We start from the raw sequence: 72,089 nt of genomic DNA on the forward strand, positions 1-72,089 counted from the left end.
CTTATTTGTTTCCCAAAGTTTAATTTTCATAAATTTTCATTTTAGAATACTACTGTTCTTTCCATGGCCACCCTATTTGTCCATCCCAGTTTAATCTGGGGCCATTGTCAACATCAGCCCCAAAAAGTACACCTGAACACACCACACACCAGTCACTACATTGGCCAGAGGAGGACCAGCCATGGCATAGACCTCCTATCAGGGTGAGGTGGCCACTCAGAGGAGATCCCCGGAAGGCCCCTCCTGGTCAGAGGAGATCCCCGGAAGGCTTCTCCTGGCCTTTGATTAGGAACTCAGGACAGGCAGAAGCCCCTGAACTACCATCACCCTCACTGGCAGAGATGGTGGATTCCACAGGAATCACCTCTGGAGAGCTTTGGCCATGGGCTTCGGAACTCTTCATGGCACCAACCTGCCTTAGCACCTGTTCTCCTAGGTTTTCTTCTCCATCTCTGCCATTTCTGGAACTGTCAGTTACTTCCCTGGAAGAGACATCCAAGTCTTACCATGGGAAACCTTGATCTGCCTTTTTAACTCTGCCTGACTCCCAGGCACTAGAAGAGGGGCTGAGGGAATTGGGCTGATGGCTCATCAGCCACCAGCTCTCCCAGATGTCGTTGCACCCCTGCAGCTAATGCTGGTGGAGATCACCCAGGAGAAGCTCACAGCCTCCCACACCACAGCAGCTTCTCTAACGGGAGCAGGGTCCTCTGGCTTGGCCACTCCCGCAGTATTCTCAAGAGAGAAAGCAAAAAAGAGAAGCATCTTCTGCTCCCGTTTTAAGTTTCTCTTCCCTTCTCACCATGCCACACCAGTGCAATGGTGAATAAATAAAGCAGAATGGGTGTCATCACCCAGAGGAGTCAGCTTTGCATTGTCAGAGAAGTCACTGAGCACCAAGACGGAGCTCCTTCTGGGGAGAAGCACAGGCTGGGAGCGGATGCTGTGGGAGGAGTCGTGGTGCAGCATCTGGGGCTTGTGGGGAGGAAGCACAGAAAGCAAAGGTCCGAGAACTCCGCATCACATGCCCTTTTCAACACTCAGCCTCTGTCACTCAGTTTGTTCTTTATGCAGAAAGAGAGATCAGGAGGAAGAATAGGAGAGTTGAAAAGGGCAAGAAGGTTCAGGAAAATGGCTTGGTGGAAAATACCAAGCTGTTGCTTTGATCTGGAGCTTCTTTCTTTCCACAGCTCATCATCTGCTTCCACCCCAGGGTGATTTCAGCTGTCATCCTTCCTTCTGATCCTGCTTCCATTTCAGCTCTGGGATGTCTGCAGCCATGTCTCTTCTAGCCTCAGTCTCTCCATCCCTTCCCCTTTCCCCACGCCGTCTTCACATGAGATGCACACTCTGAGTGCCCTTCTAAACAGCTGCACTTTCTAATTCTCTCTAGAGAACATTAGCTCTTTGGTCTCCTCAGCACCAACCGTCTCGAGTTGTCTCAGCTACGGAGATACAGAGCCTTCCTTTCCTCTTAGGAGCATCACTCCTTCCCTATCTATGCATTTAATCAGAATGGGAGCTGTCACATCTTTCTGTGGGGTGGCATCTATCCTGAGCTAATCTAAATATGTGTACCCACAATGGCAGGAGTGCTTGGTCCAGGGACGGAGCACAAGGCAGATCAGTCGCAATGCTGTCATGAGGATTTCTAACTGAAGCTGAGGCATGAAGTATGGAAATAAACAAAGACCAACAAAATGAGAACTAGGAAAGCCTATGTATTCAGAGCTTTCAATGGAGCCAACCACCATCATTCTCATTTTAGCATCACTCAGGGTCAGACAGAGGAGTGGGAAAGCATTTTAGTAGAAACAAGGGAAGGTTTCATGTGCGCCCTGATTGAAGGTTGTTGGCACAGGGAAGCTGTAGGCCTGCTACCTAGAAGAGGGGGTCCTAGGCAGTAGGTTAGGGGTGCATATTTGGATTTATCTGATTGGCCTTAATTTGGAAGCAGGGACAAACATTAGGAAATCTGTCAATTATAAATCAAGTCTTGACCATTTGGGGTTGATTGTTTTAGAATTTATTGTTGAGCTTCCCGATTTTCGCTAGAGAAGAGCCATCTGACTTTCTATATGTCTGACATATCAGACTGGCATCCTGGCCTGTTTATTGTGGATAAGTGGGCCAGTTTCCTGGGTGGGTTTGATGGAGGTTGTGGGTCAAAGTTTCATCTTTCTATGTGGTCTGGCCACTGTCCAGTTGTATGTCCAGTGTCTCTTTAATTAAGATGATGAGGACCTACAGGTGGCCAGGTTTTTCTCCCGTGTAAGAAATAATCACTGTAAGAATGAGGCCAGGCCAGGCACAGTGGCTCACACCTGTAATCCTAGCACTTTGGGAGGCCGAGGTGGGTGGATCACCTGAGGTCAGGAGTTTGAGACCAGCCTGACCAACATGGCAAAACCCCGTCTCTACTAAAAATACAAAAATTTGTTGGGTGTGGTGGCGCACACTTGTAATCCTAGTTACTTGGGAGGCTGAGGAAGGAGAATTGCTTGAATCCAGGCGGTAGAGGTTGCAGTGAGCCGAGATCACACCACTGCAATCCAGCCTGCGTCAAGGGAGCAAGATTCCATCTCAAAATAAAAAAAAAAAGAAAAGAATGAGGCCAATAAGCAGAGAGAAGTGAGAATGAAAGAGAATGAAAGGCCAATAGCCTGGGTGCTGTTTGAGCTCCTGGTCCTAGCCATTCTAAGGATAGCTGCATTTCTGGCATTCTTTGTGGATTTCTAAGTCAATCCTTCCTTTGATTTTAAGAGCCAATAGTTACCATTTATGACTGCTAATTTGAGTTAGGTGGCACCAAGGGAGTCCTGCCCTGCCTCCTCACTGGTGGCTTCCCCGCCACTGGCCCAGTGTTCCTTCTCATTCCTCACCTGCCATGATCCCTGACATCTAATGCTGGTCATCAGAAGCCTGTATGAATCCACACCTTGGCAGCTTTCCTTCTTCCCTCCTCCAGACACTCCAGCTTCGACTGCCCCTTTTGGGCTCCTCTGATCAACCCTGTAAATCTCCTGCAGCCTGACTTTTCGTTCCACTTCCCTGCGTGCTTTCCCCTCAGGGGTCATCCACTCACAGGGCCTCAGTCATCACTTCTAAGTGGCTTCCAGGTTCCTGGGCCCAGCACTGATTCTGTCCTACCTGGGCCCCAGCATTACTGACCCGGTTTCCCATCTTCCCAGCAGCCTCACCAGGTCTTGCAAGGAACTCGGCACCTTCCACAGCAAATGCTGTAGGGTTTCTGTTGGGAAGTAAGATATAGTTCTGACACTGCTGAGCCGCAAACGTGAAGTCCTGTCTGGGCTTCTTCCCATTTCCTCTTATGTCTCATCCATAGACACAGCAGAAATTGTCATCTTCACAGGAAACAGAGACTTCAAGGGCTTTCCCAAAGTCAGAAGGCTCATGAGCAGCAGAGCCAGCACATCTAGAAGCTGCGCTATGGCATTTTCCAAGCCACGCTTCCTTGGAACCCTCTGGAAACACAGCACAGCTCTCAAGGAGACAGGCTGCTGTAGGGGCTTAGGATACATGTCCAGCTGCCCCAGTGACAGTCTCACTGCCCAAGCTGGAGGGCTGAGGCTGAAAAATATTATAAATGCCATGGACTGAGTCTTGTCTTGGTTTTATCCACACATTCTCCCCAAGAATTCCCCCACAAATAAATTTATGTAACCAGATCATCTCTACAAGGTATGTCTCTGTTCAACCCCAATGTAGAGAATCTGAGTCTTAAAGAGTCAAAAGGAACCCAGAGGCCACCTCATAGAGACCTGTGCACAGCACACACTGCCCCATTCCTCAGCGCAGGCAAATAGCCCTCAAGACTCAGCTCGAACAGCTCTGTGCTGGGAAGCCACCAGAACAGCCTTCAAATTCATGAGTGACTTTGGTGGAAAGACTTCCTGATGCTGAGGTGAATTGGGGCATAGCTTCCGCCCACTGTGAATTCTCCATCCGAAGCCACATGGCAGCCTTCCAGAAGCACCAAGCCTTCCTCAGCCAGTCCCCACTATGCCTCTTTTCTCAGGCTCAGCATCCTCAGTCCTCCAGGTGACCTGATTTCCAGGCACTTTCCCCCTGGCCCTTTCCCACCTAGACTGCCAGTCACCTGTTTAACAGGTGCCTCCCTAACGGGCTCCACCACCCCTCTGCAGGCAAGCAGCATCAGGCAAGGTGGGGCTTTCTCCTCTCTTGTTCTGGACTCTCTCTGTTTGTCAGTTCAGCCAAAAGGTCCCCTTAATTACCTCAAAATCATTTCAGATCTTGATAAATTTGAACAGGAGTCTGCCATTGAACCCTTGTCAGTAAGAACAAAAACTGCAGCAGCAGCTGCGTGTCTCTTTCCTGAGAACCGAATAGGGACTCCTTTGGGTGCTGTTTTCAGATAATACAGCTTCTTCAATGTGACACACAGGAGTCCCAGCCTGTAGCAGGGGTGCATTTTGAGCTCTTTGACAGTACTGTTATCAGATCCTGGTCACCATCCTAGACCAAGACACCCACATTCTGAAGGCATTGGGGTATCAGAGAAACTCCTTACAGTTTCCGAGTTTGAGGCCATTTTTCTTCCTCTTCACTAATAAATACACGAAGATTGGGATTTGTGTGTGTTGAGCTCATTTTAATAACAGGCAACAATAACTGTCCTGTTTGGCCTCAGCAAAAAGTCCAGAAAGATGCTAGAGTATTCCATGAGTATGATACAGAGGTGAAAGGAGATACACAAGAATCTCCTTTTCAAGGTTTACCTTCTAGAGTATCCCAGGTCACGTTTTCTAACAGCAAGCCTGAGACAGGGATTCTTGTATGAGTAATCATTTGAGAGATGATCTCAGGTGAGTTTGCTAGAAAATGAGGGAAGGAGAAGCAGCCACGTGCTATCAGCAGAAGTCTCTTTTCCACCCGATTCTATGGGTTCTCTGGAGCGTGAATTTCACCACAGACATGAGCAAGGTCCATCCTTGTAAGGGGAGAAAAGAGGGGCAGTGCCTAACCCTCAGACATCAACAGCAGATAATTATTCTCCTAAAAAGGTGCAGGTGTGAGCCATTTTCAGCTGACACCCACAGCAGGCTAGTGGTTGCACTAGCCAGATAAAAGGCTCCTGGGTGGGGTACCAACAGTGGCTACTGTAGGGGGAGACCTGTCCCTGAGCTAAGGCAGAGGGAGGGGCAGAGTCCTGCAGCACAGCCATGGCCACTCAGGCCTCCCAGTGTGTACCAGGGCTTCTGCATCCCTCCAACATCCATTCAATACTCATTAATGCACCTGTCCTATGTACCAAGCACTGTGCCAGACTCTGGGGACACAGCACTGTTGGCGCCAGAGGTGGTTCTTGCGCCCATGCAGCTTACATCTCATAGAAGTGAAAATCATTGAGCATGGACAACGCCAGCAGGAACTTCAAGGCATGGCAGTGGAGCATCGTGGCTAGGAGCATGGACTCTGGACTCCTGGTTCCTTGTGGGTCAGCCGTGTGACCTCGGGTGAGGGACTCATCCTTTTTAAGCTTTTGTTTCATCGTGGAGAAGAAAATGGCCCCCACCTACTTTTAAGATTTGGTGTATGCGTGAAGATTAAACTAGATAATGCATGTGAGGTACTCAGCTCAAGACCTGGCCCAGAGCTGCTTCCTAGTAATGTGAAATAATTATAATAATAATGTTATCATTGTTGTTATAACATTGGTTACAACCATTCAGGAAGATGGTTTCTCAATGACTGTTCTCTTTGTATTTCTTTGTGCACTGAATCATGCCCTGTGGCGGGCACCGTGCTGGGCCTGAGGTCATGGTGGAGGGCATAGGCGGTGACACTCTGGCTCAGTGTCTTGGGGGAGGTGTCTGACTCCTCTCCATCTCCTTAAATTCACTTCATCTTTGCACCAGCCAGCTCTCCTTTCCTCACCAGGGCTATTATCAAATTTTGAAAATTTCTAGCAGTTTTCCTTAAATATTAATTTCATTTTTTGCTTTTTCTTTTTTTTCAACTTTTATTTTAGAATCAAGGAGTACATGTGCATAATTGTTACAGAAATGTTAATATATTGCATAATGCTGATATTTGAGGTATGATTGAACCCTTCACCCAGGTAGTGAGCGTAGTACCCAACAGGAAGTTTTCCAGCCCTTCTCCCTCCATCCCTCCTTCTCCCCTTTCATAGTCCCCAGTGTCTACTGTTGCCATCTTTATATCCATGTGTCCGCAGCATTTAGCTCCCACTTACAGTTGAGAGCATGCAGTATTTGACTTTCTGTTCCTGCATTAATTCACTTAAGATTATGGCCTCTAATTATATTCACGTTGCTGCAAAGGTCATGATTTTGTTCTTATTTATGGCTGCATCATATTTCATGGTGTGTATGTACCACATTTTCTTTAATCCACCATCGATAGGCATCTGGGTTGGGTCCATGCATTTGCTATTGTGACTAGTGCTGTGATGAAGAAATGGGTGCATGTGTCCTTTTGGTTGAATGATTTATTCTACTGTGGTTATATGCCCAGTATTGAGGTTACTGGGTCGAATGATAGTTCAACTCTTAGTTCTTTGAGAAATCTCCAAACTGCCTTCCACTGTGGCTGGACTAATTTACATTCCCACTCATGGTGCATAAGTGTCTGCTTTTCTCTAACAAAAGCCATTCTGATTGGTGTGAGTTGGTGTCTCACTGTAGTTTCGATTTGCATTTCTCAGATGATTAGTGATGATGAGCATTTTTCATATGTTTTAAGCATTAATTTTAATTTCTGAGAACAAGGCTGGAATGAATCTCAAGAATAACTGATCCAATCCAGTGTGTCATAAACATGGAGGCAGAGACAGGCACTATATGTTTCTAAGCAGGTCTGAAACTCTGCTCAGAGACTGTGCTGGACAGGTCTCCCAGATCTTCAGAAAGTATCTGTGGTTCCTCCCCTCTTCACACACAGACAAACACACATACACAAACCCAAGATAACATTTTTTCCTCCAATACCCAGGGAGCTCTGACCCCAGGTTTGGCTGCCCAGTGCTTATGAACCATGTCTCCGATGATTTTATAATCTCCTCCATTAACTGCACTAACATTTTAATGAGTCTTGGCATCAAGTAGTTATCTGCAGATTTTCTGGTAAACATGCAGTAGAAAAGTTAATTTTTTTAAAAAATCACATATTTTTCCTACAAAACTCAATGTAAGAAGAATCTGAATGATCTGTGCTTCTAGAATACTTTTTTTTTGTATTAGTTTATTCACATTGCTATTTACTCTTCTCCTAGGACTTTATTGTGGCAGGGTGGGGTCTTTAAGACCTCTGTATCACATCACTTTCTGGAAGTGGATCTATGGAGAATGCAGCCCCTTTACTCAATGCCTCCAGTAGCCAGAGCCTGTAAAATAGGCAGGAACTGACAAACTGCAGCAGAAAAGAAATATAAAACATAAATAGAAAATGATTATCTCATCAAGTAGCCATGCCCAAGTCCACGATGCATTGGCTCAGCTCTGCTCCTACATCCAACAGGAAGTTCCTTGCTTTTCATGAAACAGCTGCTTGTGCAGTCTGATCATTCACAAGACCATTTAATTCCAAATACAATTCGGCCACTAATTTCAAACTGTTATCAAAAGTGACAGACAGGTTTGTTTTTAGCTCCCGGTAGATGAATGGTCTGCTTTAAAATTGAACAGATAACAAAGGAGATCAGGACTGAGAGGCGCTAGAGAAATGAAAACATTTTGTAGCTCCCAGTGGCCAAGCTAAATCTTTGCTTTTTTGGCAGGTTACTCCTCAATTAAACATATAAAGGCAAAAGAGCCAGCAGGACCATCCTGAAGCAAGCTGGATTTGTGCCTTTCAGCTGTGTGTCACAGCCAGCCCCAGGGGCCAGGGATTCCTAATCAACATTCTCCCATGCAGACATGGGCAGGGCTTTTATTTTAAAGGGTCTTAAAGAACTAGAATTACGTATTCCTTTTTAGAAATATCAAGTGCATCTTTCCTCAGGTTCTCTGCACCAACATTTTTTCTTTCTGACTGGACATTGATATATATATATATATATATATATATCAGAAAAATAATCAGTCTGCCTAGAATTCCCACCTTTTGACTGACAGGAAGCACATTATCAATGATAGCCTAGCTTTGTCTGAAATCCCATCTGTTTTCAGACAAACACAATCTCTACATTTTTAAGAGACCTGATGCTAAAATATGAATTACAGCTTTGGGGACAGCCATTCCCAACACGCATGCACAAAAGAAACTAATATATAGCATATTCAAAACTGATACTCTTCAACCTTTCTTCCTTGATGCAATGTCAGTGAGCCTCGGCATCCCCCCAGGGTGAGAGCAGATATAATAGGGTAGAGATAGATCGCATTGTGCAATGTCAATATCAATTTGAACCACCTGCTGTTCCTTATTTATTCTTATCATTGATTCTACAACTTTTTGCCCATATCATGCAGTTAAATTCTTCCTAATATGACAAGCCTTAAGGATTTATAGACATTTTCACATGCTATAGCAAATTACCATTCTTGCTAGAGTTCTGGTAACAACCCCCAGTGGGAAATAGTACCAAAAAAATTGAAGATACTATCAAAGTGATCCCCGGCTGCTGAGATGGAAATGAACACGAGTCATTTTTAGTTATCATCAAAATGAAAAACTTAAGTCGCAGCCACATCTCAGAGTGTACGAGAAAAACAAATCATAGTTCTCTTCTATGCTGCTGGCTTTTAAAGATTAACCTTGAAAGGAAAGGGGACAAAACAAAAAGTTAGTTTATGCTATATACAGTACACAGTGCCCTCCATCAACAACGCAGGGACTCACTTATTTCTTGGTGAGTCTGCACTTCCTTCTGGGTCGCTCTATCCCACCTCAATTTTTACTTTAATATTAATATCCATACATTGACAAACACACCGATGTTCTCCCACACAAGACCCAGCATTCAGATAGTGACCTAAACCTGCTTCTCTTTTCTTGCAGATGTTCCCGAGACTGTGGACTTGGGCCTTGCCAAGGCTGACACCAGAAATGACTGCACATATTTAGGAGTAAAGAACACAGGAACAGAAACCAAATACTGTATGTTTTCACTCATAAGTGGGAGCTAAATGATGAGAACACATGGACACACAGAGGGGAACAATGCACACTGGGGCCTATCGGAAGAGTTGCAGGGGGCAGGAGGGAGAGGATCAGGAAAAATACCTAGTGGGCACTAGGCTTAATACCTGGGTGATGAAATAATCTGCACAAAAAAACCCCACGACCCAAGTTTACCTATCCAACAAACCTGCACTTGTACCCCTGAAGTTAAAATGAAAGTTTAAAAATTTAAAAAAAACAAAACAAAAAGAACAGGACTTATAGGAGACCCATCACCACCATCACCCGGCCCTACAACACATGCCCCTCTTCTTCCTGGCTCCATCCACAGCCTCTCCCTCCAGCCGGCCCACCAGGTGCCCCAGATGAGGTTCACCTCCCTAAGGCCACGTGTGCTGCAGCTTGGTCATGGATCTTTTGTGGCCGGCTTGAGCTTGGTGATTTCTGTGAGCATCTGGAGGGCAGAGCTGAGGTCTGATTAAGTCATGTTTCTTCCCAGGTCACCCTACGCCAACATGGCAAAGGCAGCCTTTAGTTATTTACTTCAGTTTTGTTGTTGCTGTTTTTTAATATTAGGTGGAACCACATAAAATCAACAATATTCAGCCATTGTTGACTCAGTCCATTGAGTGTCACTCAGTCCCAGGCTGAAAGCCTGAGAATCTGGGGCCACTGGTGCAAGTCTCAGAGTCCAAAGACTAGTGAACACAGACTGTCAAGGACAGGAGAAGAAGGATGTCCCAGCTCCGAGACAGAGAGAGAGAGAGAGAGAGAGAGAGAGAGAGAGAAAGAGAGAGAGAGAGAGAGACAGAGAGAGAGAATGGCTTTTACTCTGCTCTTTCATCCTATCCAGGTCTCAGCTGACCAGACAGTGCCTGCCCACATTGAGGGCTGATCTGCAAAACTGGCAATTTCATATCACTTATTTTAATGGATGAAACAAATGAGTCCATGGCATCCATTCCTTGTAATGCTAACTTTCTCAAGCGCCTAGAGTCAAGTTTTTTCTAGGCTGTATGAAATTTTACACAGGTCCTAAGATTGTACACATTGTCTTTTATTTGTCTGACTAATAGGTTGCCTGGTAATGAGGACTTATTGGCCCAACAAGCTGCCAGTGAACCAGAATGCTTTAAACACAAGGCCATGGCAGAAGCCCACCCCAGCTCAGAGAGGAGCTTCTACTTAGCCCCCGGAGCTTCATGATGTTTTCTTCCTCTTAATGGCAAAGGTACAAATCTACACTCTGCTGTTGCTCCCAAGAAACACAAGTTCCTTAATGAACTTTTATATTTTCACTTTTTCTCTACCTTCTCTCCATTCTTAGAGCTAAAATGAGAAAAGAAAAAGCTTTTATCGTCAAAGGCAGTTGAAAACTTAAATTAAGACAATAATTTAAATTTTCTTCACTATTTTTATTTTTATTTTTATTTTTTTTAGATGGAGTCTCACTCTGTCACCGAGGCTGGAGTGCAATGGCGTGATCTCAGCTCAATGCAAACTCCGCCTCCCAGGTTCAAGCAATTCTCCCACCACAGCCTCCCAAGTAGCTGGGATTACAGGCACTCACCATCATGACCAGCTAATTTTTTATTTTTGTAGAGACGGGGTTTCACCATGTTGGCCAAGCTGGTCTTGAACTCCTGACCTCAGGTGATCTGCCTGCTTTGGCTTCCCAAAGTGCTGGGATTACAGGCATGAGCCACCGCACCCGGCCTGCAGCTTTTAATACTATCACGACTAATCAGTCACCTGACACATAGCACTTCACAACACTTTTAAATTTGTCATCTCATTTGATCCCTTAGATCATTTGATCCCAAGTGATGATTCTTCCCATTTTTCAACTGAAGAGACTGAGGAATTGAGAGTTTCAGCGACTTTCTAAAGGTCACCCCAGCAAGCAATGCAGCAGGAGGCCTTTCAAGGCCAGCGCCCTTTGGGCTAGCCTCACTGTCTCTTCTGGGAAGAGGGTGAACACTCTAGAAAGAGTCTCCACATCAGCATAGACATGTGCCCACAACTCAGGAGCTTACAGGGATCAGCAGGTGCCAATTCAAGAAGACAACACAGAGCAGAGAGCATGGAGGTGAACCAGGGAGTGCATGCCTCGCCTAAAGTACCAATCATCCTTAGGAGTCACCAGATGTACATCTGGTCACTCAGATGCCTAATGTGACACCTGACACATTAAAGAAAAAAGAAAAAAGAGCAAGGCAAGCAGCAGTAGAAAAAGAAAAAAAAAAAAAGAAAATCTCTGAGTCACAAGAAAGTGGCTGGAATTCTAGTTTACAAATCAGGATCGTCAATGTAAGTCTGAGGCCAGCCCTCCTCCCCCCACCTCAAGACTGCACCTCTCCATCACAGACACTGACCCCTAGCTGGTTCCAAATAACTCAATTGCCTGGAGGAAGATACAGTGTAAAGTGCAGAGTTACAACTGTATGTTCATTTTTTTTCTTCTCTGTACAGCTCATCAAACCTACAGGCCCAGGCCTTATGAATGCCTTCTCTCAGGCCCAGCAGCCTGCCAGGGAGGGCTTCAAAGGGCTTCACCATCAAACTCACTGCTCATAAAATGAGAAAATCTTGTTATTTTAAAGGCTTGTGCATCTACCATGACATGCTTAGGCAAAGCAGACACCAAGAAGCACCCCATGTGCTGAAACTCTAGTGACCGCATAGGGACTATTTCAATTCTTAGTTTCTATTTGTTTAGAGGCTGCAGGGAACTGGCCTTGGTGTGAGTTCTAGAAAAGTAAAAAGAGGTTCTAATTGTATCTCATATTGCAGCTTTTATTTCAATCTCAGAAGCTTTCTTAAAGCTCAGAAAGCTTTTAAAAAGTGTAAGAATGGTGAGAGGTAATTTCGATATTTTTGCTCTTTATTTAGTCTATTGAAGCAGGACTCTCCAACTTAGATGCCTATAGAAATGTAATGTGAGTAGATGAAGTGGTCTTGGGATATTCTCTCAACAGATACTTGTGAAAGTAAAGTCTATTTCCACATGTCCATTAAGCTAAGAAAGGCATGGTTTCATTCTAATTTTCCTGAAACATGTGTTTCTCACAATCTTTCCTTCACTTCTGATAGAAACAAGAGTGTTAGTTTGGGTTTCCTAAACACAAAAATCTGAGACAAGGGTTTGGTAACAAGTCATTTCTCTGAGAAGTGATCCTCTGGTGGGGAGAAGTCAGACAGGACAAGAGGGCAAGGGAGGCAATGAAGAGCGTGCTCCCAAGCACGGTAGGCAGTCAGGCTCCACCTGCTCTCTGGAAGCCGGGGGTTCTATGGGAGAAAGAATGGAGCTTGCTGCAGTTACTTTACCTGGGGGCAAGGCAGTGAGGACTCTTATTTTTACCCACTAACTTCTGTCTGTCATTGTTTGTTGGCTGCTCTGGGTAGCATTAACTTCCCAGCACTTCTGGCCTGCCCCGGTGTGGCCATGGCCATTAACAAGCTGCCTTGGGCACGAAAGGGGAGCATGGAGCAAACACGTAGGGCACCAAGAGCATCTGCTACAGGGTCAGTGAAGAGTCAATTATCCTATCTCTCTTCTATCAAACCCAAAGCACAGGAACAATGGTTAATGAGCATCTGATGCTCCATTTTCATGTCAGGGATCAACAGGGAGTGGTGTAGGCTGGGACAACCTGGTGAGTGTCTAAACTGTCGAGAAGGGCAGTGACAGGTGAGCTCCAGCTGACAGTTTCCATGCAGGAGTGCAGGCGAGCTTTCCCAGGTCTTCTCTTTCTCCAGAAAGCTAGGAATCTGGCTCCTTATGCAACATTTGTAACTTATAAATGTTAGCAACTAACAAAAACCGTGTTAACATCTGCAGGGATATGCATCTCAGGGCTGAATTTTCCGGTGTGTGGCCAGTTTCTATCTTCTGATATAAAGTTTTGTTTTAGTACCTACTCTATGCCCAGCATTTTCTTGGGTGATATGATGAACTTAGACCTGTTTCAGGTCACTTACAGATGTCCTAGTGGGTGGCAAAGATAGTTGCAGGATGACTTAGAACATGGCACGCATCCATGCAACAGACAGAAAAAAAAGGCTGCTAAGATTGAAGAGGCACAAGATTTTAAAGAAAAACAAAACACAACTAAGCCTTTTGTTGTTGAACTTAAAGACATCCATCAATACTGCTTGACATTAAATGCTATTGTTGAACATATATGGGAGCTTGCCATGTGTGGGGTACAGTACCAACAAATTCAAAACCAAGTCAAAGACCAGAGCATCAGGCAGAAGAAAGAAGGTTTAGCTCACATGGCAGGGGATAGAATACCTAAAAATATGGAGTTAAAATTGTGACGCAGGTGAAGGTTTTTTTTGACACTTTCACATCTCATAAGTTCTTTTCTGAAGCCATGCTCGTGTCAGGAATTTTGTAACTTCATGTCCCACTCCCTGCTAATCTCAGAACTCCCTTGACCAACATGTGGTCCCTAAGCCTCTCCCATGTGGTGTGTGTGCAGGGTCCTCAGATCCAGGAAGGGGCTGAAAGAGTCAGACATTTTCTCCAAAGGAATTACATGCACCTCCAGGGATGCACAGGACCATCCACTGGGCACAGGACAAAAACGTTGAACAAGAAAAGCGTGTTAATACATGATTGTCTCTGGATCTCGCTCTCAGATATTTTATCAGATGAACACATGTCCCATGTGGTTCATGAGGTCCCTTGAGAGAGAGAGGAGTTTCATCAATCAGAAGCAAGTGTGGTTTTTGCAGGTTTCTTGGCTTGGTTAGTGGACTTATGGATGGTGACATCTTGTTTTAACCAAACCAACATTCACCAATGGACAGGAGGCTTATGAAGATTCCTACAGAGAAAGCTGCAGACTGGAGATAATATTGTTTCTGAGCTGAACTGAGGTTTGCACAGTAAAGCCAAACATCCACACTGAGGCTTTGCAGCGGGAGAAAGGAGGTCATTTATTTGCAGGGCACCAAACAAAAAAAAAATCAGGCAGCTCACGCTTAACACCTGGCCTCCCCAATGGCTCACAAGCATGGGTTTTTTAAGGCATAAGCTGAGTGGAACTTGAAATGACTTCTCAGAAACAGGACTTTAAATGGGTTTTTAAATTTCAGGAAAGCAGAAGTTGTAGGCAAAAATTATAAATAAATACTGGAGTTAATACATTTATTTGGACTGAAAGATATCTTGAAGTGAGGGTTTACAGGTCTTACGTAGATTCAAAGATTTTCTTATCTGCAATTGGTTAAGGAAGAGAAGCTTTGTTTAAAATGTTGAGGTCAGGGAAAAAAATGTTAAGTCTGGCCCATGGCCATAACTTACTCCAGGAAGAAATTTAGAAGAAAGAAAGGCGGCCAGAGCTCAGTCCTCAGTTTTCCTCTCTCCAAGGTCTAATCCCCGTGGATCTATTTGGTGGGCATCCTCAGTAGGGAGTAGAGTTTTTGAAACACAACTCAGGATCATATAAGATGTTGTCTTTAGTTTCTATAGAAACCAAACATCTCCTGACTCTAACTTCCTTGGCTATTGTTTTAAGCTCCTATTTATTACCTTCTTGCTTATCAAGTTGTTTATTTACTTCTCGTGGATCACTGGGAGCCTTGAATTTTCCTTGAAGGAACATAGGATTTTTATTTATTCCCATGCTTGGGGTGGTGGGGCTGGCAGGCTCCTCAGAAAGTGTTCCTGCTTCATCTCTTTACTGATGATATGAGCACAATGGAGCAACAGCAAAACGGGGTGCTAGAACTCCATCTCCCAGTCTGAGCTCCTTTTTAGCCACATTATTAGGTTAAAAACCATGATTATCTTATTAGATAACTGGTCCAAAAAGGTCAGCAAAAATGAACAAAACACTCAAGTGATTTTGTATCTGTTGTCATTAATAATGATAGGCCCTAAGTACCAATTGTGCCTTTAAAAATTAGATAAAGATAGTAGTAGTACATATTTATAATTTACAAATAAATAAATATTGATCTACTGGGAGGACAGGCTGAAAAGTCTTTACTAATGGAGTGCGTGAAGAAAACTGAACTAGATGGATAAATTAGTTGGAACAAATAAATGAGGAAGGAAAATAAAGTACTATATAAGGGAAAACTTCTATATCAAGGTTATTTCATCATGAGATTCAAACAACAGAATTAATTACACATATTTAACACATCATCCAAAATAGGAAACAAAGGAAAACTTGGACTTGAAATTACCGATCCTCCCCTTATCAGCAGGAAATAAACAAACAAATAAAACCAGAATCGTATCTGAGCTTTGACACCAGTCTACAGAAGGTATCATAAAGAAATCGCCGTTCTAGTTCCTGAGCCTCGTCCTGACCAAGGCAGATTGGAGAGTTGGGGCAAAAGCAGAGAAACCATCCAATGAGGCACTAATTTTCCACAATGTTTTCCCCAAGTCAGTCACTGACTTTTCAAAACACCGATTGAAGGCAAAGAGGCACTTTTGCTGTAGAACTGGGTCACGCTGCACTGAAATTCTTCTTTGCACCAGGCTCTGGCTGCCTCTCTTGTCCTGCTGATTGGCTTTTTAATAGGCTCTGTGAGGCTGGTTAACTTTTCAGTTTGAGTCATGCACACAAGTTCATCTGGGTGTTGACAGCCGCATTCCTGTGCCCGGCTTCATAGCAGTTCGGAGCTGCACTGTAGAGCGTTCTCCACTGAGCTGAGCGGAACTTGAAATGACTTCTCAGAAACAGGACTTCAGGTTTCTTTAACCTATTTGCTACTCTTTCTCAGCTTAACTAACAAATATCTTCCTGTTCCTCTACGTGTGAACTTTTTTGTTGTTGTTGTTGAAATGTATCCAGTAAATCGGAAAAGGCCAAAATAATCTTCAGGAAAAATTATCTGATTTCAGAAAATTGCAACTATCATAAGTGTGTGTGTGTGTGTGTGTGTGTGTGTGTGTGTGTGTGTGTGTGTGCATGAAAATCTCCATCTCCTCATTCTCAAACAAAAAAGTCAGGGTCAATTATGTGTCAATAAAGCATTTTAAAAAAATTTCATGACTTCCTAAGAGCACAGTTTCAAATAGGACATTTCCCCAGAGTGACCCAAAAGCGAACAGAGGAGGAGCCAGCTCAGCTGACCTGACCAGGTCCCATTGGTCTCCTCTCCCATCTTTTAATGGATCCACTTGACCGGAACCTACTGAGAGGACGCTCTGATGGCTAGAGGCTCACGAAGGCTTGTGCCATCACTGTGATTCTCCAATTCTCTAAAAGTCTGTTTTCAGGAACGTCTAGGTGTTTGACACAGTTAAGTGTTTGCTAAAATGCAATCGTTTCAGATCAGCTGAATAGAAATTAGCAGGTGGTGCCCACATTTTATAATATGATTTTTGAAGAAGTATAACTATTTGCTTTCTTCTATTTAGTTTTTTAAAAACCAACTTCCTTACGAGAAGCAGGTTTCAAAAGATATTCCACACTAAAGTTACTCATTTCTCTAGGATGCCTCCCTCTTCCTGCCACCTTTGAGCTTCTCAGTGCTGTGACTGTGTTCTGCTCCTCTTTGTACCCATCTTCCCTGGTAAGTAACAGTTGCCTGAGAAGTGTGCAGTGATTGAAGAAGAAGTAAGTGGGTGGGTGGCTGATTTCCATTTTAACCTATCTCATTAAGAGCTGCATAGTGGGAGAGAGAACAAAGCCTTTGAAGTCAGTCTGAGCCTGGGCTCTGATGCTCACTAACTGCATAACCTCTGGCTGATAACCTCGAGCCCTACCTCATAGGGCCGTTGTGAGGAGTAAATATAAGCATGCTTGTAATAGCTTTCCCTGAGTCTGCTCAGCTCCCTGGCTACCTCCTGGTCTCCCACGTGAACCCACTGTTTATGGAGGTGACTGCAGGTCTGATCACCTAAACTAATGAAAGGGGTGATGGGGCAGATCCTAGGGAGCCACCACAGGGCACAGAGGTGTCTGAAGAGAAGACAGTAATGCTCCTCTCTGCTTACCTTTTTTAAAGTTTCTGTCAAATGGGCCTGTTTGCGGGTGGATGCAGTACCTGCCCAAGCCCCTGCCCAGTCCTGTGCTAGGCACTGGGTGCACAGAGTAGTCCCACCCATGGGTGGTTCATGTTCGGCCAGCACAGCAAGCCACCATCTGGCAGTGAACACACCGGTGATGTCCCCTTGCTGGAACTAATCATGGCACCCAGAGAGACACAAAGCCTGGCTCATTGAACTGAAAGGAGAAGAGTAGCTCCCTCTCACACATCACGTGCTTTTACGAGAAGACAGGCATGCCTGCCACGTGCCCCGTCCAGCTCCAGGGGCCCAGCTGTGTTGTGCAAAGGAAGGCTTTAGACGGAGGCTGACGAGCTGCGAGCTGGCTTTAGATGGAGGCTGACGAGCTGGCTTCAGAAGGAGCCCCCTGGGCAGGAAGCGGCCCTGCCTCTGATCTTGAATTTGACCAACTGTGAACCAGAATGGAGAAAGGGGGATGTTCACCAATTAGCTGAAAGTAAAACTCAACTCAAACTTCAGGAGCCCAAAGTGGCGATACCTTGAGCCATCCCCTGGCATTCTTCCCATGGGTATGAACAGTGCTGTGAGGGTGGGCAGCCACTCTTGAGGGGCTCTGAGTGCCCTGGAAGAAAAGAAGAAGGAAATTCAAGAGCTGTGAGTGCAGTCAGAAACTCCAGTGAGTTCCAAAAACACAGGAAGTTGAGATTCAATGTAAAACAGAAGAGGACAAAGAACATCTGAATCTTTCACTCCACTGTATCAGTAAGTCCACATTTAGATCACGCTTCCTGAGAGGAGGGCTATGCCTTATATATCTTTTCTTATTTCCCCATCGAATAATTCCCAGGGCCTGGCTGAGTGGTAGTGACTGCAGTGACAGTAACAGCCATTGCTTACTGTGTACAGCTGTATGTGAGTGCTTTCTAGACATCACCTCATTCAATCTTCTCCATAATCTAGAAGTAGGTACTATTTATCCCTACTCTGTAGATGCAGAAAGGCAGTCTCAGAATGGCAGAGTGAATGGGCCAGGGGTGGGGGCTCACACCTATAATCCTAGCACTTTGGGAGGCCGAGGCAGGTGGATCACCAGAGGACAGGAATTCGAGACCAGCCCGTCCAACACGGTGAAATCCCGTCTCTACTAAAAATACAAAAAAAAAAAAAAAATTAGCTGGGTGTGGTGGTGGGCACCTATAATCCCAGCTACTTGGGAGGCTGAGGGAGGAGAATTGCTTGAACCCGGGAGGCAGAGGTTGCAGTGAGCTGAGATCATACCACTGCACTCCAGCCTAGGCAACAGAGTGAGACTCTGTCTCAAAAGGAAAAAAAAAAAAAAAAAACGAATAGCAGAGTGAATGGCTCAAGATTACACAGCCAGGAAGAAGCAGAGCCAGCTTCTTCCCAGCGTAGCTCTAGTGACTTAGTCTCTGCCCTCACTCACCATTCTGCCACCTTTGACATAACTAACCACCTACCATCTCTGACATGACCTCCCCTTCTCTGTGCAGCCTTAAATGATGTCTGCTTCATTTCCAGCGGGTGTGGCCTCCAGAAAAGGATATTGGAAAGAACGTGGAACTCTCAACAACGAAAGCAATGAAGCTGCCTTGCTTAAGGAGGAAAGGATGGTGATGACCAAGTTTCCAACCTTGCTGGGTGGGACAAGGGCAGAGAGGAGCACCCAGGACCCTTCACTCATGTGACCAGCCTGAGGCAGAGCAAATGGGGCTGCTTAAGGGCACAGCTCTTCTCCCTACCGAGGCAAACTCACTGTGGAAGGGGCTGTTTCCAAGCACCTATAATGTTGAAACAGCAAAGTTATAACCGGTCAGAAATTGCACCTTTCTAAAAAGAAATTATGACAATTAGCCCAGATAAAAACATTATTTCCTTCAACATAGTCTTCAAATTCAAAACCACTATACTATAATAATTTTTCATTTTCATGGGTGCAGTAATTATTGCACTAGAGATAATGGGGCCCATACTAGAAAGCAGAAACAATTGCCCTGGTTTAAGAGCTTATTAATGAACAATACAGCCATAGGCAATTAAGGCACAGGAAGGAAACATGGCTGCTGGTGACTGGTGGGTTGGTCGCTAGATTTAATTTTTGTTATTGGGTCAGTAAAGGCAGGAAGAAAATACTTCTCAAGTGGGAGGGAAGGAAATTACAAATTTGATGAAAATAAATCACCTTTTCAGCTTTTGAGTCTTTCCAATTGAGGCTTGGTTAATGCAGGTGACAGCCCTTTCTGCCTGTGACTTGGCACAGGGTTATTGGGAGCCATTTGTAACACTCCCATTCTGTCTGTAAAAAGACATTTTAATTGAAAAATCATTTGCCCATGAAATTATTATCATCAATTTACAGTCCACCAAAGGGCTGCATTATGACCATAAAACAATTTGTAGTGGATTCATTTTACTCACTAAATCACTTTACATTATACTGTGAACAGAATGATTAAAGCAAGTTAGCATTTTGTTGGCAAAGTAATTACATTATTATGCATTTCACCCACAGAGATACTTCTACTACTGGGTCCATTTGTCTTGTTGACAGAATATCTATATGCATTGGACAGAATGCATTTTCTTTAGTTGATGCAATTAATTTTATTCACCAGACACTTTTAAACCTAAGCTAAAATGTTTTTGTCACAGAAATAGATTTGATTGGGGAACAAAATTAATCTTGCCTACATGATTTGTGCTCAGAAAGTTTCTTCCAATAACTGTGCAAATTTGCAAACAAGTAAACAGGGAGAAAATAACAAGCAAGAGCAAAACAAAAACCTCAAAAAGCAATTTTCCTCCTGGGTCTGTTTTTTAAAGTCTTCTATGTACCCAGGCAGGATAAAAATCCAAAGACACCTTGAACAGGTGGAGCAGGAGATGGTGGTGAAAAGAGAGGGGCTTCTCCACCCTGAACAATTTGGCTGGGAAAATAGTGAGCACAGATTAATCTTTTAAAAGGACTCCACACAATTGCTTGAGAAGCGCCTCAGCTAGTGTCTTTTTGTCACCAACTTTTTATCCTAGCGGTAGAAATGACTTTGGACTTTCCTGGGGCCGGTGCCAGTCTCTGAGTGTAGTCAGGCTTGTGAGGCAGAAGTGAAGATCTCAGCCACCCCAACTGTGTCCCATACAAGATGCCTAAATGGGTTGTCTAAAACCAAACATCAGAAGCAGAAAATGGCTTGTCTTGCACAGTGGGCATTGGGCCCACCTGTTTGCCGCTGGAAGTCCCAGGCTTCGAACTGCAGTCCCCTCCTTGCAAGAGGGCCAGGACCTCAGTCACCACCAGAGGGCAGGAAACCACATCTCACTCTCCCTGAAGCCCCGGCAGCACAGGATTTGGCATGTGCAGGTCATTCTGGAAAGACTTCCAGATTCATTCCCTCATTCTTCAACTCCTATTTTCTGAGCACCTACTCTGTGTCCTAAAAAGTTCAGCAGTGAGTGGAACCCTGCTCTGAGCAGGCTGACCACCTGCTGGAGAAGTCAGACAGGTGAAGAGGAAATTAAGACACAGACAGTATGGGGAGGAGCTTCCTTATGGAGTGGGAACAGTTCTGTATCTTGATTGTGGTGGTGTCTATACAAATCTCCATACAGGTGACAAAATTTCCTAGAACTGTGCACAAAAACATGCACACACACAAAAAATGAGTCCGTGTAAAAACTGGTGAAATCTGAGTAGACCAGGTCAATTGTTTGAGTCCAGGAGTTTGAGGCAGCAATGAGTTGTGATTGTGCAACTGCACTCCAGTCTGGGCCACAGAGCAAGACCCTGTCTCTAAAATTAAAAACAAATTCCAAAGTGTAAACAAAAACTGAACAAATCAGCAACTTATTTGTCCATCGTAGTCTAGTAGTTAAGCACATTGTGCCAATGCCAAGTTCCTGATTTTCATAATGCACTACAGTTAAATAAAATATTGCCATAGGTGGAGGCTGGGAGATGGGTATAACTCTCTGCACTTGTTTTGCAACTGCTCTGATCTATAACTATTTCCTAATAAATGGTTTAAAGAAACACTGATGTGCAAAGCACTGATGGAAAACGCAGGAGGCTGCAGAAGTCCAAAGAAACGCTGGATTCTTGGGGGCAGCAGGTAAGGTTTCCTGCAAAAACTCATATCTTCCCAAAGGCAACCCAGTTAAGTGCCCAGAGGGGTCAGCAGGAGGGGAAAAGTGAAGCTGGGAGTGACAGGCAGCAGGAATGGAGGTAACTGTAGCACAGACCCAGTCCCAAAACATTCAGATTCAAATTGTATTTAAATGCTGGAGAGTTTTGGCTAAGCTGAAATTTAAAAGAGATTTAGGACCCCTAAAGGGGAAGATTGGCTGAGAGGAAAAATAATCCTTCAGGTCTGAGGAGTGTTGGAAGGACACGCTGGAGGCCCCTCCTTTGTAGTCACGTGGCTATCAGGCACCTGCAAGCTGAAACGTGTGGGCTGGAGGGGCTGCGGCAGTGACATGTCTCCCCAGACCTGGCTGCCATTCCTGGTTCACTGGCTACACCCAGCTCCATGGCACCCATGTCTCTGCACATTTTCCCCACAGAACACATGTATCTTATTCTCCCAGGATTCTGCCGGGTAGCTCTGGGCTTCATCAAGACAACTGCCGCCTGCTGCCGCACATCAAGACAACTGCCACCTGCTGCCACACGCTCCCGCACATCACAATGGTGAAATATGGGGCCCACAGGCAAGGTGGAGGGATGAGTAGTTTGGCTGGAGAGGCTTTATTCCATCAAGCCCCTACTCTTATCCATCCATCTAAATCATACAACTCAGGTTATCAACACTCCATGAAACAACCACTCCAAACTTCCTGCTCCAGGAGTTTTTATTATGAAGACCATCCAAGCCTAAGCAACAAGCAAAACCCTGTTTCTACAAAAAAAAAAGAAAAGAAATTGAAAAATTGTTCTGGCATGATGGCACGTGCCTACAGTCATGACTACTTGGGAGACTGAGATAGGAGAATTGCTTGAGCTCAGTAGTTCAAGGCTGCAATGACTTGTGATTGTGGAACTGCACTTCCGTCTGGGCAACAGAGAAAAACACTGTCTCTAAAAATAATAAATAAATAAATAAATAAAAGTCCAAGTGTAAACAAAAACTGAAGAAATCAGCAACTTATTTGTACATTGTAAAAACATCACAGCTGAGCACTTATAAGGTCCACTGGGAAAGAGACACAGGGTCTGCAGCCCCAGATACAATAAGAAAAGTGACTGCTGTCTGACACTGAGCTTTATACAGATTCCCGTGGAGTGCACACAGCAACCCTGTGGAGGCTGATGCTGTATCATCATCATGCACATTTTACAGATCCGTGCATACACAAAAAGGTTAGATAACTTGCCCAAGGGTGTGCAGTCAGTATGTGCTGGGACCACGATCCAAATGCAGGCTGTTCCGTTTTCTCTTCCACTCAAGCACCAGCTCCTCCACTGTTTCCATGAGCATCTCCACTCACCTTGCACAAGACTGACGCCTTTCCAGCTCCCCAGACTGGAGCTAAGGAAGCTTGGAGTAGCTGAGGACCATTCCCTGCAACACCTCCAGACACACCTCCTGACCTTTATGATACACCTGAAAGACAGATGCATCCCCTGAAATCCCTTGGACCAAGGGCAAGATCCTTCAGTAGCCCTTGGTCTTTCTTGAGATACAGGGAAGCTTTGTAAGATTCCCATTAATGAAATATTTAGGTGATACTTCTCTCACTTCAGAAAACAAATGAGAAAAGGAGTTTTGCTTACAGTACATTAAGTTACTTTAAATTACTGGAAGCCATTTGTAGATAACTTCCTGGAAAATTTGAATATGGATAAGGATATGTTACTCATCAGCCTGACACTTTCATAAAATACCCTCCAAATAGAACAGCAGCAAGGAAAGGAGCATATGTTTTCATCTCCAATATGGGCATTCTATGAAAAGTAAGCACTGTATCATTACTGATCCCTGAAAAACTCGGTCATAATGAGTCTTGAACTTAGAAAGTCAAAAATTAGGTTCTAAAAAAAAGTAGGCTCCTCTCACCCTATCTCTATCACTGAAAATTAAAAAGATAAATTTCAAAAGCCAAAACACATGACCCAAACTCTTGAGCATTCTGAGTCTAATTAGATGTGCTGTTGTCTTGATCTTTGTGGAAATAAAAGCAGCCATCACAGAAAGAATTGAACGGTTATATTATTTGTGAAAGTAGATTTATACAAAGTTAGTGATTAAGGCTTTGTGACATCAAGTCATCTGGTCAATGCATTCAAAGGCCCAGTCAATCACCCACACGTTGGACAGATGAGACAACAATGGCAAAGACTTTCTTCAAAAGTCACCGCTAGAGGGGGCTCTAGAGACATCCGCCCTGGCTACCCATCAGCATCATCTGGGGTGCATGTTAAAAACAAGATGCCTGAGAGCCATCCTCCAAAATTCTGGTTCAGTCACCTTAGGGCATAACCAAGGAACTGGCATTTTCATGAAGCACCCAACTCGTGCATGTGCAGACATCCCTGAGCCTGCGAACTACTCTCCTATATAGCTAGTCAGTCCACAAAGAGGAAGCTACACTGGAACACCCGCCATAGAGCTGTTTGCCCAAGTCCTATCTTATCCGGGGACAGACTCCTTGATGGCTAACCCTGTCCTAACACACCCTGTCCACTCCATCTATTTTAAATTATTACTGTTTTTGAGTCTATCATTATTAAAGGATTTAAGTTTTTATGTTATTTTAGTACTTTGCATTTGAATGATCTTTTCTACAGCCTCTTATCTTTAAAAAGAGATAAAAATACTGCCTATGTTGTAATCTGTAAATAAGAATGAGTGAGGTAGCCCAGGTGGAGTTTTGCACAGGCTTGGGACATAATGTGTGTTTAATAAATGTTGGCTATTACGGTGTCATTCTTGCCTGTGACCCATCATGTATAAGGAGGAATGAATTGTCATCATTGCAGTGGAATACATTTTGGCTGCCTAGGTTAGATAAATTGTTTAACTGTGTGCAATGTCCAGAGATGATAATTTCTGCTATATGGAGGGCTGCTGGGAACCAGAGGGTATGATTGATTCGAACTTTATTTCAGAGACTTTGGTTCCAAGTTCCAATCCTCAACCCTCCTGGCCACCCACAAAGAGTCAAGAAAATATCCAAGCATATTTCCAACATTTATTGGAAACATTTATTTTAAATATATTTATAATAGCCAAAAATTGGAAACAATCCAAATGTTCATCAGCAAGAGAATAAATTTCGTATATTTATACAATGGAATATGACACAGAAATTAAAAATAATAAACTGCTAATAATAACATGGATAAATCACACGGACATTGTTCTCACAGCTGAACACAGTAAGCCAGGTTCAAAAGACTACATAATGTATGAGGGTATAATTCAGGACAGTGGCTACTTCTGGGAGATGTTAACTGGAAAGAGGCAAAAGGAACTCTTCTGGGGAGCTGGAAATGCTTTATGTCTTGTCTGGTTGATGATTTTAGACGTAAAAAGTAATTGAGCTGTACATTTAAAATTAGTGCACTTTACAAAGTTTACTGCATGCATTATACCTTAATTAAAAATTTTTTAAAGCATAAGATGCATCTTAATGCTAGTTTCAAGTGAGATTTCACACCCTTTTAAACTCATCTGTGTGTGAACACAGCTTCTCTTTTACTTGGGGGTGGCCCCAAGTGGATGGTGGGAACAATGCAGAATGAGAAAACTTTTTCTCGTCTTGTCCCTCAATTTCTTATTCTCTCTTCTCTCAGTATTTCTAGCTTCTTTTAAAGCACCAAATGATTATTCTGTGATCGTTAATCAGATCGCCCCACTGCATGATTTATCTGACAAAACAGTTATTTCTAAACACCTAAACTCAATCTATCCCTTTCCGATGCTGGCCCATTACTCCTCCTCTCCGCAACACTGTCCTGCATACAAGATAAATCGCTCTCAGCTCAGGGCTGAATGCAGTTTCCATCTAGAAGCCAATTAGGGAATTGCATTTGTTTAGTCCCCCAGCAACCCAGATCGATGGCAGACCCTTTGATGACTTGTGAAATAACCCAAGTAATGGGCTTGACAACGTTGCCTCAGGAAAGATTTTCAGCTGAAGTTGAGAGAAGCAGTAAAAGTCTCCTTTTATTCACCACCAAGCTCTATCCCTCTTGACTTTATTCAAACCTTGCTTCATCTTAGGCTTTTCTGGAAGAGATATTCTGGGTTTCACTCTTATAATCTGCCGGCTAAAACAGAGGGAAGGCCCACCTGATTAGCTCCCTCTATAATGGATTTCATTAATTCGCTCACTTAATCGTTCACTAAAAAATCACCTATAGCGCACCCGTTATGCTCAGCAGACAGCAGAAAACAAAACCGAGTCTCTGACCTCATGGAACATATGTTCTAGCTGGAGAGACATAAAATAAATGAGGTAATTTTACAGAATAACAAATTACATGAGTAAATAAAATGAGAAAGTATGAACAAGAATGCCCAGGAAAGTAGAGACACTTTATATAGGACTGCCAGAGAAGCCCTCTTTGAGGATGCAACTCTTGCGCAGAGACCTGAATGATGAGACACAGTCAGTTATGCACATGCTGGGAAAATCATCCCAAACAAAAGAATAATCACTTTCAGGGGTCCAAACACTCTGTGTGAGTTCTAGAAACAGAGGGAAGGGGAAACCATAAAGCAAACCCTAACTTTGTCCTACCGCCTGGTCTCTCTACAGGGACTGCCTCCTCCTTTGCTATTCAGCAGGGGCCCTTCCTAGTGCCATGGCACTGGCTCTTTCTGAAAAAGTGCCAACGAAAATATCGGCAACCACCATGATTCATTTTCCAAAGTACTGTTGGGGTAACCCAACTCCCTTGTTCCAACTGAGGCTGAACTGAGATTCCTGAAGCTCTGGGGGACCAACAGCAAGACTCCAATTAGGCCTGACCATGTTCAACATAAAAAGAGCTGTCCCTGGGAAGGAGGTGCTGATGGAGACAAGCTCCAAGGCTGCAGCAAAGACAGCAGTGCAGATCGATAAACACAGCACAAATTAGGATTTCATTTTCAATTCTTTTGTCAAGACTAATTGCATGCTCACTTTGAGTAAGATGCCCTTTCTGTTCAGAAGCATTACTGTCCAGGAGAAGGTAACAAGCTGGGGCTTCGAATTGGCATTTCACATAATAAGGATTTCGCAGTTCAAACAATCACTAGATATTTTATTCTGGAAATCGAAGCTGTTAGTCAACTAAAAGTCCTCATCCTGAGCTGTGAACATGGGCAGACATTAAGCAAGCATTTGGTGACATCACTCATTCCATTTCTGTCTTTTCTTCCCAGTTCTCAGGCACCACAGATGATAACAGCCACTGGATCCCTCAAGCACATGGAAATTCCCAGAACTTCACAGATGCTCACAGATGCATCCCGTGATCTTGATCTTTGAGTAATGGGATGAGCAGGTACAAAGGAGACAGAAGGGCCAGGCTGGATGCTTAGAGAATTCCAGGAAGAGAAAGAGGCACTAGAAGTCATGGCAGACAGCATAGAGCAGTGGGTAAGTGTACAGACCTGAGGACCAGATTCGATTTCCACCCCTCAAGAGCCACTTGGCCTTACTTAAGTCACATTGTATCTCTAAGTCAGCTTCCTGATCTGTGAATAAGCCAGACACAGAAGGAAAAATACTGCTTGTTCTCACTTATATTATGGAATTTCAAGAAGTCAAACTCACAGAAACGAAGAGCAGACAGTGGTTGCCAGGGACTGAAGGGTGGGGAAAATAGGGAGAAGTTGGTCAAATGGCATAAACCATCAGCTATGATAATAATGGTGACTATAGTTAATAATATTGCATGGTCTATTTGAGATTTAAGAGAGATCTTAACTGTCTCTCCACAAAAAAAGTAACTAAATGGTTTACTTCACTTAGCAGTCTTTTTGGGGTTCATCCGTGTTATCACACGTGGCAGGATTTCCTTCTTGTGTGGCTGAATAATATTCTATCGTATATAAATACCACATTCCCTATATCCATTCACCCATTGCTAGACACTTAGGTTGTTGATTCCATAACGTGGCCATAGTGAATGATGCTGCAATAGCCATGGGAGTGCAGATATATCTTTGATTTTTTTCTTTTGGATGTATACCCAGAAGTCGGATTGCAGATCATATGGTAGTTCTATTTTTTAGGACCTTCCATACTGTTTTCCATAATAGCTGTACAAATGTACATTCCCATGATCAGTGCGCAAGCGTCCCCTTTTCTCCATGTGCTTGCCCCGCATCCTTCTTATCTTTTGTCTTTTTGGTAACAGCCAACTCACCAGGTGTGAGGTGATATTTCATTATGGTTTTTGATTTGCTTTTCCCTGATGGTTAATGATATTGGGTACCTTTTCTTGTACTTGTTGGCCACTTGTATGTCTTCCTTAGAAAAATGTCTGTTGAGGTCATTTGCCCATTTTTAAATCAGATTTGTTTGGTTGGTAGGTTGCTATTGAGTTGTATGTGTTTCCAACATATTTTGGATATTAACCCTTTATCAAACATATGTTTTACTTTTGTCTCTCAGATGAGGCATCCAGCCTAGCTGTGTGGCAGAGCCTAGCTGTGTCAGCAGGTATTGAAGCCTCAGGGACGAATGAGAGAAACTGGTAAAAGAATGGATAAGAAGAGATGAGAGAAACAGGTCAGGACTTAATTCAGAGAAATTCAGTATTAGAGGTTCGATCTGATATTTAATGAATATTGCTTGTGTGCAAAGCTTAAATGTCACTGTACAAATTATTTTATCACAACTATTTCATGCATCTTGCTATTTAAACTGTCCAACATTTTTTGGCTACAAATATATTTAAACATGAATATCTGAATGTCTGAAATATCTAGATAACTTCTGGCATCCACACCTTTCATAATGACCATGAATTCTCTTACACTCTTCCAGGAAGTAGCGAACAGATGTGTTGCTCAGTGTGACACAAGAGACCATAGGAATGAGGCTGAGAGGAAGGTCTCTGCCTCCATCCTGGGAGGTATCATTTTCAGAGGGACCCCACTGACCAGATGGTGTGATGTTCATCTCTGTCTAAATGGACACCCCAGGTGTGCAGCTCAGTTTGATAAACCTTGAAACCTAGTACAGGTCAGAGCCTGTGGCTCTCCCCTCATTTACTGCTCCCCTCACCACCAAGTCCCTGCCTGTCTCAGATGCTCACACCACCTGGTTTCTGGAGGTTCCTGTAAGGAAGGCCATCTGCTTCTTGTTACCATGTCATTAGAACAATTATGACAAAGGTGAAACATGAACTTGCATGAATCAAGCCTCTCTGGCTCGGCTTCCCCATGGAGAAATATGTACTGACTTTATGGTAATTTTTCATGGCAAACCTCTATCTCCAAGCTCCTAACTCTGGAACAGCTGGAAAATAACTAAGAAACTTCAAAAATTCAATAAATGTCAGAGTAGGACCTAGAGCAGGAGTGACGGGGAGCTACGTGGGATCAAAGATGTTCGTGTTACCCATTCATAGCCTAGAATGAGGCAATCAACTAAAAAAAATAGAATTGCAAATGGAAGACTTTTAAGTATCAATTAGGCAGGGATTTGAGATTAAGTATATTATTTAGGGCTGGGCAAGGTGGCTCATGCCTGTAATCCCAGCACTTTGAGGGGCCAAAGCAGGAAGATCCCTTGAGCCCAGGGTTCAAGATCAGCATGGGCAACATAGTAAGACCCCATCTCTACAATAATAATATTGTAGAGATAGTAAAACCCCATCTCTGCAGCTAATAATAACAATAATAATAAATTAGACAGGCATGGTGGTGCATGCCTGTATCCAAGCCACTGGAAAGGCTGAGGTGGGAGGGTCTCTTGAGCACAGGAGTTTAAGGCTGCAGTGAACTGTGATTGTGCCACTGCGCTCCAGCCTGGGCAACAGAGTGAAACTCTGTCTCAGCAAAACAAAACAAAACAAAACATTTAATGTCATTAATCCTAAAATTCAGAGACCGCCAACATTCAAATAAAGTTGGGCTCACATGCAAAGACCACCTCTCCAAGAACTGGGCATAAGATGCATGGAGGAGCCACCCTCCCTGCCCATCTCTCCTGGAACCAGCAGTTTGGAATACAGAAGGGGAAATGCTAGAATAGACAGCTCACCTTTATTTCTTACATACTTATGATTTACAAGACTTCTCTGACCATTCAAGAGGCCTCAGTGCATTCATTCTACATTGGAGTAGAATAATACGCAAAGAGATTTGCACAAACACTTTGCTAGCATTGCAGCCCTTACTCCCCCATCAATTTAGTTTGAGACCAAACACTAAAATACCCCAGCACCCAGGAGCAACCTGCTTGCCAGCGGAGAAAGATTTGATACAAGGCGTTTTCTTTTATAAGAGATGGGTAATCAAATCAGGCCTGAATTATCTAGATTTCATGCATTTTAGCATAAAATTAATTAGTTTGGAGAATTACGCAGTAGATAAACACACCAAACAGCTAGGCCTCCCTAATTGCATGTTTACATTTTTACATCCAGCTTTTTTCATTATCCCAAGGAGCTGCCTGTAGCATGACATTCCCATTAAGGAGGAGGAACCCACAAAATAATTTCATTTTTCTGTCTGCAGAGCTCCTGATAAACTGACAGTGGCTTCCAAGCTCTCCAAATACATTTTATTTTCATTAAATGGCTAATCTAAAACCAATCAACCAAGACATATATAGAATGTCTGCACAGAATAAGAATGTGTAGCTTCTCCAGAAAGCATGTTAAAACAAATCCACAGCAATTATTCAGGCAGACAGTACCTGATAAAGGGAATCTGACTGCTGCAGTAGACACCACAGCATGGGTATAGTAATGATGGACAGACTGTAAGTTGGGACCTGTCTCACCAATATGGCGGCATTAGAAACGCAGGTGTTGTGCTTACATTGAATTACTCAGTGTAAATAGTCCACATATGGAGAAGATTCACAGTCCTGGAAGTATGAATCAAACCTCATCACCTAACACAGGCCGGCTACTGCTGTTCCTGAATGAACCCAGGCTAAATCTATGGAAGAAATTAGTAACGAGAAGTGAGACATCAAACTGGGTATTAGTGGTGTGAATTGGTAATTGGTTATATCAACACAAAGACCACATGAACAACCACGCTTAGTGACAAGTTTCCAATGATAACTTGTTGTCGGCCATCATTTACAAATGGAATTAGATTGTTCCCTTTGAGGCGCAAGTGAAACTCTTTGCTCTCAGGGGCTGTGTGCTAGTGAATGGACCTAGCACCCTGACATGGCAGAAGCAAGCACAGGGGGCAAAGTGACCCCATTTCCCACCTAATGGGGCAGCTGTGTTCTGCTTCTCTCAGCTGTGCCCAGTATGCGACCCAGAATTTCTGGAAATGCACTTGTATTCGTGCCAGGAATGGAGGCATTTACTCCATTTCCAAAATTTCTTAGCCCTGAATAAAAATGCATCTACAAAGTCAACCCCATCTGCCCTTTTCATGACTGTGTTAACCAAACAGGCACATTTATGGAGCACTTATTCTCTCTGGGAGTGAGTTGTCACTGGGCAGATCACCCAAGAAGAAGGACGAAGGAAGGGCCTGCCTCCCTCATCATGCTGACAGGCCTACACACCTTTCTACTTGGCTTGAGACCCAGCCAACTTCTTTGCTCTTCCCGGCTGTTTTCAGGTATAATAAAATCAAAAGAAACCTCAGTGGAACAATTAACTCTCTGGATATATGAAATGCTCTAGGGGAAGCCAGATTTTATATACAAGTCTTCTCTGCATAGGTTACACTCTCCTGGATTTTGTGCTTCAGTATTTGGAAGGAATTATTTATGCTCTGACATGAAGCTAATGCATGTTATAAACAAAATCTGAATGCACTTTTCTTCCTGTTGTTGGTAGCCTGTGCACCTCCCAGGAGCCCAGGAAGCCTCTTGGCTGAGCTAAGGACAGGCAGGCCTGTGGATGAAACAAGTGGCACACCCACTCCGTGGGGTCTTCTTGTCCCTGTATCACCTGAGATGCCCTGGTTTGAGACATGTGAGATGTCAGCTGACTTATACGTCAGCTTTTGCTGCCTAACAAAGTGGCCTCAAACTTACTGGCTTAAAAGCAACACGCCTTTGTTATTTCTCATGACTCTGTGGTCAGCTGGATGGTTCTGGTCCAGATTAGGTTGGCTGATCTCTGCGGGACAATCTCACTGGCAGTGGGTCCATAACAGCTGGATGGTTTAGAATGGCCTCACACAGACAGTTGGCAGGCTGGAGGCCAGTTCCCCTCCTTGTGGCCTCTTGTCCTCAACAGACAAGCTCAGGCTCATTCACGCAGTGACCTCAGGGTTCTAACAGCAGCAAGAGAGCGAGCTGCAATGACAAGTGCTTCTCAAGTCTCTGCTTGTGTCATTTTCGGCTGATGTCCTATGGCCAACAACAAGCTACGTAATTTGTGGCCATTTTTATGATTTACCATAGACAATTCTAAGATCACCTGCTTAGAATTTAAAGAGAATTGGCTAATTTAAACATGAAATATTAAAACTATATAAGCCAGACATAGAAAAGACTGGCCCAGTGTATGTCTTAGGCTGGGTTTCCCCAGAAGCAGACTCTGAGACAACGACCTTTGTGCAAATCATTTTCCTGAAAGGAGACCCCAGAAAGTACCTGTAGGGAAGAAGGGAAATGGAGGAGTGGAAGGGGGAAAGTATGCCGGTGATCAGGTTGTTACTGCAGAAAGTGGCTCAGTCCCACTGGGGACCTCTGGGAGGTGACACAGAAAGACGCCTTAAAATTCTCCAACCCAGGAGTCCAAGAGAGCTGGGTATCAGTCCACCACCTCCTGTCCATCACTGGTTGAGGGGTGCTCCAGGGCCATGACTCCCCAGAACCTCTGTCCAGGCTGCACATGGCCCAAGCACTGTAGTGGCCAGAGAAAGCCCTCAGGCAGGAGGTACAGGTGAGACACTGACAGCATCTGCCACAGTGGAATGACCTGGACAAGGCCACCTGGGTCCACACCCAGCTTCAGTCATTACGGTGTGACCTCTAACAAGTTTCTTTATCTCTCTGTGCCTAAGTTTCCTCATAATAGTACTTATCTCATAAAATTGTTAAGACAATTAAATAGATGTTATTCACTTTTTTAAATACCATGATGTCAACACCCACCAGGGTCTGCTCTCCTGGAACAGACCCAGGTTGCAGGAAACTACTTCAGGAGCCCAAAGGAAAAAAAAATCCAAAGGTGCTTTTGCTCTCAGAGCTGAAAGAATTTAACTCTTGATTACAGGAACTGTCAGGATTTTTATTAATAAGTATTCTGCAGTGGTGAGAGACAAATCACAGAGCATAGGTAAATAAGTAGGGGAGAAAGCCTAAAGCCAGGGGAAAACCTAAAGTTAGATTTCAGTGGAAATCCTCATCTCATCACGCCTGCCACACCAGGCACCTTAGCAAATGCTGCATCAGAGCAGAGTGCTACCAGGGAGAGGCAGCCACCTGTGCCCCATCCCCAGCCCATCGTAACTTACCCAGCTTTACCCCTTCTTTCCTTGGTCTCCTCCAGAAAAGTCTTTCTGAGAGATGGATCCATTATCACCCAAGCATCTCAGCACTTCACCCCAGATAGCAGCTGAAGCCCCAGAAGCTCTCCACATGCTGTTCAGATTAACTTGGGTTTACAGGAATTTGTTTGGGATGGATGAGTCTGCAAAACAATCAGCATCAGTCCTGAAATTAGAAGCATGATGGACTGTGAGGAAAACCTGTTTCCAGGGCTTCGCTACTGAAGCCTTTCCTGCTTTCTCCCCACCTCCTCAGCTCCCTGCTGGCCTTTGTAGGGTCAGAAACCCTGAGCCTGGCACAACCCATGGACTCTCTCTTTTCTAGCAACAGTAATCACTAGGATTTAATGAGCACTTTCCTTGTGCGGACCCCTGTGCTGAATGCCCATGTGGTTGTTGGCACTATGGTCTCACTTTACAAATGAGGACTCTGAGGCACAACCAATCAAAGCAGGCAGAAAGTAAAGAGTCAAACCCAGGCAGACAAAAGTCCTGTTGCCACCTCTGCACGATCTGACTGCATTGCACCTTTTTCCATATTAGTGTGTCTGTGCATCTTCCTCATCTCCCTGGCTAGGCTGTAAGTTGCTTCAGGGCAGAGTCCTTGGAATTCTTACATGTGAGGGACTCAGTGAAATAATTTCATTAAATTAAATCCAGCCTCTTTTACCAAATGAAGGCATCTCTTTTCTGTCATCATTTATTTCTTGCTTGAGTAAAGATAGACTGTCCTGTTGGTAAGCAGACCTCATTGCTGGGAGTTCTCCTATATTCTTAGCTGACAGCCACTCCTCTGGCTCAGAATGATTCCCTCTTCCATGTGATAGGCCTTCCAGTATGAGAAGACAGCAGTCATGGCACCTCATGGTCTTTTCTCTTCTATTTCAGACACTCTCCTTCTGCCATGAAAGGCAGGTCTCCTCTGCCCTGAGCCACTTGTCTCTGAACATCATCCCTATGACCAATGTGACCTTTTCAAAGCTGGGTGCCCAGACCTGGATAAGCCAAATGTGACTTCCCAGGGCATAACGTGGTGTCTTGCCAACAGCTCTACCAACATGACTGGCCCTCAAAATATTTTTGTAGAATAATAGCCGAATGTGTTGAGTAGCTGGGCAAATGACAAGCATGACCTGAACCTCATCATTAACTTTCTGAGATTATGTCCTTATTTGAAAAATGGAGGTGATAATCTCAGTCTTTCCCACTTCAAAGGTTGGCGAAGAGGAACAAATAAAACAGCACATATGGGAACTGCAAAACATAATTAGAAGTCATGTGATGTATCAATTTAATCTCTTCACTATCACAGCCAGGGGAGGACCAAACTTGCCAACTGCTTGAGGGGAAAAAGAAGGTAGGTCCATTCTCTAACAACAACAACAAAAAAATCTATGATTCAATCGAGACCTAAAGACCTGACCAGCAGTTGGTGGAACCAACAGGGAGCTCATCCTCTATGCCTACAGTTGACATCAGTCGTTTTGGCTGCCCATTATCCTTCCATCCTTCTTTTGGTAAAACAGTGGCTCAGCAATTTTCTGGGTAACCAGCTGTCCCTCACTTCCACACCAAGTTAATGGAAAGGGACTAACTCCACGCCCCAGCCCAAGGGGTGGGCTCTGATTGGCTTTCACTGAATAGCATATTCCACCCTCTTGGTCACAGAGATTGGTTCGTGGATGAGCATTTCCACTGATATCTCAGGCCAGTAAAAATCCAGCTGAAAACTTCTTTTCAACAGTTGAAAATAGTAACCCTCTCTCTTCTGCTGTATGTGCACAAGGAAGGCTGTAGCCCCTGAAGTACCGATAGCCACCTTGAGACTGAAGAAAGAGCTTGCCAAAGAAATGAGCAAGCATTCCTGAAGGTGAGTCAAGACATAAAGAAAGTAAATCCTGGGTATAGTGTTTGAAGCTGGATCAAGCTGTACCTGAAGTGAGACAAGCCCTTTTCAATTACAGGAGCCAACGAATTCTCTGTACCGTTTTACCAACTTAGGTCAGATTTTCTGTCATCTGAAATCAAAAGGATTCTTCTGGGTAAAGTCCTCTCTGTCGCTTCCTACCTTTTCTCTGTTTCCTTGTATAACTTCAAGTATTAAAATGCAGGAAACAGCCATTCAGCCATCCCCAAACAGTGAGAAAGACTCCATGAACCTGGTGCAAACCATAGAGTGCCCTTTCTGAGAAAATGGAGATGGTAGAATCTGCCTTATAGAGCTGTTTTGAGGATTAAAGAAGGTAATGTGTGTAAGTTGCTTTGCACATTGCACAGCACATGTTAAGTATGCAGCCTATTTTTCTTTTATTATCCAAAGGCACTCTTCTACTGTGTCCCCAGCCCTTCACAAAAGCTTCTAACTTTAATCACAAGAGTCATGGGTGCACAAACACACTAAGTTACAAGTGTAAAATGAGAATTAACGTCTGACCACAAAGAAGCAACCTGCAGGGAGGGGCCAATGAGGAAAGGCCCCTGAGCGCCTGTGAGTGTCAGTCCTGGCTCCTTGAAGCTGGTCCAATCTCCATAAAGGCTGCCATGCACCATGGAACAGCTGCTTTTGAGGATGTGTTAGGGTTTCCCAGAGAAGCAAAACCAATACGCACACACATAAACACACACACTCACGTACACACAAGTGTAAGATGAGAATTAACATCTGACCACACACACACACACACACACACATTAATTGGCTCACAAGATCATGGAGACTGGGAAGTCCCATGACATGCTGTCACAAGCTGGGGAGCCAGGAAATCTGGGGTGTCATTCAGTCCAAGTTTGAAGACCTGAGAACCAGGGGGGCCGATGGTGTAATGTCTGAGCACAGGGCAAGATGAGATAAGACATCCCAGCTCAACAGTGAAGCAGAAAAATAAATGTACTTCACTGAGTCCACCAACTCCAACCCCCCACAGACACAACCAAAAATAATGTTTAACCAGACATCTAGGCATCCCCAGATCCAGTCAGGTTGACACACAAAATTATCGCAGGCAGTCTTTGAAAGACTCAGCAAATTTCCAGAATTTTGGTTTTACCAGCTTCAAACAGAGAGAGTAAAATCTTCCTCATCAGAGTGCCCTGGAATGGAGGAGCCTGTGCACCCCTGGGCCAAGAAACTAACACCCATCTGCCCATCCTTCTTTTACACTAGCTCCACCCCAACCTAGGAGATGCTCCAAGTCTAAAGATGTCTTCAGCATACTTCCTCCCCATCCCAACAGTCCTCCTTTTCTCCAGAGGCTGCTTCTGGTACCCAGACAGACAGTAATAGCCCCTGCATGGATGACGGACATATCACTAGATACCCCCCTGGCAGAGTGCATTTATAGAGGTGTCTAACCCTCCTCTTAGGTACAGAGAGCCATATCCTTTACGCATTTGTAAAAATGTTCAACATCGTAGGTGCTTAAATGATAAATTTTAAATGTATCTTAACATCCTCAAGTCACCATAGTTTCAGGGTCTCAGCAAATTCTCTGTCATCATCATCAATAAAGCCACATGCATCAGGCTTCCCAGAACTGCTTCTCAGTTTCCAAAAACTGCTTTTTTCCAGCTCTGTCTGAAAACATCTCCTTTAGTTTTCATTTGCTTTAACCTGCTATGCAAAAGGTATAGATTTACTTAACCAATTTACTTAAATACTTGACCAAATCTAACTTTTACTCTCCTACAAAAGATGTTCAGACTTGTCATTTCATTTACATCTTTTCTGGGTCCTTAGAAAATAGGATCACATTCAGTAATGAAATTTGTTTTCTCTATCTATGGAAATTTGCTCCTGAAGTCTGCAGCCAAAGGTGTAGGAGACAGGGAGAAAAAAAAAGGAGAAGAAAGGAAGAAAAAGAGGAGAGGAATACAGAGAAATTATTTTCTTGATCACTATTGTTTGATGAAAGGTTTATAAATGCACATAATTTTTGAGACTATATTTTATCAGACACACTCTTACATAGTCAATTGTAACAGTTTCAATGTTGCTTGCTTTCATGGGAACAAATAATAAATTTAACAATTTAAAAAGTTATCAAGCAAGAGGATAACAATGCAGATAAGGCCGGGCATGGTGGCTCACGCCTGTAATCCTAACACTTTGGGAGGCTGAGGCGGGTGGATCACCTGAGGGCAGGAGTTCAAGACCAGCCTGACCAATGTGGTGGAATCCCATCTCTACTAAAAGTACAAAAATTACCCAGATGTGGTGACAGATGTCTGTAATCCCAGCTACTTGGGAGGCTGAAGCAGGAGAATCGCTTGAACCTGGGAGGCAGAGGTTGCAGTGAGCCGAGATGGCACCATTGCACTCCAGCCTTGGCGACAGAGCGAGACTCCGTCTCAAATAAATAAATAAATAATGAAGATAAAAGAACATATTCTGGAATGTCATTATCCAGTGACTTCAATCTCAGAAATTTCATCGTTAGGCAAATTGAGTAGCAGATTTTTAGGTCTTAATGGAAAAAAAAAGAGAAAAAATTTGCTACTTTTGGAGGACTATGCTTCTACCCCTCCATGCACTACTTACCTTCCAAGACCTGAAATTTAGAACCACATGACCAACCCAATGGTCCACACTTGCCTTGAGCTCAAGGTTCTCCTGGTGAAAGAAACTTCTTATAGAAATATGTAATTGAGGTAAAGCAAAGAAGCCTTACACTTTACAGGGACTGGTTCTCAACTCTTGAGAGCAAATGTCCAAGGGCCTCCCCATTTCCAAGCTGGGGTTGGCAGGGACAGGCCCACAGCCAGTGCAGCCTGATGAGCCCACTCCATAGCACCAGCCACCTGGAAACTCCCCACAGAAGATTCAGTTTCCAACCTCATTGTACAGTGAAGACATCTGTGCACTCAGAGCATCTCAAGGCAAGCCCCATAAGCATTTGTGGATTTTGTGTTTTTGGGGGGTTTTTTTGTTTGTTTGTTTGTTTGTTGTGAGACAGAGTTTTGCTTTTGTTGCCCAGGCTGGGGTGCAATGGCATGATCTCAGCTCACCACAACCTCCACCTCCCGAGTTCAAGCGATTCTTCTGCCTCAGCCTCCCGAGTAGCTGGGATTATAGGCATGCACCACCACACCCAGCTAACTTTGTATTTTTAGTAGAGACGGGGTTTCTCCAGGTTGGTCAGGCTGGTCTCGAACTCCCCACCTTAGGTGATCTGCCCGCCTCAGCCTCCCAAAGTGGTGGGATTACAGGCATGAGCCACCATGCTCAGCCTGCATTTTATTTTTTAACGAAAAGGTTTGGATTGTTTGTGTTTTGTTTTTTAAGCAACTCAGGATGAGAAAGTTCAGACTCTATTTTAAGCCTTTAAATACCTCTTAACTAAAGAATGAAGTAAATGGAAACCACAGGCACCTGTTAACAGCCCAACGCTCGGCTATTTTGTATTACCCGAAGCCAGAAACAGCAGGCAGATGGGGAAACCAAGGTGTACAGCAAGGTGCAGGGAATTGTTTAGGTTCCCAAAATTGTGGCTGGCATCAGCAGGATTGGAATCTAGGTCCACGACTTCTACCCTGAGAGACAAGAGCAGGCAGGCAGTGTGGCACGATGAAGAGAGCTGGATTCTAAAGAGGCAGTCAGTAAAAATCCAGCACAGGGCAGCCAATGTCACCAGAAATGCAATCTCCTCTTTAGAAGAGGCACGAGCTCCCTGCTGTCACAGAGAGCATTTTCCATCCAATAAGCAGTTATGGAGCCGCATTTGTTCCCTTGTGGAAACACATAAGGAAGAACATCGTATTGTGAGCTTACAGATGCCGGGACCCAAGCCAACTTTATGAACAATGACAGCTCATGGCATGTGAGATATTGGTGCATGTTCCAGGAAGGAGACAAATGCTATGGTTTCTCTGGAAAAGAAAACATGGCAGCATTCCACAGAGAAAAAACAATAATGACAAATACCCTGTCCAATGTATTACAGTTATGGTAATTTCAATGGCATAGCATTGACATTGAAATCAATAAAAGAGATCAGTTGAATACAATTAGGAATCCAGAAACAGACCTGTGTGGAATTTAGAGTGTGACAAACATGACATTTTGAATTGGTGGAAAGAAAGAGTAAATTCACATGACAATATTCTATCCACTTTGGAAAAGTTAAATTAGATCAATTAGATTATATACCCAACACCATGAACAAAAATATTCTCTGGATGGCTTAATGAACTAAATGCACAAAAACCATATAAGTAATAGAAGAAACTGTTTTTTAAATATTTTGTAATCATTTATGTTGGTGTAGGGAAAGGCATGGCATGAAAGCCAGAAGCCATAATAGGACAAAACAGAGTGTTTATTTACACTTTTTAATCTTGCATATAGCAAGTATATTAATAGAAGTCAGCTTTTTTTTTTTTTTTTTTTTGAGAAGGAGTCTCACTCTGTAGCCCAAGCTGGAGTGCAGTGGCGCAATCTCGGCTCACTGCAAGCTCCACCTCCCGGGTTCATGCCATTCTCCTGCCTCAGCCTTCCGAGTAGCTGGTACTACAGGCGCCTGCCACCATGCCTGGCTAATTTTTTGTATTTTTAGTAGAGACGGGGTTTCACCGTGTTAGCCAGGATGATCTTGATCTCCTGACCTCCCCCACCTCGGCCTCCCAAACTGCTGGCATTACAGGCGTGAGCCACTGCTCCCAGCTGAAGTCAGCTCTTACTATTGGTATTAAATTCTGAAAACAAGTCTGTTTGGAACAGGCTCACTGATATCCAATAGCTGCTGTTACTGATGAAGGATCTGAGTCTTGGAGAGACTGGTGTCTCAGCCAGGGCATTTCAGGAGAAGGCAGGCAGGCAGGAAAGAACCCAGGCTCTGCTCCCTCACTCCTCCACTCCTCTTGGTCAAAATAACTCTGAAGTTAGGGTTAAATAGTAGGGATGAAGGCTTGTGTTTCACTCTGTACTTTTCAAAGCAGTTTCTCTCCCATTACCTCATTTGGTCAGCAGAGCAGCCTGTGCAATGGGAGAGCAGGGCAGCTTCGATCATCTCCATTTCTCAGACAAGGAAATTGAGGTATGACAGTGAGTGGCTGGCCCTGGTCACAAGCTCCTGGAGCAGGGGTGTGGCTGGACTCCACAGCCCTCTGTTCCTGGTCAGAAGTGTTCTTCTTTCCATCCTGCTGTCTCTTGGGTTGCTCGCCAATGTTTTGGTGTCTTCAGCAGTGAACAGCAAAATGCTTACAGTTCCCAGACATTTCAAAGTAAACTTGTCCATCTGTACAGGAGAATAAGAATCAAAGCCTCCTTGGAGGAAATCCAGATGGCAAGCTTCTTACCTCCACCTTTCAGCTCTCCACTTAATTCTGTGGATGGTGCTGCCAATAAGCCAGGCTTCATTTAACTGTCAAAAGGACAATGTTTCAGCAGCGTTCCTGGGAATAGGTGGGAGGGAGGAGAGGGCTCTGGGCCGTGGGTGGGAGCAAAAAGAATGCAGGACCCCACATCCGTGCTCACTGTTCATCTGCATCTCAACCCGTTTCATTCCCTGGTATTTTCTCTTCCTGTATTCATTCCTGCCATGATGCATGCATACATTCTAACAGGTATAAATGTAACAACCCAGTCAACTGTGTATATAGATTCCCCGTAAGGGTACAGGCAGCTCCGCTTAGTCTGTAATCATTTTTATTTCATTGAAAGCCTCAGAGTGTCATCAGGTACTGTTAATTTAACTGCTCTATGGAATAGACCCAATTTATTGGAGATAATGGGGAGAGACAATCTCTCTCAGAAAATTCAACACTGCAGAGGGCCCTTTCCTCTGGAGTAATGATCGGACACAGTGTCAGGACGTGGCCTCCTATAATGCACCGCAATCGCAATGTAATGATGCCTTATGAACTTTAAAGTTATTTCCTTCCGTGGAGCCTGCCCTTGGTGCTTTCTGAAGGTGCTTGATCATGAGAGAGAAGAGTGATTCACTACCGGCTTTTGTAAAACTTGTGAGATGGCTGAGCCAGAGCCCTCTGGCCACAGAGCTAGAAAGGCCAGGCCCAAGGTGGGGCTACACAGAGGCCACCAACTCAAGTCCCAGGTCATACAGGTTGCTGTCAGACCCCAATCTGCCACTGATGTTGGTCAAGTGTCATAACTGTGCTGAGACAATTCACTTGCAAATAGGGACAAATCAAAGTAACTACCTCCTTGAGTTGTGGGAGGATTGAGTAAGAAAGTGCTTATGGCACATAAGAAGTATTCAGTAAGTATTGAGCATTACATTATCAATATTTACTCTCTATTTTTTTAAATAATTTCAACTTCTATTTTAGATTTAGGGCTTACATATGCAGATTTATTACAAACTATGCATCCAACAACGGTCTAATATCCAGGCTCTATCAGGAACTTAACTCCACAAGCAAAAACCAAATAACCCCAATAAAAAGTAGGCAAAGGACATGAACAGATATTTCTCAAAAAGAAGACATGCAAGTGGCCAAGAAACATTTAAAAATGCTCAACATCACTAATCATCAGATAAATGCGAATCAAAACCACAATGAGATACCATCTCATACCAATCAGAGGTCTATTATTAAAAAGTCATACAATAACAGAAGCCAGCAAGGCTGTGGAGCAAAAGGATTGCTTATGCATTGTTGGTAAAAATGTAAATTATTTCAGTCCCTGCGAAAAACAATTTGGAGATTTCTCGAAGAATATAAAACAGAAATACCATTTGACCCAGCAATCTCATCACTAGGTATATACCAAAGGACAATAAATCATTTTACTCTCTATGTTGTAGACTGCAAATCTCAGCATACTTGACTGGTTAAAAAGAAAAGACAGTTAATTCACATGCCATATTCTTCCTCCATGGTGAAACCATGGCTAATGCATTTCACCTTACAAGTTTTTATGGAAAGAGACATACATCTGAACATTTGTACAATATTTTTTTTCACTTAACCAGACAGTGCAATGAAATATTTGAGAATGTTTCATGCTAACTGTTCATAAATCAGATCCACACACTTTTTTTGTGATTTTACTTCACTGTTTTTGCCTTGTCTGTGCAATGCACATCACACTCGGGGCCATTGTTCCCCTGCCTCTTTTGCAGGTTTACATGTGGCCTGGAACATCTTCCATGGGCTCTTCAAGAGCTCTCCCTCCTCTCCTCCCTGCTCTGATGTGCTGTAGGCTCCCAGCCTTCTGCTTCTCCAGCCAAAGAACACCGCTAAGAAGGAAACTGTGGTCCTGTAGGAGCCCTTGACTCCTTCACCGAGGCTGATGCATCCCTCATTAGGGGCCCTGCTCCTATTCAAGGAGATCTTCCCTACATCTTTCTTCTTCCAAGTTTCTATCCACTGCTGTCCCCTTATCCCTTAGGCTCTGAGGGTGGTAGGCACATAGCCATAGCAAGACTCAGCAAAAAGAACAAATCTGGTAGCATCACATTACCCTACGTCAAACTATACTACAAGGTTATAGTCACCAAAACAGCATGGTACCGGCAGAAAGCAAAAAAAAATGCCCTTGAAATTTTTATTTTTTCTGTGGTTTTGTTTTATTATATAAGCATGAGCAAAATTATAATCAACTTATGTAATTTAGAAATGTTCAAGGGGTCTTTTAGTTCTATCATTTTATGAATGTATTATTTAATATCTTGGTCTCACTGTTTTAAAGAAATGCCATATGTATACAGTTTTAAAAACCTATATAATTGACCAGGAAAGGTGGCTCATGCCTGTAATCCCAGCACTTTGAGCGGCCAAGGCAGGTGGATCACCTGAGGTCAGGAGTTCAAGACCAGCTCGGTCAACATGGCAAAACCCCGTCTCTATTAAAAACAAAAAATTGGCCAGGCATGGTGGCAGGCACCTGTAATCCCAGCTACTCAGGAGGCTGAGGCAGGGAGAATTGCTTGAACCTATGAGGTGGAGGTTGCAGTGAGTCAAGATCGCGCCATTGCACTCCAGCCTGGGCGACAGAGCGAGACTCCATCTCAAAAAAAAAAAAAAATCTATATAATGAATCATCATAAAAGAAATGAAAAATACAGCTGAACAAGAAGAAAATTAAATCACTCACAATCATGCCACGTATGTATGATGTCTTTGAAATCAAACTGTCTATACTCACAAACTCATATTTCCTTTTCATTTATTTTAAAAAATTGTAAAAAACATTTTGTGGGTACATTTAGGTGCATATACTTATGGAGCACAAGAAATGTTTTGACACAGACATGCAAAGCAAAATAATTACATCATGGAGAATGGGGTATCTATCCCCTCAATCATTTGTTTTTGTGTGTGTGTTACAAGGAATCCAATTATAGTCTGTTATTTTTAAATGTACAATTAGATTATCACTGACTATAGTCACCCTGTTGTACTATTAAATAAAAGATCTCACTCCTATAATTTTCATCCCTACTTCTCCTCCAAAATTGTTGTTCTCAAGCTTGCCACTGATTTTCACTCTAATAAAGGTAGACACAATTACTTAGATCGCATTTTATTTAACCTGTCAGCAATGTGTGACCCAGCTGAAAACACTCTCCTCCATAATACTTTCTTCACTTGGCTCTCAGGGTCTCCTGGTTTTTCCTCCTGCTATCCCGTCCATGTACCATCATCTATTTTGCTTGCTTCTCTTTGTCCCCAACCTGCCACACATTGAAGTGTTGCAGGACCCAAGCCAGGATCTTTCTCATGACTTTCAGCACCTTGTACATGCTAATGACTTCCCAACGTATATTTCCAGTCCAGGTTTCTTTCTTGAGTTCCAGACATCTATATCAAACTGCCTACTTGATATCTCTTTTTACTTAGCTGCTGGGTATTGCAATGTTATCAGGTCCAAAATTGGGCTGCTGATGTTTTTTGTTTTGTTTTTGTTTGTGTGTTTGTTTTTGTTTTTGTTTTTTGTTTTTGTTTGTTTTTTGTTTTTGTTTTTTGTTTGTTTTGTTTGTGTTTGTTTGTTTTTTGTTTGTTGTTTGTTTGGTTGTTTTTTGTTTGTTTTGTTTGTGTGTTTTTTTGTGTGTGTTTTTTGTTTTGTTTGTTTTTTGTTTGTTTGTTTTTGAGACGGAGTCTCACCCTGTCACCCAGGCTGGAGTGCAGTGGCGCGATCTTGGCTCACTGCAAGCTCCGCTTCCCGGTTCACGCCATTCTTCTGTCTCAGCCTCCAGAGTAGCTGGGACTACAGATTCCCGCCACCACGCCCGACTAATTTTTGTATTTTTAAGTAGAGACAGGGTTTCACCATGTTAGCCAGGATGGTCTTAGTCTCCTGACCTCGTGATCTGCCTGCCTCAGCCTCCCAAAGTCCTGGGATTACAGGCGTGAGCCACCGCACCTGGCCAATGTTTTTTTTATACCTACTGCTCATGTAGTCTTCTTGCATTCATGGTAACTCTCCCAGCAGCTCTGCCAAAAGCCTTCAGGTCATCCTTGACTTCTCTCTCTCTGACACCTCACACCTAATTCATCAGCCAATCTAGTTAGGTCTACCTTCAAAATACAACCAGAAGCCAGTCAGATCTTCCAGGTCCCAGCCACCACCATCTGTTGCCTAGATGAGTGATGAGTGACTAGACTGCTAATTGGTCTTGTTTCTTTATTTTAATCCTCTTCCCATTTATTCTTAAAAGAGGGTCCTATTAAAACATGCCAGATTGTGTCATTCCTCTGCTCAAAACCTTTTTTTTAATTATTATTATTATACTTTAAGTTCTAAGGTACAGGTGCACAGCATGCAGGTTTGTTACATAGGTGTACATGTGCCATGTTGGTTTGCTGCACCCATCAACTCATCATTTACATTAGGTATTTCTCCTAATGCTATTCCTCCCCCAGTGACCCACCCCCTGACAGGCCCCAGTGTGTGATGTTCCCTGTCCTGTGTCCATGTGTTCTTGTTGTTCAACTCCATCGATTCCCATTTCAAATTTCTTTCTAATACCCAAAAGGCAGCACATGCTCTAACCTGTTTTCTCTTTGACTTAAACGTCTACTGTTCCGTTCCTTTTGCTCTAATCCAGCCACACTGAGCTTCTTGGAAACTTTAAAGCATGCTCAGCATCTTTCCCTTTGTACCTGGCAGCTCACTCTGTATGGAGGGCTTTTCCCGCAGATCTGCTCTCAGCTCGCCCCCTCCATTTCTTCAGTTCTTCGATGGAAAGTCACTTTCTCAGCAAGGCCATATCTGGCCATTCTAATATTTCCACCATCTCTCTCCTCCAACACACATTTCATTTTCCTGCTTTAATTTTTCTCCTTTAACATATATATTTTGTTTATGCTGTTTATTGTTATTGTATGTTCACTTCATTCTCATGATCAGGATTTTGTCTGTTCATTACCATATCCTTAGTGCAACTCAATACATATTTATTAAATAAGTGAATAGAGTTTACCCTGGTGTATTATTTTAAACATAAATTCTCACTTAAGGAACACTATGACATGGGCTAATTCTGACAATTTTACTTGGCATTATGCACATTTGCGGGATTATTTTAGTTATTTTTAATACTCTATTTTCTCTATATTTATATTCTTCCATTTAGGAAGGAAAGTCCAATATTGTGGTTAATATTTTTTCTTTTACTGGTTGTTATGATAGTTTTAATTATGGTAAAATGAGTCAAAGGAGTTGCAAACTTCATTTGTATTTTATTAGAAATAATAAAATATAAGGGTGATGAATGCAATAAATGTAAAATTTGTTTTCAAAAGATTATGAGCCTTCAATATCTGATATAAAAAGACACACTTTGAATTTCTTGCTTTTCATAGTAAGAAAGCTATTCTTGTCAGGCACAGTCTCTTCTGATTAAGCAGCTGCTGATGTTATACAGATTTGGGGGAAGAGTGGAATTAAAAGCTTGGCCAGCTCTCACAGGCGTCAGTGGGTTGATGCCACCTGCCTGGTGCAGCGTAATTATCTGAGGGAGACTGCTATGGAATGGTTGGCATTCCCAGGCATGCTGATTAAGGTAAGTTTGTCTCCGACTGGCTATCTTTCAGATGCAAGCAGCTGACATTGATTGGTTAGGGAAAGAGTCTAGTGGTCATTGATTATGTGTCTGGATTTAAAACGACTTCTGTGTGGCTGCTTGTTATTGGGGCTACAGATCAGACTTTCCCTAAGTTTGAGGCAACTTTCATCAGATGTTTTCTGTTTCAAAGTTGCCTTCCATCAACTAGGTTCAAAACAAAAATTTTTTATATTCCAGAAATGTAGATGTATTTTTGAAGTTTGGATTAAAGAGGAATTGTTTAATAACCACTCTCAAAAAGATTCCCCCCTCACCTTCTTTAAGACACTTATTCTCAATTGAGAGAGTTACCTATATAGTTATTTTTCGATAAATAATTATTAGTTTTACATGTGTGCGTGTGTGTGTGTGTGTTTTAGGGGCTGAGGCTGAACTCCTAACATCATAATCTCCAGTAGAAAGTTTTAGTCTCTTTGCAAATTAATGTAGGTTATATAATAGTGATACAATTATGCATGTGTTTTTTTTATAAAAATATAATTACAATTTTTTTCCAAAAATCTACATTTTTATATTAGGATCAGATACAGGGCTAAAACTGTCCAAAGGCTTCAAAATTACTTTATTTTCAAATAATCATAAGTAATCAGAATAGTGCTATTTTTGAACTACACATAATGACATAAATATTTTTAAAGTTCTCCCCACACTGTATATTTCATTTTTTCCTTTCAGGTTATATGTTTTAGCTTATTTTTAAGAACTTGATTTAAATAAAACATTATTATATTTTAAAACAAAACAAAAAACATAACAAAAATCCAATTGTGACTCTCACGTCTATGAGTCCTTGCTTGTGGGCAGTGAGCTCCAGCCTTTGAGCGTGGTATTCAAGCTTAGGGTAGCATTCGTCTTGCAGTATTTGCTTTCATGTGTTTTACAGTTTTTTGAGTTCCTAGGAAACTCCTAGATGCCTCGTGCCTAACCTTTGTGCTCACATTCTATTTTCTATGTAGAATGGTTTTCTCACACTTTTTTTTTTTTTGGCATCCTAACTCTTACGTATCACATTGTATCATAATTGTATATTTACCTGTCTTTAAAGCAGATAATATTCATTTTCCTGTATATCGTTGGGACCATATATAGATATATAGATATAGATATAGATGATATATATATAGTTCATAACAGGTTTTAGAATAGTAAGTTAATTGAAATTGGGAACATTTTGAATTTTACAAAAAAAGTTTTTAAAATTCTTTGTCATAGAGTTATTTTTAAAAGATTGGCTTTTTAATGGATTTTTTTTTAAGAATACTGATACTTCTTTGCATGTGAATGAGGTAGAGAAACATGAAAATAAAAACTGTACCTCAAAAGACCCTGGGATTAAACAAATGTTTGAGAAAGCCAACTTACTCACTGGTGGTCTGCTACAAGTGAATGATGACAGCAGTTTAAGTAAAATAATTGAAGATGAAGGAAGGTAAAACTTGTAAGCTTATTTCCCTGTGAAAGAATGTTAGCAATAGTTACTTTCTCTGGAAATAGAATAGTTTAGTCAGCCAAAGCTGGAGGATCCTCAACTGTATCAAAGCTGCTGAAAGATTAAAAATTCTAATGTAATTGAACATGAAAATGATGACCTACATGTTAAACTATCATACATAGATTATTAAAACTTACAATAAACATACAAACACTTATGTATGTCAATAAATGTGATACATTACATCAACAGAATTTTTTAAAATATATATATATATAACCATCTCAATAGATGCAGAAAAAGCATTTGACAAAATCTGGCATTCTTTATGATAAAATTGTCTTATTTCATTTCAGTTTCCTTCATGTCTTTTAATGGCTCGAGAGCTCATTTATTTTTAGCACTAATATTCCATTGTATGGCTGTAGCACATGTTATTCCTTCACCTAATGGAAGATAGCTTCGTTGCTTCACAAATTGATTGAATTTTTGTATCTATGCTTATGAGAATTTTTTTGTTTAAAATATCTTTGTCTGCTTTTGGTTCGTGGTGATGCTAGCATTATAGAAGTTTGAATATACTCCTTTTTATTTTGAAGGGCAAAGTTTGTGTAGAATTTTATTATTTTTTCCTACAATATTTGGAAGGATTCACCAGCCTAGCTGATTGGGCCTGAAATTTTATCTGTAGAAAGGTTTTCAACTGTTATTTTATTTTATTTTATGGATATGGGGGAATGTAGGTTATCTATTCTTGATTTATGTTTGGTAATTTATCCTTTTTCAAGGAATTTTTCAATTTTATCTAACTTGTCATGTTTATTCACATAAATTTAACAATATTACCTTTTTTATAGTATCTGTAGAATCTGTAATAATGTCACATTACTCAATTCTAAGTTACTAATTTGTATCTTCTTTTTTTCCTGAGTAACCTAGCTAGACAAAGGTTTATTGCTTTTATTGATCTCCTCAAAGTGTGTAGTGTTGACTTCCTCTACTGTTTTTCTTCTCTATTAATTTCATCTTTGATGATTTGGTCCTTTAGGCTCATTATTTTAAAAAAATCACAGACTGAGTAGCTTATTAACAAAATGAATTGATTTCTTATGGTTCTGGAAGTTGCAAAGTCCAAGATCAAGGTGCTGTTAGATTTGATGTCTGATGAGGGACTAGTTCATGGTTCATAGATGCATTATTTTTTCCTGTGTCCTCAAAAGGCAAAAGGGGTGAAGGGGCTTTCTGGGGTCTCACATGTAAGGGCATTAATTTATTCATAAGATCTTGGCCTCCATTACCTAATCACTTCCAAAAAGCCCCACCTCTAATAACATCAGCTCTGTGATTTGGTTTTAGTATATAAATTTTGAAAGGATACAACATTCAGATCACCAGAGATATTTATTTTTTTTTTGTCCACATGCTTTAAGTTTAGTTTTATCTCCTTTTTACTGGTTTCTTAAAGTAGAAGTGAAAGTTATTTGTTTGAGACTCTTCTAATATAGACATTCAGTGCTAAAGATCTGTATTTAAGTATAGTTGTAGCTGTATTCCACAAGTTTTGATATATTATGTTTTCATTTTTACTTAGTGCAAAATATTTTCTAATTTATTTTCCCTTACCTCTTTGACTCAGGATGGGTATTTGGGTATGTATTACTTTGTTTCCAAATATTTGAGTATTTCCTAGAGCTATTTTTGTTACTGATTTCTGATTTGATTGATATGTTTTTCAGGGCACATACTTTGTATGACTTATCCTTTTGACTTAATCCTTTTTTTGAGAGTAATTGTATGGCCTAGAATATGATCTATCTTGGTAAGTGTTCCACAGGTACTTGAAAAGCACAGTGTTGCTCAAGACTATTCTATTCTTGTTGATTTTCTGTCTCCTTATTCAGTCACTTATTGACTACAGGGTATTAAAACCTCAGGTTACTTTAAAATTGTCTTTCTGTAGTTCTAGATATTTATGTCTCATATATTTTGAAGCTGTTACGTTAATAGGGGCATAAACATTTTGGATTATGTCTTCTTGATTGATTGAATGCTTTGTCATTGTGACATGATCTTGTTTATTGATGGGAATATTTTTTGCTATGAAATCTGCTTTGGTATTAAGGCAGCCACACCTGCTCAGCCTTCTTCTAAGTGTTAGCATTCTCTTTTTTCAACCTTTTATCCAATTTGTGTCTTCAAATTTAAAGCGCATTTCTTATTGGCAGCATCTGGTTGGGTCCTGTTTTGTTTTGTTTTGTTTTTAATGGAGTCTGACAGTCTATATTTTAACTGAGGTTCTTAGACCAGTGTCATGTGTGATGTAATTATTGACATACTTAGGCTTACCTGTCATCATGCTGTTTGATTACTATTAGCCCCAGCTGTTCTTTATTCCCTTTTTCTTTTCTGCTCTCTTAAAGATTGGTCAAGTAACTTTTCTTACTGATTTAGTTTTACATTTCTGTTATGGCATATTAGGTATAACTATTTTTTATTTTTATTTTTGCTTTCTTAGTATTTTAGAATTTACATAATTTTAACTTATCGAAGTCCACCTTCAAGTAATATTATACAACATCATACATGGTATAGGAAAAGTATAATAGTATAGTTTCATTTCTTTTCTCCTAGCATATGTACATGTGCTCAGCGATTTTCTTAGATTTCAGTGTAAAGATCTTTCAAATAATTTGTTCGATTTATCCCTAAGTATTTTATATTTTTAATTCTATTGTAAATAGTATTATATTTAAAAATTTATTCCTAATTATTTCTAACATATAAAAATACCATTGATTTGTGCATATTTATCTTATATCCTACAACATTGCAAAACTAACTTACTATCTTCAGTAGTAGGCTTTTAAAGGATTTAATTGGGATTTCTACATAAATGATTATATCTGTGATTAAAGACATTTTTACTTACTTCTTTTCTATTTAGATGCCTTTTATTTCACCCCTTTCTTCTTTTCCTTCTTTCTTTCTCTTCTCTTTTCTTTTTTTTAAGTTTTTTTGCAATAGGTAGACGTTCCAGGACAATGTTGAATAGAAGTGGTAAGACCTGATATCCCTGTCTTCTTGATTGTAAGAGAAAGCATTCAGTCTTTCATCATTATATAGGATGTTAGTTGTAGGTATTTTAAAGACGCCCTTTGAAATGTTGAGAAAAATCTTATGTATCCTTTATTTGCTGAGATTATTTTTTAATAACAGTAGATATTAAATTTTGTCAAATGCTCTTTCTGCATATACTACACATAAGTGTATGCTTTTCCTTTCATTTTATTAATATAGTGATAACATTAATTGATTTTGAAAGAGGGTTAAATATTCAACTTATTAAAATAAGTGTTTAAATGCATTTTTTATTTCCTTAAAAATGTTCAAATTTGGGGGAGGAGCCAAGATGGCCGAATACGAAAAGCTCCGGTCTACAGCTCCCAGCGTGAGCGACGCAGAAGACGGGTGATTTCTGCATTTCCATCTGAGGTACCGGGTTCATCTCACTAGGGAGTGCCAGACAGTGGGTGCAGGTCAGTGGGTGAGCGCACTGTGTGCGAGCCGAAGCAGGGTGAGGCATTGCCTCACTCGGGAAGCTCAAGGGGTCAGGGAGTTCCCTTTCCTAGTCAAAGAAAGGGGTGACAGAGAGCACCTGGAAAATCGGGTCACTCCCACCAGAATACTGCACTTTTCCGACGAGGTTAAAAAAGGGCTCACCAGGAGATTATATCGCGCACCTGGCTCCGAGGGTCCTACGCCCACAGAGTCTCTCTGATGGCTAGCACAGCAGTCTGAGATCAAACTGCAAGGTGGTAGCCAGGCTGGGGGAGGGGCGCCAACCATTGCCCAAGCTTGCTTAGGTAAACAAAGCAGCCAGGAAGCTCGAACTGGGTGAAGCCCACCACAGCTCAAGGAGGCCTTCCTGCCTCTGTAGGCTCCACCTCTGGGGGCAGGGCACAGACAAACAAAAAGACAGCAGTAACCTCTGGAGACTTAAATGTCCCTGTCTGACAGCTTTGGAGAGAGCAGTGGTTCTCCCAGCATGCAGCTGGAGATCTGAGAATGGGCAGACTGCCTCCTAAAGTGGGTCCCTGACCCCTGACCCCTGACCCCTGACCCCTGAGCAGCCTAACTGGGAGGCAACCCCAGCAGGGGCAGACTGACACCTCACATGGCTGGGTACTCCAACAGACCTGCAACTGAGAGTCCTGTCTGTTAGAAGGAAAAATAACAAACAGAAAGGACATCCACACCAAAAACCCATCTGTACATCACCATCATCAAAGACCAAAAGTAGATAAAACCACAAAGATGGGGAAAAAACAGAGCAGAAAAACTGGAAACTCTAAAAAGCAGAGCGCCTCTCCCCCTCCAAAGGAACACAGTTCCTCACCAACAAGGAAACAAAGCTGGAGGGAGAATGACTTTAACGAGCTGAGAGAAGAAGGCTTCAGACGATCAAATTACTCCAAGCTACGGGAGGAAATTCAAACCAAAGGCAAAGAAGTTGAAAACTTTGAAAAAAAATTTAGAAGAATGTATAACTAGAATAACCAATACAGAGAAGTGCTTAAAGGAGCTGATGGAGCTGAAAACCAAGGCTCGAGAACTACGTGAAGAATGCAGAAGCCTCAGGAGCCGATGCGATCAACTGGAAGAAAGGGTATCAGCGATGGAAGATGAAGTGAATGAAATGAAGTGAGAAGGGAAGTTTAGAGAAAAAAGAATGAAAAGAAACGAGCAAAGCCTCCAAGAAATATGGGACTATGTGAAAAGACCAAATCTACGTCTGATTGGTGTACCTGAAAGTGTAGGGGAGAATGGAACCAAGCTGGAAAACACTCTGCAGGATATTATCCAGGAGAACTTCCCCAATCTAGCAAGGCAGGCCAACATTCAGATTCAGGAAATACAGAGAATGCCACAAAGATACTCCTCGAGAAGAGCAACTCCAAGACACATAATTGTCAGATTCACCAAAGTTGAAATGAAGGAAAAAATGTTAAGGGCAGCCAGAGAGAAAGGTCAGGTTACCCACAAAGGGAAGCCCATCAGACTAACAGTGGATCTCTCGGCAGAAACTCTACAAGCCAGAAGAGAGTGGGGGCCAATATTCAACATTCTTAAAGAAAAGAATTTTCAACCCAGAATTTCATATCCAGCCAAACTAAGCTTCATAAGTGAAGGAGAAATAAAATACTTTATAGACAAGCAAATGCTGAGAGATTTTGTCACCACCAGGCCTGCCCTAAAAGAGCTCCTGAAGGAAGCGCTAAACATGGAAAGGAACAACCAATACCAGCCACTGCAAAATCATGCCAAAATGTAACGACCATAGAGACTAGGAAGAAACTGCATCAACTAACGAGCAAAATAGCCAGCTAACATCATAATGACAGGATCAAATTCACACATAACAATATTAACTTTAAATGTAAATGGACTAAATGCTCCAATTAAAAGACACAGACTGGCAAATTGGATAGAGTCAAGATCCATCAGTGTGCTGTATTCAGGAAACCCATCACACATGCAGAAACACACACAGGCTCAAAATAAAAGGATGGAGGAAGATCTACCAAGCAAAGCAAGAGCAAACACATTCAAAAGCTAGCAGAAGGCAACAAATAACTAAAATCAGAGTTGAACTGAAGGAAATAGAGACACAAAAAACCCTTCAAAAAATTAATGAATCCAGGAGCTGGTTTTTTGAAAGGATCAACAAAATTGATAGACCACTAGCAAGACTAATAAAGAAAAAAAGAGAGAAGAATCAAATAGATGCAATAAAAAATGATAAAGGGGATATCACCACCAATCCCACAGAAATGCAAACTACCATCAGAGAATACTACAAACACCTCTACGCAAATAAACTAGAAAATCTAGAAGAAATGGATAAATTCCTCGACACATACACTCTCCTAAGACTAAACCAGGAAGAAGTTGAATCTCTGAATAGACCAATAACAGGATCTGAAATTGTGGCAATAATCAATAGCTTACCAACCAAAAAGAGTCCAGGACCAGATGGATTCACAGCCGAATTCTACCAGAGGTACAAGGAGGAACTGGTACCATGCCTTCTGAAACTATTCCAATCAATAGAAAAAGAGGGAATCCTCCCTAACTCATTTTATGAGGCCAGCATCATCCTGATACCAAAGTCGGGCAGAGACACAACCAAAAATAGAATTTTAGACCAATATCCTTGATGAACATTGATGCAAAAATCCTCAATAAAATACTGGCAAACCCAATCCAGCAGCACATCAAAAAGCTTATCCACCATGATCAAGTGGGCTTCATCCCTGAGATGCAAGGCTGGTTCAATATACCCAAATCAATAAATGTAATCCAGCATATAAACAGAACCAAAGACAAAAACCACATGATTATCTCAATAGATGCAGAAAAGGCCTTTGACAAAATTCAACAACCCTTCATGCTAAAAACTCTCGATAAATTAGGTATTGATGGGACGTATCTCAAAATAATAAGAGCTATCTATGACAAACCCATAGCCAATATCACACTGAATCAGCAAAAACTGGAAGCATTTCCTTTGAAAACTGGCACAAGACAGGGATGCCCTCTCTCACCACTCCTACTCAACATAGTGTTGGAAGTTCTGGCCAGGGCAATTAGGCAGGAGAAGGAAATAAAGGGTATTCAATTAGGAAAAGAGGAAGTCAAATTGTCCCTGTTTGCAGATGACATGATTGTATAGCTAGAAAACCCCATTGTCTCAGCCCAAAATCTCCTTAAGCTGATAAACAACTTCAGCAAAGCCTCAGGATACAAAATCAATGTACAAAAATCACAAGCATTCTTATACACCAACAACAGACAAACAGAGAACCAAATCATGAGTGAACTCCCATTCACAATTGCTTCAAAGAGAATAAAATACCTAGGAATCCAACTTACAAGGGACGTGAAGGACCTCTTCAAGGACAGCTACAAACCACTGCTCAAGGAAATAAAAGAGGATACAAACAAATGGAAGAACATTCCATGCTCATGGGTAGGAAGAATCAATATTGTGAAAATGGCCATACTGCCCAAGGTAATTTACAGATTCAATGCCATCCCCATCAAGCTACCAATGACTTTCTTCACAGAATTGGAAAAAATTACTTTAAAGTTCATATGGAACCAAAAAAGAGCCCGCATCACCAAGTCAATCCTAAGCCAAAAGAACAAAGCTGGAGGCATCACACTACCTGACTTCAAACTATACTACAAGGCTACAGTAACCAAAACAGCATGGTACTGGTACCAAAATAGAGATATAGATCAATGGAACAGAACAGAGCCCTCAGAAATAATGCCGCATATCTACAACTCCCTGATCTTTGACAAACCTGAGAAAAACACGCAATGGGGAAAGGATTCCCTATTTAATAAATGGTGCTAGGAAAACTGGCTAGCCATATGTAGAAAGCTGAAACTGGATCCCTTCCTTACACCTTATACAAAAATCAATTCAAGATGGATTAAAGGCTTAAACATTAGACCTAAAACCATAAAAACCCTGGAGAAAACCTAAGCCTTACCATTCAGAACATAGGCATGGGCAAGGACTTCATGTCTAAAACACCAAAAGCAATGGCAACCAAAGCCAAAATTGACAAATGGGATCTAATTAAACTGAAGAGCTTCTGCACAGCAAAATAAACTACCATCAGAGTGAACAGGTAACCAACAAAATGGGAGAAAATTTTCGCAACCTACTCATCTGACAAAGGGCTAATATCCAGAATCTACAATGAACTCCAACAAATTTACAAGAAAAAAACAAACAACCCCATCAAAAAGTGGGCAAAGGACATGAACAGACACTTCTCAAAAGAAGACATTTATGCAGCCGAAAAACACATGAAAAAATGCTCACCATCACTGGCCATCAGAGAAATGCAAATCAAAACCACAATGAGATACCATCTCACACCAGTTAGAATGGCAATCATTAAAAAGTCAGGAAACAAGAGGTGCTGGAGAGGATGTGGAGAAATAGGAACACTTTTACACTGTTGGTGGGACTGTAAACTAGTTCAACCATTGTGGAAGTCAGTCAGTGTGGCGATTCCTCAGGGATCTAGAACTAGAAATACCATTTGACCCAGCCATCCCATTACTGGGTATATACCCAAAGGACTATAAATCATGCTGCTATAAAGGCACATGCACACGTATGTTTATTGAGGCACTATTCACAATAGCAAAGACTTGGAACCAAGCCAAATGTCCAACAATGATAGACTGGATTAAGAAAATGTGGCACATATACACCATGGAATACTATGCAGCCATAAAAAATGATGAGTTCATGTCTTTTGTAGGGACATGGATGAAATTGGAAATCATCATTCTCAGTAAACTATCGCAAGAACAAAAAACCAAACACCGCATATTCTCACTCATAGGTGGGAATTGAACAATGAGAATACATGGACACAGGAAGGGGAACATCACACTCTGGGGACTGTTGTGGAGTGGGGGGAGAGGGGAGGGATAGCACTGGGAGATATACCTAATGCTAGATGACGAGTTAGTGGGTGCAGCGCACCAGCATGGCACATGTATACATATGTAACGAACCTGCACATTGTGCACGTGTACCCTAAAACTTAAAGTATAATAATAATAAATTTTTAAAAAATGTTTAAATTTGAGTTTAACTTTAAATCTTATATTCTGTTACAAATTTTCCAAGTTTTATCAATTCTTTTTAACATTCTAAAATATATATGACATAAACTTTAACATCTTAACAATTTTTCAGTGCACAGTTTAGTTTCATCAAGTGCATTTACAATGTAATGCAACAGTTACTACTATCCATTTCTAGAACGCTTTTATTATCCCAAACAGAAACTCTGTACCCATTAGATATTAACTTCCTGTAAGTTCTACCCCAGCCCATGGAACCCTCTATTCTAATCTCTTTCTCTGTAACTTTACCTATTCCAGGTACCTCATTTAAGTGGAATCATACAACATTTTTTTGTCTGCGTGTCTATTTCACTTAGTATAATGTTTTCAAGGTTCATTTATATTGTATCAAGTATCATTACACTATTTCTTTTTATTCCCAGGTAATATTCTACCTCATAAATATCATATTTAATGTATCAGATAATAGACATGTGGATTGTTTCTAGGTTTTAACTATTATGAATAATGCTGCTACGAATGTGCACATAGGCATGTGTTTCTCTTGAGAAAATACTAGGGAGTGGAATTTCTGGGTCTCATGATAACTGCATTTAATCTTGAGGGACTGGGGACCATCAAGTTGTTTCCCAAATCAGCTGCACAATTTTACATTATCACCAGCAATGTAGGAGGGCTCCCATTTTTTCAGATACTTTCCAGTCTTTATTTTTAATCTTTTTGACTGTATGTATCCTAGTGATATGAAGTGCTATCTCATTGTAGCTTTGACTTGCCTTTCTCTAATGATGAATGATGTTGAGCATCTTTTCATGTGGTTAATGGCCATTTGTCAATCTTATTTTATAAAATATGTAGTCAGATCCTTTGAGCATATTTTAATTGATTGGGTTTTTGTTGTTGAATTGTAAGAATGCTTTATATATTCTGAATAAAATGTATGTTTATTACTGTTTTCTCATAAACTTTGTTCTAACTCAATGTCCTTTGTTTCTGTATTTTGAACTTTTGTTTCATAAACCACTTTTTTCTCAAGAATTTGCCAATAGCACCACAATATTTCTTTATGTCCATCTTTTTTTATAATTTACTTCCTCGCCCAAAAGGAAAAAATCTATATGCATTTTTATTATTCCCCCAAAATTCCCACCCCACTCACATCCACTGTATTGCTATAACCTACATTCTCTCCTGGAACAAGATATGGGGAAGATTAAACTTTATCTTGCTGTGGTAACCTCCTTTATATTATGCATGCATTGCTTTCATGAAGTTTTCCACAGTTGGGAAAACCAGGCATGTTGCTGCTTTGCTCAGGAGCGCTGGCTTACATGCCTTGAAAGGATGTAGTAAACAAACAGATGGTCTAAGTTACTAACAACTATCATCTCACTAATTGTCAGGGTTACTTATAAATAAAGAAATAATTTAGAACTTAAATGTCAAAATATTCTACTACAAAGATGGCAAATATTTGATGAAACCTGCAATGTTTGTTCCAGATGGCCAAACTATAATCTAGTCCCTGCCTTTCTCATTCAATTTTTTATTTTTTATTTTTTTTACATCTTTACTTGACAAATACATATTTCCTTGTTATACTATGCTTCCAGGTGACACTCTGATATATATCTCAAATGACCATACACAGAATTGTGAAAGTTGTTGAGGACACTCATATCACAAATGAGGAAAGTCAGATCACCTCAGCAGTTGGCTCTGGAAATAGGAGGAAAGAGAACTATCATCTTCCTTTCATACTGAGATTCACCAATTATTCAATGTACACAATAAAAGCCACAAATCAACATTAGTTATTTAATACAAAACCAAAAACACTCAGTATAAAGCCCTTGTGAGGGAAATCATCTTTTCGAAAGTCAATTATTCTAGGGGGAATCTTCAGCAAGAACTACATAAATCAAAAGAAGTTGATGCTGAGAGAAACTCGCTTTGCCCCTCATCACATTACTATCTACTCGTTGACAAGAACTTTAATCTTCTCACAAGTGTTAAGTAAAAACAGTGCTAACTCTTCTTCATGAACTGGTTTATTCCCAGAGCTAAGACAAGGTGTAACTTATTTGGTGTAAGGGAAACCTCACATCCATTGGTCCATGTTTTTGTCAGTAAGGTTAATAGGTCATCAATGAGTATATCTAGTCTCCTTTTCTCCTCTGGACTCTGCAGAGAAGTGTAGGGCAGGTGAAGACCCTTCCTGCATTGGCTGGGTAAATGTTCTGTAGATGAACATTTCTTTTGTTCAGGTTCCAAAATCAAGACAAAGAGAAAACATAAGAAAATCTTTTTTGTCAAGGCAAAAAGCCCTATTTTCTAAATGAGCTTTTAACAGGAATAACATCTTTGAATATTGATCTGACCTCTTGGTTTTATTTCTAAATTGGTTTAGAACTAAAAGGGGAGAGGTGTGTTATCAATTTATACATGAAAAGCCCCAACATCCAAGAATCCATCTTAATGTGATCTAGATATCTGATAAGCAGACATAAAATGTATATCCCTGTTTAATGGTGATTGATACATTTCCAGCTGTGTTGCTTTCCATAAGCAAAGTCTATGTGCATGTGGCTGGTTCATACATTTCTGTCATAGACACCAAGGATGCCAGACAGGACCAGGCAGAAGATACAACAGGCAATGGTTTTCTTTTCTTTTTCTTTCTTTCTTTTTTTTTTTTGTTCACTTAAAAATGTCCTTAATGGAGCATTAAAAATAATAATTTTATTACTTGAAAGACCAACTGACAAACTATGGTTATTCATACTTGGGTATATGTCATAGGTTTTTTCAAAAAATCAATGAAAAGAGCCTGTCCCTCCAAGTAAAACAACTCACGGCATTCTCTGCCGATGATTAAACTCACGCTTTCGAGCAAAAATTAAATCTTGGAAAATTTGTATCTGCCTTCACGAGCTTAATATCATACTAATACTTACAGATTTTTCTGATGAGACTGATTACTCATGATACTAAGTAATGTGATTTTTTTTAATTTTTATTTTACTTTAAGTTCTGGGGTATATGTGCTGAATACGCAGGTTTGTTATATAGGTATAAATGTGCTGTGGTGGTTTCCTGCACCTAACAACCGTCATCTAGGTTTTAAGCCCCGCATGCTTTAGGTATTTGTCCTAATGCTCTCCCTCCCCTTGCCCCTCACCCCCCGACAGGCCCCGGTGTGTGAGATCCCCCTCCCTGTGTTTATGTGTTCTCATTGTTCAACTCTTTCTTATGAGTGAGAACATGTGGCGTTTGGTTTTCTGTTCCTGTGTTAGTTTGCTAAGGATCATGGTTTCCAGCTTCATCCATGTCCCTGCAAAGGACATGAACTCATTCACTTTTATGGCTGCATAGTATTCCATGGTGTATATGTGCCACTTTTTCTTTCTCCAGTCTATCATTGATGGGGATTTGGGTTAATTCCAAGTCTTTGCTATTGTAAATAGTGCTACAATAAACATACATGTTCACGTGTCTTTATAGTAGAATGATTGATAATCCTTTGGGTATATAGCCAGTAATGGGATTGCTGGGTCAAATGGTATTTCTGGTTCTAGATCCTTGAGGAATTGCCACACTGTCTTCCATAATGGTTGAACTAATTTACACTCCCACCAACAGTGTAAAAGCATTCCTATTCCTCCACATCCTTACCAGCATCTGTTGTTTCCAGACTTTTTAATGCTCGGCATTCTAACTAGCATGAGATGATATCTCATTGTGATTTTGACTTGCATTTCTCTAATGACGAGTGATGATGAGCTTTTTTTCATATGTTTGTTGGCCGCATAAAATGTCTTCTTTCGGGAAGTGTCTCTTCATATTCTTCACCCATTTTTCGATGAGGTTGTTTTATTCTTGTAAATTTGTTTAAGTTCCTTATAGATTCTGGATATTAGACTTTTGTCAGATGGGTAGCTTGCAAAAATTTTCTCCCGTTCTCTAGGTTGCCTGTTCACTCTGAGGATATTTTCTTTTCCTTTTTTTTTTTTTTTTTTTTTGAGATGAGTTGCGCTCTGTCGCCCAGGCTGGAGTGCAGTGGCGCGATCTCGGCTCACTGCAAGCTCTGTCTCCCGGGTTCACGCCATTCTCCTGCCTCAGCCTCCCGAGTAGCTGGGACTACAGGCGCCAACCACCGTGCCCGGCTAATTTTTTTCTATTTTTTAGTAGAGACGGGGTTTCACGGTGTTAGCCAGGATGGTCTTGATCTCCTCACCTCGTGATCCGCCCACCTCAGCCTCCCAAAGTGCTGGGATTACAGGTGTGAGCCACTGAGCATAGAGCTCAGCAAAAGCTCTTTAGTTTAATTAGATCCCATTTGTCAATTTTGGCTTTTGTTGCAATTGCTTTTATTCATTAAGTGTTTACCTATGCCTATGCCTATGTCCTGAATGTTATTGACAACAGAAAATGATTTTCACATTCTGCAGGCAAGAAGGTGGACCTACGTCTTGGCTGCTACTTGTAACTGTGAAGTGCCAGAAAGCAATTACCAGCTTGAGTAATGACCAGAAATCCAAAGCGTGGAGACTAACAACAAATGTGTCCATTTTCGCTTTTGTTGACTATGCTATCAAGGTCATATCAAAAACAGTATTGCTCAGAGCAATGTCATGGAGCTTTAGCCCTATGCTTTCTTCTATCAGTTTTACAGTTCGACTATTATATTCATCTTTATTTGGAGTTGGTATTTTTATGTGGTGTAAGGGTCAAATTTTACTTTTCATATGGATATCCAGTTATCCCAACAACACTTATTTAAGAGACTGTCTTTTTTCCATACTGTGTAGCTTTGCAAAAAATAAGTTGGCTGTAAATGTGGAGATTTATGTCCAGGTTTTCCGTCCAGTGCAATTGACCAATGTGTCTTTTTATATGCTGTACTACGCTGTTTTGATTACAATTCTTTTAAAATTTGTATTGAAATCAATATTTCCAGCTTTGCTACTTTTGCTGAAGATTCATTTGGTTATTTGGGGTCTTTTGTGGTTCCATACAAATTTAAGCATTATTTTTTCAGTTCTGTAAAAAAAAAAAATGGCATTGGACTTTTGATAGTGATTGCATTAAATCTCTTAATGGTATTATGTACATTTTCACAATATTAATTCTTCCAATTCACAAACATGCAATGTCTTTTTATTTACTTCTGTTTTTGAAATTCCTTTCATTGGTGTTTTATAGTTTTTAGTATAAAGGCCTTTTACCATTTAGATTACATTTACACCTAAATATTTAAATTTTTATAATATTCTACATTAGATTTTTAAATATTTCTTCAGATTACTTTATTGGTATATAGAAACATTACCAACATAGAAACACTACTGATTTTTGTAAGTTGATTTTGTACCCTGCAACTTCACTGAACGTGTGCATCTGTTCCCACGGTTTTTTGTGAAGAAGCATTTAGGTTTTTTTCATATGTAAGAGCATGTCATCAGCAATTAGAGATAAATTCACTTACATATTTTCATAAGTTTCAGATGTTTTTTATTTCTTGTTTTGCCCAATTATTCTGGCTAGGAATTCCACTACCATGTTTAAAATAAGTGATGAGAGTGAGTATCGTTGTTTTGATCTTGATTTTAGGCAAAAAGCTTTCAACTTTTCAGTGTACATAATCCTGTTTACTGAGGGCTTGTCATATACGGCCTTTCTGTGGTGAGACATATTTCCACTATACTTGATTTGTTGAGCATTTTCTCCCCATCATCTTGTTCTCTAGTCCCACTCTCATTCTCCACTGTCTTCTTCCCACTGTTCTTCCCTAACTCCCCCTCTACTCCTACTCTCTCTCCCCAAAGCCTTCTTCCCACTGTGTTCTGCTTAACAACTTCTTCCCTACCGCCTTCCTTCCCCACACCCTCCTTCACCTTCCATCTCCCTTAGCCCCCACCCTCTTCTTTTTTATTCCCCCACCCTCTTCTCCCTCTTCATTCCTGATGCTCTTCTTCCCCTTCCCTGACCCTCTTCTTTCACTTTTTTCTTCCCTGACCCTCTTCTCTTCTTCTCCAACCCTCTTTCCCTTCTTCCTTGACCACTTTCTTCTTCTACCCTTTTCTTCCGCTTCTTCCCTGACACTCTTCTCCTCTCCCTTCTACTCCCACCTTCTTTTTCTTTTTCCTTTACCCTCTTCTTCCCCTTCTCTCCCTTCTTCCTTGACCTTCTTCCCCTTTCTCCCTAACTCCCTTTATTACCTTCTTCCCTTACCCTCTTTTTCCCTCTCTTTCCTTTTTTTCCCTTTTCTTCCCCCTCTTGTTCCATCTTCTTCCCAGACCCCCTTCTCCCCTCTTCTCTTCCCCTTCTTTCTTCTTCTTCCCCGACCTTCTTCCCGGCTGTCTTCTCCCCCACCCCACCGTCTTCTCCCACACTCCCTCTCGTGTCTCCTCCCCTCACTCCCTCTCCCCACAGTCCCTCTGCCCAAAGTCTTCTTATAACTGTGTTCTACCCAACAACTTCTCCCCAAGGTCTTCCTCCTGACCCTCTTTTTCCCACCCCCTCTTTTTCAGACCATCTTCTTTCTGACTCCCCTGCCCCTCTTCACCATTTTCTGTCTAACTGCCTTCTTCCCTGCCATTTTCTCCCCATTCCCTCTTCCCACCATCATCCTCACCCCCTTCTCTGTGACCACCTTCTCCCCAGAATTTTTCCCCCAGTGTTTTCTCCCCCAAGATGTCATCTTCTCCACGGTCTTTCTCCTGACCCTCTTCTTCCCAATCATCTCCCTTGTTGACTCCTTCCCAACCCCTCATCACAGTCTTCCCCCCACTGTGTTCTTCCCAACATTTTCTCCCCAGAATTGTATCTCCAGCTCCCCCTCCACCATCTTCCCCGTACAGTGTTTTATCCCCAACCTCTCTTCCCGACCCACCCCCTTCTCCCCAGCCATCTTCTCCTGAACCACTTTCTCCTCACCCCCTCACGCCACTGTCTACCCTGACACTCCCTCTCCACTTTCTCTTCACCCCTCTCCCCAAAGTCTTCTCTCCAATAAGTTCTGCTCAACATCTTTCAAAATTTTCTCCCATACTATCTTCTCCAACCCCACCATCTTCTTCCCATCCCACCACCACCATCTTCTCCCCACCTCCCCCTCCACCATCCTCTTCTTCCCACTGTCCCCTTTTGCACCATCTTCCCCACTCATTCCACCCAGATTTTTATCCCCACTCCCTCACCCCACCATTATTTTCCTTCTGGGCTACCTTTTCCCAGACCACCTTTTTCCCAACTGTTTGTCCTTAACCCCTCACCCCACTGTCTTCCTCCCCACAAGCCCTCTCCCTAAACTCTTCTCCCCACTGAGTGCTGCCCAACATCTCCTCCCCATTGTCTTCTCCCCACCTTCATCTTCCCCATTTCCATTTCCCACCCTACTCTCTTCTTCTTCTTCACCATTTTTTCTTCATCTTCTTCTTTGCCATTTCCTTTTCCCACCCCACCCTCTTCTTCCAGACTGCCCCCTCTCCACCTCCACTGTATTTTTCCCACTGTGTTCCACCCAATATCTTTCTCTCCCCAGAATCTTTTCTCCAGAAGCTTCTCTTCAGTGTCTTCTCCCCACTCCCCCCACCATCTTCTTTCCCACTCCCTCTCCCCACACGACCCTCTTTCTGACCCTTTTCTCCCTGACCACATTCTCCCAACCTCCTTCTCCCCACTCCTTCACCCTACAATCTTATTCCCACACTCCCTCTCCCCACAATCTTCTTCCCACACTCCCTCTCCCCAGAGTCTTCTCCCCACTGTGTTGTGTCCAACATCGTCTTTCCAGAGTTTCCTCTCTAGCATGTTCTCTTTACATCTCCACCCCACCATCTTCTTCCAGATCCTCTTTCTCCCTGAACCTCTTCTCCCTGATCACCTTCTCCCCACCACCTTTTTCCACCTGCTCACCCCACCATCTCTTCCCTACCTCCTCGTCACTCTTTCTCCCCGATGTTTTATCCCCACTTTCACTCCTCACCTTACTTCTCCAACTCCCTCTCCTCCCTATTTTCTTCCCCCACCGTCTTGTCTTCTTTTCCCACTGTCTTCTTCCCCAACCATCTTCTTCCCCATTCCCTTTCTCCACCTTCTTCTCCACCCCATCCCCAACCTTCTTCTTCCCACCCCACCCTCTTTTTCTGATCGTCCTCTTCCCCACCGCCTTCTTCGCAACTGCCTTCTCCCCAACTTCTCACCCCACCATCTTCTCCCCCCTCATACCCACAGTTCCACTCCCAAAAGTCTTCTCTCCACTGTGTTTTGCACATCTTCTCCCCAGAATCGTCTCCCCATTTCCTCTCCCCAAAATCTTCCTTCAACCCTCTCTCACCACCATTCCATATTTTTGAAATTGTTAATTGTGCTGCTATAAACATGTGTATGCATCTGTCTTTTTAATGCTTCTTTTTAATAACTTCTTTTACTCACAGTGGTGAGATCACTGGATAAGAAGGAAGTTCTACTTTTAGTTTCTTTAAAAAAAAAAAAAACTCCATCATTCTTCCCACCATCTTCTCCCCAAACTCCTTCTTCCCAAAGTCTTCTCCCGATCTGCCCAAAATCATTTCCCCACCATCTTCTCCCCACACTTCTTCTTCCCATCTTGGAGGAGAAGAAGAAGGAGGAGGAAAAGGAGCGGGGAAAGGTGGAGGAGAAGAAGGAAAAGAGGAGAAAGAGAAAAGAAGGGAAGGAGGGTGGAAGGGAAGGAGAGGGGGAGGAAAAGGAGGGTGGAGGGGAAGGAGGAAAAGGAGCATAAAGGGGAAAGAGGAGGTGGAGGGGGTGAAGAAGAAAGAGGAGAAGAAGGGTGAAGGGTGAAGGAGGGTATAGGGGAAGGAAGGTATGGGGGAAGGAGAGTAGAGGGAAATGTGGATGAAGGAAAAAAGGGTGAGGGGGAAGGAAGGTAGAGGGAAAAGAGGGTGGAGGGGAAAAAGAGTGGAAAGGGAAGAGGCTAGAGGAAAAAGGGAGAAGGAGTGTGGAGAGGAAGGAGGGTGAAGGGGAAGGAGGGTGTAGAAGAAGGAAGGTAGAGGGGAAGGAGGGTGGGAGGAAAGGAGGGTGGGAGGAAAGGAGGGTGGAAGGGAAGGAGTGTGGAGGGGAAGGAGTGTGGAGGGGAAGGAGGGTGGAGGGGAAGGAGGGTGGAGAGAAGGAGGGTGGAGGGAAGGAGGGTGGAGGGGAAGGAGGGTGGAGAGAAGGAGGGTGGAGGGAAGGAGGGTGGAGGGGAAGGAGGGTGGGGAGAAGGAGGGTGGAGGGAAGGAGGGTGGAGGGGAAGGAGGGTGGAAGGGAAGGGTAGTGGATGGGAAGGAGGGTGGAGAGGAAGGAGAAGAAGGAGGGTGGAGAGGAAGGAGAAGAAGGAGGGTGGAGAGAAATGTGGGTGGAGGGGAAGGAGGGTGGAGGGGAAGGAGGGCAGAGAGGATGGAGGGTGGAGGGGAAGGAGGGTGAAGGAGAAGGAGTGTGGAAGGGAAGGAGTGGAAGATGGGTAGAGGGGAAGAAGGAGAAGGAGGGTGGAGGGGAAGAAGGATGGAGGGGAAAGAGAATGGAAGGGAAGGGAGAAAGAAAGGTAGAGGGGAAGAAGGGTGCAGGGGAAGGAGCTGGAGGAGAAGGAGGGTGGAAGGGAAGGATGGTGGAGAGAAAGGAGGGGAAGGATAGTGGAGGGGAAGAAGGGTGGAGGGGAAAGAGGTGGAGGGGAAGGAGGGTGGAAGGGAAGGATGGTGGAGGGGAAGCAGGTTGGAGGGGAAGAAGAGGCTAGAAAAATGGAGGAGGTGAGGGATGAATGGGGAAGAAAAGGTTGGAGGGTGGAAGGGAAGAAGAGGGTGGAGGATGAAAGGTAATGGGCTAGAACAAGTGGTTGTATTAGTATAAATTCCCGCCAGCAGTGTAAAAGCCTTCTCTATTCACCACATCTTTGACACTATTTATTGTTTTTGATTTTTTAATTATGGCCATTCTAGCTGGAGTAAAGGGTATCTCATTGTGATGTTAATTTGCATTTCCCTGATAATTAGTGATGTTGAGTATTTTCTATATATTTGTTGGCTGTTTTCATGTATTCTTTTGAGAATGGTTTATTTATTTCCTTTGTTCACTTTTTGATGGGATTATTTGCCTTTTTCTTGCTGATCTGTTTGAGGACCTTGTAGATTCTGGGTATTAGTCCTTTGTCAAAAGCATAGTTTGCAAATATTTTCTCCCCCTCTGTGGGTTGTCCATTTACTCTGCTGATTATTTGTTTTGCTGTGCAGAAGCTTTTTGGTTTGATTATGTCCCATTTATCTATTTTTGTTTATGTTGCCTTTGCTTTTGGGTTCTTGGTTATAAGCCAATGTTTAGGAGAGATTATCTGATGTTATCTTCTAGAATTTTTATGGTTCCACACCTTAGGTTTAAGTCTTTGATCCGTCTTGAGTTGATTTTTGTATAAGGTGAGAGCTGAGGATCCAGTTTTATTCTTCTACATGTGGCTTACCTATTATCGCAGCTCCACTTGTTGAATAGGGCATCTTTTCCCCACTTTGTTTTTGTTTGCTTTATGGAAGATCAGTTGGCTGTAAGTATTTGACTTTATTTCTGGGTTCTCTATTCTGTTCCATTGGTCTGTGTGGCTGTTTTTATACCAATGTCATGCTGTTTAGTCACTATAGCCTTGTAGTATAGTTTGAAATCAGGTAATGTGATGCCTCCAGATGTGTTGTTTTTACTTAGTCTTGCTTTGGCTATGAGGGCTCTTTTTGTGTTCCATATGAATTTGTGTACATTGATTTTGTATCCCAAAACAACCTCCTCCTTTTCCCCATCCTCCTTCTCCTTCTTCTAGTAATATCGCTCCAGATATCTCATTAGATTTGATCACTGCACAACATATGTATGCACCGAAACATAATATTTAACCCCATAATTGTGTACAATGATTATGTGTCAATTAAAAAGAAAAAGAAAGGGGCAGGAGTGGTGATGAGAGAGGAACTGCGCCGGGGCCGACGTTTTGCTGCAGGCAGGGGCAGTGATACCCTTCAGGCTTTAAGCAAGTGTGTTGTCATCTCTGTAAGTCGAGCCCCATGTCTCTTCTAGTGACATGAAAGACCAGGAAGTGCACTTAGCACCTAGGAACCTGCCAGATGGTTCATGTGGGTTCGCATTTGGGGGCACAGTATAAAGGCCGGGTCTTTTTAATGTCTCCACCTCCACCCCCACAAACAGGATGGCAGAGTTTCATTCTCCTGCAAGACACAAATGACCCTACTTTCCTGCTTAACCTCCCCCGGGAAACAGCAGGAGAAAGATCATGCCCAGTAAGCTTCTTGAAGAAATGGGTAATGCTCTTATGCTAATTTCATGTTTCAATCCTTTATTGTATTTTCTTTAACAATCGAATTTCCCTTTCAAAATTAATGCATTAATTAAACACTATACTCCTGTTCCCAGCAGCCTAATTATCTTTGCCATGTAATCTGTTAAAAGAGCTGGATTAAAATATTTGATTTTAGCACAAGATTTTCTAAGACAGTTTTCTAAGTGTCCAATATTTGCTAATTGAAGAAAAAATTACTGCTAATTCTGGCCTAAATATTGCCAGGAAATAAGCAGCCACATCACCCCATCTCCTGCTGCTTCCGCCACCATTTCCACAGAATCCAACTTCCACCAACACTGAGGATCTGAAGAGTTTGTTGGGAAACTCCCCCCCACCGACACCCCCAAGCCTGATTCTAGCTATCAGGCGGATTTATGCCTTGCATTGTATAGAGGTTAAAGACATATGCAAATTCAAGTCTTGGTACTGCTACTGACCTCTCTGGGCTTTAATGACCACAAGGCATTAGTGTATTTTGTGAATTAACTCTTATATACACCACTTTTATTTACACACTTAGAACAGCGCCCAGCACACAGCTAGAGCTATGGAAGCATTTGCGATGATCATCATCGTCATCATCATCATCGTCATCATCATCATCGTCATCATCATCATCATCATCGCCATCATCGTCGTCATCATTATCATCATCATCATTGCTTCTACTACAATCAAAGGCTTTTTCAGGAGAGGTTCTAATGGGTCATTTACTCTGTGGTGTAAATTTAAGACACTGGGGGAATCTGCAATAACGTCCTAGCCTTAACGGTAAAACAAAAGACTTTGCTTCCATGTTAAAATTATTTCACAGAAAGACAAATATTGCATGTTCTCACTCATAAGTGGATGATAAACGTGTTCATGTGGACATAGAGAATGGAATGAGAGAGAAGGGGACTGGGAAGGGTGCCAGGTGGGAGGGGTAAGGATGATGAAAAATCAGTTAATGGGTACAATGTATGTTATTCAGGTAACAGATACCCTAAAAGCCCTGACTTGACCACTATGAAGTCTATGCACATAATTACACATGTACTCCACAAATAAAAATAAATGAAAATTTAATATCCACATGTTTTAGGCTAAAGGGAGGTGAAGGCCCCACAGGGTGAGTTTTCCTGACTGAAGGAAACTTCCCAGGGGAGCTCTGCCTGCCTGGACCCCAGCACGCAGCAAGCCTGGCCAGCTTTCCCCTACTCACCTCCCCAGTAGAGGAGTCACCCAGAGCCCATCCTGCTTCAGCCCAGGCACTCGCAGAGCAGGAACTCCTGGGGGAAAGTGAGAGTGAGACAGGCTGGAGTCTCATCAATTTCACACTCAGCAGATCCAGAAGGAGTTTATTTCAGTATACGTGTGTACTTTGTGAAACTGAAGAGGAAAATATCTACATGCATGTGTGCACACATACCACACACAAATATATACACACAAATACACACACACACACATACACACACACAATTTTGATCCAGTTCTGAGCAAATGCATCTAGAGGAGGAAAAATGTTTGTGGGCTGAGAATAGACAAGGGTACCTCCTATTCTCCCAACAGCTCAGAGTTGAGCAGTGTTAACTTAAAAATCACAAGATGTATAAATTAGAAAAGGAGGCTTTCTTATAAAAGGGTACAGCCTACAAGGTGGCTGTCCGCAGGCTGGGAAGCATAGCCTTTGGCCAAGACCAGAGGCAGGCACTCTGAAAGAGAAGGGGTTTGGGACAGGAGCTCTATGCTGAGCAGGTTGGCCAAACATACATATTCAACAGATTGCAGGAGAATCCATGAATATTCATGAAGGTGGTCCTGATATATGCATGTGACTATATATGATGCATATTCACTTTGGGGATGAGACAACATTTAACTGTATTAGCCCATCCAAAGGCCTTTTCAGAACACAAGGCACATGACTGTAGAACTTCCGAAAACCAGCCAGAACTAGTCCATGGTCAGCAGTCTCTGATCGGGAGAAAGTTACTGAAATCAGCCTCTTATCTAGTACAGGCTGCAGTTATGGCTGGTGGGACAGGGGTCAGTTAGCCTGCGTCTGTGAGCTGGATAACTTGTAACTGTTTTAACATTGCTTATCTCCAGGCCAGTGCTTGCTCAGCTGCTGGAGTTTTGAAGAGAAACACCTGTGACAGAGCACAGTTTCTCCTTTAAGTGTGGGAGTGTGGGGCAGGATCTTAGGTCCAGGTTATAATTTGGTATCTATTGCCACAAAAGTCCATTCTGCCAGTCTTACGATCTCTATTTTAACATGAACGCTGGTCACTTGCTGTGTCTGAACCAGAAAGGAGAGGGGTATAAAGAGGCATGTCTGACCGCCCATCCTGTCATGGCAGGCACTCAGCTTCTCTGGATCCCCTTCACCACAAGGCATGTCTGTTTAGTTGATGAGGCTTAGGATTTTATTTTTAGTTTACAGCAGAGAGAGTTTTTGCACCCTGGGTACTGGCAAAGTTTGCTCCCTCCCTCCTCCTGGGGTCTGCAGGGGGAGGGGAGGGGCAGTGCAGGTGGCTCCAGCCCTCAGCTGCAGGCCAGGCGGACAGGGCAGGACACAGCTGCCTGATTCCAGCCCAGCATCAAAGCACCCACATAGCCCAGATCAGAGCAGAAAAAAAATGTAAAATGACAGAAAGTTGCTTTTATGTGAATGCACCCAAGCCATGTTGGATCACTGTTTAGAATGATTTGGTATTTCTTTTATTGTCTTTTTTTTTTCATTTAGTCAGTGATTTAATTATGAGAACAGCAAATAGTGTTAAAGCTTCGTGAGGCACCAATAGTCCGGGAGGCCTGAAAGAGTAAATACAATGATACTCTGTCATGAAATCTACTGAGTGCCTTGCAGCCACCGGCTCACAGCATTTGGCTCTGCTCCCAGAGAGGCATAAACAATGCAAAAACCCATAATTACTGTGTCAGTCACAACATCCCTGCAGAATACCAAGTTCCACCCCCAGCTGCTGGCTTCCTGGCATTGGACAAGGTGCACAGCCACACTGTCCTCTGCTGAAGAGACCCCAGGGACTAGGCAGCCATGGACACCCAGCATTCTTAGGACTCCTGCCCAGGCCTCCATCTCCCCCTACCCAGAGATGACAGCAAGCACAGCCCAGCCTGCCCCATTTCTTGCTGTTCACAGGCTTCCAGGGAACTGGGGCTGTGGGCAGGTCTTCCTTCCTCAACTTCACCCAGGGGGCTCCAACTGTAAAAGAAAATAAAACTTAGGAACCTCTGAATGTATTATGCCGAGGAGGAAGGCAAGCCCTGGGGAATGAGTCATGTAGCATATTTGCAGTTTTTCTTCTTAGATGAGAGTTTAACCCTTCCTTGTTGTTGTTCTGTAAATGACTAATCATGGGTTATTATAGATTAAATGATTATAGAGCAAATGTTATATATTAAATTATATAGATTAAATGATTACCATAAAGTCTTATACCCAACTCAGACCAGATGGTGTCCAAGACCTCAGCACAGTTACAGCCTCAGTGTGGAAGGTTAAATATACGTTTTCTGAAAGAAAAAGACCACCTCATCTAATCAGATCACTATGACTATGCAGTAAGCCTCTCATAGAAAGATGTTTAAATTCTGTTAAACTTTTTTAGGCTTTGTCTGTATACGTGATGTCCTGGGTGGGCCTGTCCTCAACTTTGCGCTTGAATAAACTTTCTTTAAACTAGATTCAGATCCTTTTGATTATTTTAGGTCATCACGACCACTGGGTTCCTAGATATCATTCTCCCTAGAGCAGTGCTGTCCAATTAAATATAATGCAAGCCACATACATAGCTTTAGATTTTCTAGTTTAAAAAAATTAACTCAAAAAAATTAATTGCAGTCATGTATCTTATCTATCCCAATATGTCCGTAATATTAGTATTTCAATGTGTAAGCCATATTAAAAAATATGAAACAGATATTTTACATTCTTTGGCACTAAACTTTTGAAATCAGGTGTGTACTTGCCACAGCTCATCTCAGTCTAGCCACATTTCAGGTGCCAATAGCCACGTGCAGGTAATGGCACCATATAGCCCAGGGAACCAAAAGGGCCTCCCTGAGCCACAGCCTGCCCTGGGCCCTGTGAGCCTGGAACAGCCCCACCATCACCCCATTGTGGCTTTGGAGATAAAGGCAGGGAGGGATTCCATCGCAGGGAGCCTGCACCTCCATCTGCCCCTAGGAGGTTCTGCCCCAAACATTTTAGTCCCCATGTACACATTCCCAAAGGAGCCTGGACAGCCTGCCTAGCAGCCCCTGCCTCCAGAAACTGCTGCTGCAGTGGAGGAAGACACTAGCTGCTCTCTGCCCCCTCCCTCCCTGCCAGTCATCAGAGAATCTGTGCCAGCCGAACTTGCCCCTCCAGTCCCTTACTTCCCTGCCCCACTCCCTCCACCCAAGCGTTTCTTGAAATGCTGCTCAGCCTGTCCTCTGCTCCCCTGTAGATACCTCACAAAGAGGACCTGCTGAGCAGTTCAGTTTCCAGTGGTACAAATAAATAAAGTGGTTGGTGTTTCAGATAAAAGAGGAGAGATTCCCAGCCTCCCCACTCCCAGGGGAGCGCTGAAATCTCCTGCACTGCTGCTTCTCACTGGGGGATGGCTTACAGAACAGCCCCTTCTGGAAGACCCTCACCCCTCCTGCCTTTAACTCCAAGGACCCTGAGGTCACATTCCCTCCTCTTGTCTGCTCAAATATTCTGATTCTCCCTTCAACTTCTGTTCCTTTCCTCCTATATTCAAGGAAAAAGTGTCTTTTTTTTTCTGGTTCCAAGCAAATCCTACCTCTTGAAGCCCTGGTCCTGTCTTTACTCCTCTAC

General features: G+C 42.4%; 1 long non-coding RNA gene across 1 annotated transcript; it reads left to right on the forward strand.

The window, feature by feature from the left end:
• Positions 1-15,754: 15,754 nt before the first annotated feature.
• LOC129528725 (uncharacterized) lies at positions 15,755-22,619 on the forward strand. The gene is made up of 5 exons (XR_008674014.1): positions 15,755-15,844; positions 16,592-16,671; positions 18,647-18,738; positions 21,150-21,231; positions 21,707-22,619. It is a non-coding gene; the product is annotated as an uncharacterized lncRNA (long non-coding RNA).
• The last annotated feature ends 49,470 nt before the right edge of the window (positions 22,620-72,089 follow it).

Source organism: Gorilla gorilla, chromosome 20, assembly GCF_029281585.2.
Source record: "Gorilla gorilla gorilla isolate KB3781 chromosome 20, NHGRI_mGorGor1-v2.1_pri, whole genome shotgun sequence".
In the NCBI taxonomy this organism is placed as follows: domain Eukaryota; kingdom Metazoa; phylum Chordata; class Mammalia; order Primates; family Hominidae; genus Gorilla; species Gorilla gorilla.